Consider the following 72,089-nt stretch of genomic DNA (forward strand, 5'->3'; position numbering starts at 1 on the left):
CTCCCTTAATCGGGAAATTGAGGCTTCATGTTCAAAGCTATGTGGACAAAGAGGACTTCTTTATCTCTCCTCTCAAGCATGAGGATGTAATCCTAGGGGCACCATGGTTTGACCACCTGGCTGCTAAGGAAATGGGTAACACTATCCCCATTGTACATACACCAACTTTCAACAAGTCAATAAAGAGCTCTATTTCCGTGTACATGATTTTTGTTAAAGATTCTCAAAATGAACCTAATGCTTTAGCAAAAGAAAATAAAAGCAACCAAAAGGAATTAGAGTTATCCAATTTTCTCAAGGGGTTTCAAGATGTTTTTATTGACGACATCCCTTGTGAGCTACCTCCTAAACGAGGTAATGATGACCATGCAATTGAACTTCTTCCAAGAAGTTCACCGCCTAACAAACCTCCTTATAGAGTTTCTCAAGCTCAACAAGAGGAGATTATGCGGCAAGTGCATGAGTTAGTTGAGAAGGGCATGGTTAGGCCTAGCTCATCTCCATTTTGCTCAACTGTGCTATTAGTGCAAAAGAAAGACGGCACATATCGTATGTGTGTCGACTATAGAGCACTAAATAGGATCACTATCAAGAATAGGTTTCCCATTCCACGGGTAGAAGACCTATTTGATAAGCTACAAGGATTGACCTACTTCAGTAGGATTGACCTAAAAGGTGGCTATCATCAAATAAGGATAGTTGATCAAGACATTGTAAAGACCGCATTTCGCACCACATTTGGTCTTTACGAATACATTGTCATGCCTTTTGGCTTGACCAATGCACCAGCCACATTCAACCGCTTGATGGAGAAGCTATTCAGGCCTCATCGAACCTTCACTGGAGTGTTCTTTGATGATATTATCATCTACTCTAATTCATTAGAAGAACACAAGCAACACCTCCACGTAATATTTCAAGTTTTGAGAGAGAATAAACTTTATGTTAATCGAAAGAAAAGTGAATTTTTCTTGCAAGAGATTCAGTATTTAGGTCACATTATCTCTCAAGATGGTATCCAAATGGATCCATCAAAGTTAGAGGCAATAAAAGGATGGCCTAAACCAAGGAATCTTCATGAACTAAGAAGCTTTATAGGTATGTGTGCATACTATAGATGCTTCATAGAAAAGTTCTCACAAATTGCGGGACCATTACATGACCTAACAAAGAAAAGCGTTAGGTATACATGGTCTGCTAAGGAGAACAATGCTTTCGAAAAGCTTAAAGAAAAGCTTATCTCTCAACCTGTGCTTACACTACCGGATCTCTCAAAACCATTTGAGGTCCAATGTGATGCTTGTGGTGATTGCCTTGGAGCTGTTTTGCTCCAAGAAGGGCACGCCATAGGCTATGAGAGTCGAAGGCTTGACCCTGTTGAGCAAGCTCTAGGCATATATGAAAAGGAACTCCTTGCAGTTCTACATGCCTTAGATTCATGGAAGCACTATTTATTGGGGACTCCTTTCATTCTGCGAATAGATCACCAAAGTCTTAAGTACTTCATGACGCAGACCAAGCTCTCCGACAAACAAATGAGGTGGGCAAATTTCCTTTCGCAATTTCATTTTCATATTGCTCACATTGCTGGCAAGCATAATCAAGTAGCTAATGCACTCTCAAGACGACCGAGAGTGAATGCGGTTTCCATAGCAACACACAATGATCTATCTTCAATGATAGATGAGTATGCTATTGATCCCGATTTTAGAGATGTGATTTCAGCCCTTGCATTAGGGAAGAAAGAAGAACCATTTACTTTACAAGATGGTTATCTTCTCTATGGCAATAGACTATGTGTTACTAACTCACTACGTGAGAAAGTAATGTATGAATCTCATGCTCCACCTTATGCGGGGCATAGAGGGATTCATTCTACCTTAAGGGGAATTGAAACATATTTCTATTGGCCTACCATGAAAGTGAACATACAAGAGTATGTTTCTAAATGTGTGGTATGCCAAAAGACAAAATTTGATAGAGGGAAGCAACTTGGATTGCTTCAACCTTTGCCAATCCCTAATTCACCATGGGAGAGCATATCCATGGATTTTATCTTTGGATTGCCTAAGTCTATCCATGGAAATACGGGAATATGGACGATAGTAGACAGGTTCAGTAAACAAGCTCATTTTATACCTGTCAAAAAGACTATCAAAGCCCATCAAATGGCAACCCTCTTCATTTCACAAATTTTCAAGTACCATGGCTTTCCAATGTCCATAATGTCGGATAGAGATCCTAGAATGACCAGTAATTTCTGGAAGGGTCTCTTTGAGAATTTAGGGACAAGGCTAAACTTCTCTTCAGCCTATCATCCACAAATGGATGGCCAAAGTGAAGTAGCTAACCTAACCATTCTCGATCTACTAAAAGCCTATGTAACGGAAGTAGATCAAAGATCCCAATGGGAGAAGTACTTACCCTTAATGGAGTATGCTTACAATAACACTGTACATACTTCCACGGGAAAATCACCTTTCGAGGTAATTGAGGGGAGATCAAAAAGTACCTTGCTACTTAAGGTACATGGGAAGATCTTCGCTACAGATGAGTATAGCTGAGACCTACAAGAATCTTTTCAAAAGATTAAGGATGCTATCTCTATCTCACAGCAAAGGCAAAAGGCTGCTGCTGACAAGCACAGAAGAGCCCAAGCCTTTAAAGAAAATGATTGGGGCTTATTAAAGTTTCCCAAGGCTCGATTAAGGCACACGACGGGCAAGAATCCTACGGGCCACCAAAAGTACTATGCTAAGCTAGCAAAAAGGTACTATGGTCCCTTCCAGATTCTTAGGCCAATCAATGAGATGGCCTATCAACTCAAGTTTCCCAATCATTGGCTCATACACAATGCTTTCCATGTGAGCCTATTAAAGCCTTACAAAGGAGAGCCACCTCAAGAACCAACTATTGAAGACCCACCGGAGATCGAAGACCAAGAGGAGGTGCTACAGCCCGAGTCCATTCTCCGACATGAAGACAAGCTATTAAGTGGCGGTAAGACTATCCGACGATATCTTATTAAGTTTAAGAATTATCCTTTTGAAGATGCTAGATGGATGCAAGGCATACAATTAAAGGATAACCTAAACCTTGTCAATGCTTACAATGCTTCCCAAGAGTAAGCAAATGTACAAAATGTTAAAAATGAACAAAGTTTTTTTTCTTATAAGACTCTCTCTTTTTCTTTATTGTGCACAAAAATGAAATAGTATGCATGCTTAGATCAAGTTTGCGGAGACGACGTCTCCCAAACACCAAGTAGAGCTTGTCACTCTACTATGGAAGATTGATAGGACCAATGTGCAGACATGCTTGCGGCAGCCTCAGGCTCTCAAGCACCAAATGGACTAGTCATCCATTGTGGAATGATGTCGTAGGGTAACATAGGGATCCTCTACCCGCTAAGAAAAGGACTCATGAATATGCTTTATCTTCTCTACACCATAGTCGAGGACGACTATGATTTCAAGAGAGAGGTAATGTCATAATAATCAATATCTAATTCTCCTAAATGATTTTCTCATGTTAAGTTGATCATTTAATATGGGGAAGTGCCAGGGGAGAAAAAGCTAGAATATTGGTTAAGCTAGCAGACCAGCCACAGTAGGGATCCAAAGGAGGGCAAATAAGGATCCAAATGGGAGGCCATCTGCAAAAGAGCCATGTGCAACAATGGGCTAAAAAGACCCTAAGGTTCAGCCCATTAAGACTTCCAAAATGCTAAATCCAAAATTCAAAGGTTGTGTCCAAAGGTCAACCTTAAGGGAATTGGATGCTTTGTGTGTGTCCCAAAAGTCTTTACACATCCCTACATAGGAGGGGGCGAGCCTAGCTTGTAGGGGATGAGAGAGAAAGCCACACACATACACACACACACACACACACACACACACACACAAGCTCCCTTTACACAAAGGGAATGACGGACACATGTCAGCTCCCTAGCCCAGATGCCCACAAGGTGTACCCAATTCCTATCGGATGGCCTTGGAGGTGGACCAATGAGAATTAGGCTAGAGTAAATCTAGTTTAATTAATTTAAAGACACTTAATAAAAGAACCAATGAGAATTAAGTCCTCTAGAAGACTATTGGACAGTCTCCCAAGGGATCCAATGAGCATTCAGGAGCCCAATGGCTTGTCTGATTCCTAATGGCCAGGGGGCAAAGGGGTCCAATGAGAGTTAGTTGAATTATTAAATTACCTAAAGCTCTCACAAAAGGGGAAAGGGGGACACATGTCAGAAGGCTATCACATATGCTGCTTAATAGTCATTGGCTAGCCCTGGGGAGGTCCAATGAGGAGATAGCAAGAGCAAATAGCAAGAGGGCTCGCCCAAGAGAGAGAGGGGGCTGATTTTTGCAAGGCATTATCACACACACACTCACACAATCTCATGTGTGAAGAAAGAGAAGACTATCTCTTTCCAAGCTTTAATGGAGAGCTCATCACCTACTCCAAGCTTGTGAGATAGAAGCCTACATCGACACACTCTTGGCATGTGGATGCAAATCCAACCAAGAGCCAAGCTTCAATGCATGCTCATCTCCTCTACCAAGCTAATTACTAAGCTAAGCTATGCTAATATGAGTGATTACGTGAGGAGATATACATCTTTCTCGTAAGATACTCCTTCTTCCTTTCAATCTACTCTCATACCCTGCTAGCTCTCACCATCTTCGAAGGTGTGTGAGGTCTTGGGTCTGAGACCGGGGATAATTGATGTTGTGTTTGCTAAGTGTTTTTCTTAGTGCATGAAGCTTTCATATTCATTGCACTAGCTAGTCTTGAAGGAACACAAAGAATTGTATTGTACAATGTCTCTCTTGATGGGAGAAACCATAATACAAAGCCTTTTGGAGGGGGGACCGGCTCCATGCAAATCTGGTCCTCAACTGTTGTCAATAGCTTAATTTCTCTCTCTTATGAAAGTATTGTTCATGCTATCTAACTAGGTGTTATGATTTTTGTTGCTCTCTCTCCACCCAAGCACTCTTGTAATTCTCATTAGGAATCTATTCTAATGAAATGCCCACTATGTTCATGCTAATTTCCGCTACACACAATTTTTTAGGCCATTAAATGTTACATACATCATGTACATCTGCATGAGTAATAGGCTGATCTATAACATTTTCAAAAACCCCCATAAGTTGTACATTTGCCTCATTGGAATTTACATTCGAACTTCCACCACTGAAAAGAGGCAACAAAGTGTCATAAATGTTATGTGAGCTTACATTACTGTCTCTAGTACATGACAACAAGGGCTGAACAGAATCTTCCACAAACACAATATCTCATAAAACCAAAATACGCTTTGTTTATGGATGATACAACCTGTAACCTTTGCCTTTAGCACTATAACCAACAAAAAATACATTTGAGAGCCTTATCATCTAATTTTGTGCGTCGTGTTTGTGCCACCAAAGCATATGCAAAACAACCAAAAACATGCATGTGCTCAATAGAAGGCTTTCTATCATGACATGCTTCATATGGAGTAATAGACTGCAAAGCTTTTGTAGGACACCTATTTAGTACATAAGTGCCACACATGATGGCCTCAAGACAAAACGAATGCGGCAAAGCTTGACTTTTGACCATACATCGTGCCATTTCCATAAGTGACCTGTTTTTCCTCTTAGCAACACCATTTTGCTAAGGAATAAAAGGAAATGTACATTGGTGTTTAATCCCACGACTAGCCAAAAATGCATTAAATTCATGAGATGTATACTCCATGAAGGAGTACGAGCGGAAGTGCGACGCGAGAGAGAGTGCGAGAAGAAGAGCACGACGATATGGTGAACTCGCTCCACTGTAATGTGTAGAGCATAGTGAGTTCTTATTAGGTTTTTACAAAAGAATATGTGTACATACCTGGCGGCCCACCCACTTACCTGGGCGACCACATTGGGCTTTATACCCCAACAACCTCCCACTTAAAGTCCAATGTGGTACTTTAAGTGTGAGTGAAGCTATTATACAAGCTAATATACAAGAGATGTAGAGAAGTGATATACTACCCTTCACCTAACTGCTTGCGAAAATGCGCAAAGCTCTCTAAGGGAAGTCCTTTTGTAAGTAGATCAGCAGGATTTTCTGTGGTGTGAACTTTGACAAGCTGAAGTTGCTTATCCTCAAGCATTTCCCTGATGAAATGATACTTCACATCCACATGCTTTGTCTTTGAGTGATAAACTGGATTGCGAGCCAATTGTATAGCACTTTGACTATCACAATGTAACACAGGCATCTCTTCTTTGATTCCCAAATCTGTTACTAGTCGATTAAGCGAAATTGATTCTTTGCATGCCTCTGATGCTACAACATATTCAGCCTCTGTAGTAGACTGAGTAACACAATCTTGTAATCTAGAACGCCATGATACTGCTCCACCAGCCAATGTAAAGACATACCCTAACATAGACCTTCGGTTGTCTAAGTCACCTGCATAATTTGAGTATGTCAAACCCTTTACACTTAGCTCCTGACTCCCATAGCATATACGCATACTCTTTGTAGCTTTCAGGTATCTCAATATTCCTTTCACTGCCTCCCATGTGTTTCTTGCTTGGGTTTGACATGTATCAACTTACTACTCCCACTGCAAATGCAATGTCTGGGCGAGTAGCAATCATTGCATACATCAAACTACCCACTGCAGACGCATATGGAATCTTATCCATTTCAGCCTGTTCTTCCTCAGACACAGGACAATCTTGTTTGCTAAGTTTCACATATGGTGGCAATGGAACACTCAATGCCTTTCCCTTCTCCATATTGAAACGTTGCAAAACCTTGTCAATATACTCTGTTTGAGATAACCAAATCAACTTCTGTGATATGTCTCTCTCAATGCGCATACCAAGTATATGACTTGCCTCACCCATGTCTTTCATGTCAAACGATTTTGCCATCTTTGACTTCAAAGCTGAAATTTCTTCCAAGTGCTTGCCAGCAATCAACATGTCATCCACATACAAAATAAGGATCAGCCAACTGCCATCCTTAGCCTTCTTTGTATATAGACAGTGATCAAACTCACTACGTTTGTATCCTTGAGAAAGCATAAACTTGTGGAACTTATGGTACCATGCCCTCGGTGATTGTTTTAAGCCATAAAGACTCTTTAACAACTGGCATACCAAATCTTCCTTGCCTTTCTCAACAAACCCTTCTGGCTGCTGCATGTAAATTTCCACATCTAAATCACCATGCAAGAACGCTGTCTTGACATCCATTTGGTGCAACACCAAATCTAATATGGCAACCAATGCAAGAAAGCATCTCAATGTAGTCATCTTGACCACCGGAGAGAAGACTTCATCAAAGTCAATGCCTTGTTCTTGCTTAAAGCCCTTGGCAACAAGCCTTGCTTTGTACTTTGGTTGACTATCATTAGTGGTGATCTTATACCTGTAAACCCATTTACAAGGTAGAGCCTTTTTGCCCTGTGGTAATTTAACTAGCTTCCATGTCTGGTTTTTATGCAGAGTTGTCATCTCTAACTGCATGGCCAATTGCCAATTCTCGGAGTCCTTCATTTGCACTGCTTCCTTGTAACATGAAGGCTCATTGCAATCAGTCAACAAGACATAGTTCATAGATGGAACAAACCTATCAAGAGGTCGCGTGATACGTCCAGATCTACGCACAATAGGTGGCTCAGGCTCAGCCACAACCTGTGGTTCCACTCTATCCTGTCCTTGCTCCTCTTGAGCCCTGACATTTTGTCTTGCACGTGAAGGTCCATCTTCTTGGAAGACAAATCTTCTAATCTCCTCAACCCTCTCTGGTTTAGAATGATATTTGGCTTCATTAAAGTGAACATCATTGCTGCGGATAACCTTTCTGGATTCGGGATCCCAAAGTCTGTACCCCATCTCACCAGAATTACCATAGCCTAGAAAGATGCACTTTCTACTCTTTGGCTCAAGTTTGTTCCTAAATTCATTTGGAACATGAGTATATGCCTCACAGCCAAAGACTCTTAGATGCTTGTATGAGGGCATTTTGCCTGACCATACCATCTCTGGCACTGAATCCTTCTGCAAAACCTTGCTAGGAGATCTATTTATAAGATGAACAGCTGTTGATACAGCTTCAGCCCAAAACCCATTTGGCAGTTGTGCATTAGACAACATACTTCTGACCTTCTCTTGTATGGTCCTATTCATCCTCTCAGCAACACCATTTTGAGGAGGATTGTAAGGAGCAGTAAGTTCACGTTTTATACCTTTTGACTCACAAAAGTCCTGAAAGGCCTTTGAAACATACTCCCCACCATTGTCAGTGCGTAAGCATTTAAGCTTCTTGCCACTTTGATTCTCCACAAGTGTCACAAACGTTTTGAAAACACTAAATGCTTCATCCTTGTGCTTGAGAAAGTAAACCCATACTTTCCTCGAGTAATCATCTATAAATGTCATAGAGTAAGAAGCTCCCCCTAGAGATAGGTTAGGCATAGGTCCACACAAATCACTATGAACAAGTGCCAACTATGTATCTCTTCTACTGCTTCTATGCTTATGTGGCTGCTGTGTTTGCTTACCATACAGACAATGTTCACAGAATTCAAAATAATTAAATGACAAGCCAGGCAAATAACCAGAACGAGACAAGATTTCCATTCCCTTCTTGGACATATGTCCTAACCGGCTATGCCACAAAGAAACGTTCGGCTGCTCGGTTACATTGATTACATTTTTAGAGACATTTGATACATAAATCGTGTAAAGTCCTCCAAACTTTACTCCATGTGCTACTGTCATGGAACCCTTGGATATCTTCCACATGTTCTGTCCAAAAGTGGTGACGTAGCCAGCATCATCAAGTAAACCTGTGCTGATCAAGCTCTTTGTAATTGCGGGAACATGTCTCACATTTTTCAGCGTGAAAGAAGAGCCATTCTGAAACTTCAATTGAACATCTCCAACACCTAAGATCTCACATGTTTGCCCATTGCCTAGCCGAACATGATCTTTAGTGGTCACATAAGAGGTAAACCACTCCTTGTTTGGAGACACATGAAGTGATGCCCCTGAGTCTATAATCTAGTCACTCGGTGCATTTCCATCAGATGCTGTAAGAAGAGCTGAGTCCATTGTATTTTTCAAGAAGTAGATATCTCCTGACACTAGACTGTCATCCTCTACAACAGTGTTTGTCACATTTATTTCTTGAATCTTCACTGAGGACTTGTTCTTCTCACCATGGTCTTCTGCTTTTTCTTTGCCTTTTTCTGCTTTCCATTCTCTGCACTCTCTTTTCATGTGACCCTTCTTGCCACAATGGTAGCATTCTATGTCACTCTTGCCTTTAGCACTGCGGGACTTGCTACGAGATTGATCCCTCTTTCCACCTTTGTACTTTTCTTTGGTCCTTCCCCTGACAACTAAGGTTGTTCCTTTGCCTTTGTCCATTGTCTTTATGTTGGTTTCTTCAGTAAGCAGACTGCCTTCTACACTGCTATGGTCAAACCATCTGGAGGTGCAGAATTACTCAAAGCTGTGCGAAAAGTGTCCCAACTTTCCGGCAATGTGATCAACAGGAACATAGCTCTAACAGGTTCATCAAACTTGACACCTTGAGCTGACAACTGACTGTAGATGGTGTTGAATTCATTCAGATGATTGGACATAGGGGTCCCTTCTTTCATCTTCAAGTCAACAAGCTTCTTAAGCTAGTATACCTGTGAAGCTGCACTCTGCTTCTCATAAAGATCACTCAGCTTTGTCCATGCTTGATAAGCCGACATCTCATCTGCTACATTGAAGTAAACGCTTTCTACCAAAGTCAGCATAATGGTAGAATGTGCCAATTCATCCATTTCGCTCCATTCATCTTCGTCCATATCTTCTGGTTTTATCCCCTTGAGCTTTATTGGTTTTATCTGCTTCTTTTGTACCAACACATGCCAAATCTGCTTCTTCCACAATGGGAAATTGGTTCCATCCAGCTTCTTGATATTGTAAAGAGCAGTGTCCTGTGATCCAGCCATAGCTACACTTCACAGTAGTTTACTTTCCTAGGAAAAATTCGGCAGAGTTTCCCCTGTAAACTAACCTCTGAACCAATATCAACCTGTCAAATGAACCAAGAAAGCTTCAGATTCTGCAAAAATTTCGACAGAGTCTCTTTTGTAAAATGGCTCTGGTGTACTCAAAAAACAGCTCAAAAAACCACTGTCTCTCTAACACTGTAAGCTGTGGGTAAACTTGTCCTGCACCTGTACTGTCTCTCATTGTCCTGTCACTGTCCTGTAAGCATAGACTGCGACAATGCCTCAACGGCAGTAAAGCAAAGATGCAATCCCAACTGTCTAACTCACAGTCAATACATCCTAGCTGCCTATCTAAGGGTGCTCGAGGGATCGCTCCAAGACCTGTATCACCGAAAGGATCTCAACATTCGAGAATCCTCCAGCTCAATAAAACCTCACTCGACCCTCAACAAAGGCTGCAATAAATCTGGCAGTACATAGACTTCCCACAAAGTCATACATCCACAAATTTCCCACTGTATGTTGTAATCGTTGCGGCGGTTGTTTGCTGCGTGACTCACAGCTAGCAAACCCTCAACAAACATACATCATCTCTGACAATACATCCCATGTGGAAGTACCTGCAATGTCCGGATGAAATCTGGAATATCAAGCAGCAAACACAAGCTACCTAATGAACTGGTGGATGTCGCCTATAGTCTGTGTGTAGGTGCGCCCGTGTCGTATGTGACACGCCTCCAAGAACTGTAAGCCGTCCTTCATTGTGTAGATAGCCACAAATCAGCACTCTAGAAGTGTAGATATCCTCAGCACTTGCAGTCGTAGGCCGAAACCCCAAATTTGCAGAGTCGGATCTGCACCCGCCAAGACCACGCAGTCAAAAATGCCTGCGCAAATCTTTGTCGAAGCCGAACGGTGGCCGAGATGACCTTTGAATAAAATTCTGAGAACACCGAGCCCTTCGGGCTCACCCACAGGAATTGGGGCCGTGTCTTCGCCTGTCGAATCTCACTCCAATCTAAGCAGGTGACTTTGGCTACCTGCAAAATGCTGCCCCGAGCCTCGATCTGAGCTCTGATACCAGTTGAAGGAGTACGAGCGGAAGTGCGACGCGAGAGAGAGTGCGAGAAGAAGAGCACGACGATATGGTGAACTCGCTCCACTATAATGTGTAGAGCATAGTGAGTTCTTATTAGGTTTTTACAAAAGAATATGTGTACATACCTGGCGGCCCGCCCACTTACCTGGGCGACCACATTGGGCTTTATACCCCAACACTCCCCCCTTGATCGGAATGAAGGGTGCCCATAGTACATTTTGAGACATTTTTCAGCCAGAAATTGTTTGAAGCACATAAAAACTTCGGACTTCTCTTTAAGCGGATACACCCATGCATGCCTAGAGTAATCATCAATGAAAGTCATGAAGTAAAGGTAATTGCCCAAGGACGGAGTTTGTATGGGCCCACAAACATCACTATGCACAAGCTACAACCTGCATATGGCCCTTACTTAACCATCCTTTGGAAACTTTGAACGCTGCATCTTACCCAAAATACATCCTTCACAAACATGTTTAACAAGTGCTTCAAGAGGTGGCAAAGAAGCAACCATATCAAATTTTTACAAACGTAGCAAACTGGCAAAATTCAGATGACTAAAACGTGCATGCCAAAATTTTGCATCTGAAATAGCCTTTGAATCCACAACTGCATTTGCAAAATTCTACCCACACTTGTCATACAAAGTGAGCTTATACAGCCCACGGCATAAAATTCTAGATGCAATAATTTCATCACCGAAATTGAGATCGTGTACAACACATCTATCATCCACAAATTTCACAACAAGACCAAGTCTAGCAAAGTGCAGATACAGACAAAAGATTCTTCTTGATCCTAGGTACATAAAGTGCATTAACAAGTGTGAAAGAACTTCCATTTGTAGTAGTAAGCACAATCTTTCCAACTCCTTCAACCGAATAAGAGGCATTATTGGCACAAATAAGTTAAAATCCCATGAGGGACAGACTCAAGAGAGGTGAACAAATCACGATGAGAGGTAATGTGCTTTGTAGCACCACTGTCAAAATACCACACATGTGAATCTACAGCAATCAAAATGCATGCATCATGGACAACAAGATTATAGGTACACTCTGCACTAAAATCCCATTATGTATCAACATCAGCATCACAGTCTCCTTTTACAGAAGACTCAACAATAGCTGCATTTGTAGTGAACTAGCATTTGCAGTGGAACCGCCCTCTTTCTTCTTTGCCTCTTTGGCCTTCAACTTAGGACACTGCTTGATCAAGGGATCATTAGCTTTACAATAATGTTAACACATCTTTTTTTTGTCCTTATCACCAAAATTTCCAGACAAATTGTTGCCAGCAGAAGCATTAGGAACATGTGATTTTCCACTCGAGGAAGAACGATGAGAAGTGGATGCATTATTGTTACCACTTTTTCTTTGAGCAGCGATAAAAACCTATTCAATTGCACACTATCTTGTCCTGTTTTTTTGTGGAAAGTGGCTCTTGTAATAGCAATGTGCATAGTGCATCAAACTTGAAAACTTCAGGATTTCCTTGGGCCATAAGTCTCCAAGTACTAGCAAAAGGCTGGTAAGAATCTAGTAAGGCATCAAGAACAGTCTGCACAAGGGAACTGTTTGAAATGACTTCACCTGCGGAAATAAGTTGCTCATTGATATCCTTGACACCAGCAAGGAAAGTGTCCATATCATCTTTCTCATGCATAATCTTCGACTCCATCTCTTTACGCAACAAAGCAATTTTAGCCTCATTGCGACTTGCATAAAGACCAGCCAAAATATCACAAGCCTATTTTGCAGATTTTGTTGAACGGATGTGAGGAACAATGGTGCGCTTCACAGACAATGCAATCAATGCATGAGCCTGTGCATCCTTTACATCCCAACGAGATTGTTTTGCGGTAGGCAAAAACAACTCTAATAGCAGCAATCCTTGCAGCAAGACCTGCCACATCCTCAGAACCAGGACGTACATCAATGCCCTGCATAATATTCTAGATGCCCTTTGACACAAGAACATGTTGCATCATGTAAGCCCACATAGGGTAATTGTCCCCATCCAATCTGTCCTCATCAGCAGCAAACATCTTTAACACAACTGTGTTGTTGTCATTCATGGTAAATGTTGCACTTGATGTGAAAATTGCTCGAAAAGAGGGGAAACAAAGCAAGAACAACACGTGTTATATAACAAAAACCGTAGAAGACTATAAGCGACCTGTTATGCAAAAAATGGCACTGACAAAAAAAATGCACAAAATGACAAAATAGCTTGTGCAGTACTATCTGTAATGGAAACGGAGACCGAAATGAGCCCGAAATAGAAATCTGGACAGACTAAGCTTCCAAGCTTTCCTAAAATTTTTGTCGACTTGCGAACACTCACCAAGCTCACAAAAATCAGAGAAAGTGAGCAGGCATATGCTGGAGCAGCTGGTGACTAAGCTTGGCAGGACACAACCTGCTCTAATACCAATTGTTGGAATTAGGGTTGCAAGAAAATACACACAACTTGGAGAAGATGAATGAAGCTCAAGGCACACAATAGAGAGAGTTTTACTTAGTGTGCAATGGAAAGATAGGCAGCCCTAGAATGATGGGTGTATATACAATGCACGGGGGGAAAAACCTCCTAAAGAGGGAAAAAATGACCCGGCGGTCCTAAGTCTGTTCACACACATCACTACCACATGTACATGGTAACACAGTGAAAGTAGCATAGGAGCCAAGATCCTATTGATCAAAGTGAAACTAGATCCAAAAAACTCCAAGATATTTACAGACTTTAGTGGAGCCAGTTATTGCAAGCTAAAGGATGAAGTGCAAATAGAAGTTCAAAAAATAGATCCAATAGTTTATCTAGGCAAATGCACAAGCTAGCAAACCATACAGATGGTGCATGCAATCAGGATCATTCTACATGGATTACAATGGTTAAATTTATAGTTGAGAGCCAGAATTCAAAGATCCAACCATCAACCAATAGAAGCCAATTTAATTAAAGAACCACGTCAAAGGCAATATAAAGGTCAAGATGGAGCAGTCTTCAGCTTGATGCTCAGTGTTCGGAAGGAAGATGCTGACAACATAGCCAGCACAAAAGCTGAAACTTCTCAATAAGAGCTTGAAATGGAAAAACCAATCAAGATACTGCTAGTCGTGGTGTATTTCTCATATTGTGGAAGAAAATTTGGACATTTTTGTAAAGATTGTCCAAGAAATCCAGCCAACAGGGACACGGTAATTGCAAAGCAAAGCATCGAGCAAGCTAAAAATGTGAACCCTGATGTAAATGCATCTAAGCTGTCAATTTTGATACAATCAAACAGTCCATCATTACCATTAGAAGCACGAGTAAAAGCATTGCAAGTTCAAAATCAACATAAAGATGCACAAGCACTAGAAAAACTTAAAAGTGATCCTTTGAACAATAAATTTTTGTGTGAATTTGGTCAAAGTGCGTAGTTATCATCGAAGGTCAAAAAGAGTGTTGGGTTTGCAAGTGATTCTAGATCCAGTGCCACAAGTGTGCAATCATTCACAAGCCCAAAGAACACATCAAAGAGAATCATGTTAGAATTATACGGCAACCATAATTCATATGCACACTTTGTAGACTGAGAAGGAAAATTGTACAAAAAGGATCGACGAGTGTTTGAAAGGCCAACATACCAGCTCATAGAATTATTCCCACTGTGATAGATCAAGAATGGTTCATTTCAGAGGAAAGAACTTATTATAGCCCATCCTCTCTAGAGTTAAATGATATTACTTGAGTGAACCCAAAAATCTGTTCAGAGGCAAACTCTCCCCCCATCGAAGATCAAGCTTTGACGTTGTGACCAAACGAGCATATACTTTGACCAAAACAGTCATAGATATAGATGAGAGTATAAAATCTATGATGCTTTGGGTCCTAAAACCACAGAATAGCATATCATAAGAGACCCATGGGATAGACAATATCAAGCCAAAGATGATGCTACCTATAGCTTGACTTGGGGAATTACTTGTCATGTCTCATGGAGGGACATAGGAAACTATGTAGAAGGTTTGAAGATGAAAAACACCATTATTGCTACACACATGCCCTTACAGTCCCAAAAGGTGAGATCAAACAATAGTCAAACAGTCTTGAGCTCTCATCATAGAGAAAGTTTTAATGATCACCCTCACAAGGGGGGAGCTGCAAATCCTATAAACTCAACTCTTGTATTGGGAAATGCTACACCAATTAGGAGCCCTAGAGCCTTTAGCCAATAGACCCCTTCAAACAAGAATCCATTAAAAGACCATATGGTTGTTGGAAGTTCCCACTTGACCCATACTCCCTTGAGATTTAATGACAAGTTCTAGTATGAAGATCGCCAAGAATATAAGTTTTAGTTGACTTTCACAAGTCAAAGTCAAAAGCCAATGAATCCCAAGTGTTCAAGAAATTTCATGGGACCGTCTGTGCAAATCTCCCGCCTGCAAAGGCCTAGGAACACTAATTAAAAATTAGTGAAATGCAAGTAGTATTGCAGATGGAACCTTGGGTGTTGCCTTTGCAATCTAGACCCCTTAGTTAAAGCAACATTGTCAAACCCCTTGGTCAAACGTAGCACGAAAACTGCTCAACGAGCAGCCGGCCCTTGGCCTTTGTCCGTGAACCCCCTTGGGTTTGCCCGTGGCATGTCCTTACTTTTGCAGCTGAAAGATTTCCACTACCCCTTGGCAGTTTGTGGACTTCTTTCCTTGAAAATGCAAGCATTAAGGTTCCAAGAATGGACCATGGCAAGACCCTTGCTTGTCCATTATAACTAATAGGTACTCAACTGGATAGAAGTGTTCGATCTTGAAATCAATCACTGATGGACTACAAACAGATGGCTCGTAGTCATGCCAAAATAGGTGGTAAGTGATGGCTCTTAGCCCTTCCTGTTGGCTCGTAGCCCTTCCTGTTACCGGATTATCATATAATTATTTTAATAAAATCGTGTCTAGTTTCACCTTTCTCGCATAGAAGTTGGAGAGAGAGAGAGAGAGAGAGAGAGAGAGAATGTTGGGCTCAGGAAATCCCCTTATTCTTATGTGTTGTATTCCATGTTCAAATGCTTGAGTGCAAACCGTGCCTGTGTCATAGATTATCCTATAAGCGTACATCAGTGTAATTGTACCATGCCCTCGTAGAGAGAGGTTCCAAAAGCCACATCTTGATCCACTTACCTTGTAGGTGAGCGTGAGTGTAAGAGGGTGCGATGTATGGCACGTTGCCTGTGAATAAACATACAAATAAAATGTCTAAAAACAACAACAATTGAGCTCGTCTTGGACAAAGTGGCTAGTGCTATAGCGGAAGCGTATGCAATGATGGGTGTTGTAGGTCCATCATACTAGTAGGCCATGTAGACATAGCAAAAAATAGAATGATAAGCCCTTGGCTTCAGTTACAGACTCAACCTTGTGAGCTGTTGGTATACGTGCCGTGCGCCATTACACTAGCATGGATGCATCACATTGCACCGTTGCGTAAACTATGAGCTAATATCCACATAGTGCCAAAGATGTGTGCCATTAGCATTCATCTGAAGTCAATCGATAATACTATTGCACATAAGAGAAGCCGAGCTTCACATGAAGGCAGGCAAAGCACTTTTCTTTGTACAATTGCTTTGTATGGAGTCTGCCCAAGCACTTTGCTTTGCACAGCAGAGAGATCTTTTCCAAAATGAAAAGTAAAATATTGACAAAAACAAATATAACTTGAAATTGACTAACCTTGTCGCCCACCTGTGGGCAGGTTTTGGGTAGTGCGATCGAATCCGGCTCATAGTCATATATGCAAATAACTTGAGAGCTATTGGATGTCCTGCATATGCCTTCTTCGCTTGGTTTAATATGATGTCTATTGAGAGAACATGCAAAGACTCCCAAGTGTATATGCTGATACCATATTCCAAACGTCGAAATCTGCTATGTCGTAGGTCTTAAAGGGAAGCCTTGCTCCCGAGAAGTCTATTAATAAGATGAGACAAAACTAATACTAAATGCTCATCGCAAACAAGTACGCTTTGTGACACATGTGTCCAAGTAGAGAAGATCGACCGTGTCAAAAGTTCATAGAGAATCGGCCTTGCCGAATCGTGCACTGTATTGAGAAACGTGAGATTGCCCAGTATTGATAGAGATAGAAACTACAAGTTAGCTATCCAGTGTCACCTATTGCCAAACTCTGCTTGATTAAAGCAACATAGTTGGCATTCCAGAAAGTCTTGTGCTGCCCAATATTACTAGCAGATACCATATAGCTGGAATGTACCATATTAACCAGTTTTGGCGGTCGGCTTCTTAGAATGAAACCAATGATCGCCCTTGCCGCTTACCTCTGTCGTATCTCTATTTGAGCCTTTGTTGCTCCCTCGGTCAAAGTACGATAATGCCCAACTGAAGTGAACGTAATGCATTGACCATGGTCATAGTTGAGTTGTAGATAAGCTCTCTGGGTACCATGACAATGAGCACCCTAATTATATGAGCTTGCAGGACAAGCTGATACGTAAAGCTATGAAAACCACAAGAACAGGAAAACTCAAACCTTATTGGTCCTGGTCGTTGCTATAGTTATAAGGGGTCGCAAAAGCATCTTTCATGCATGGGCATGATGTTGGATGATCATCATGCAATGCGTAGTGTTAACATGTGTTTGATACTCAATTGCTTATCTTACCATTGTCGAGATGTTCCTTTTGCACCACGAGTGCATGCGGGCTTAAAGGCCGTCACAATCTGTGTTTGATTTCGTGCATGAGTTGAGACATAACTTAAAAATGTATACACACCCTGTGTAAGTACTGCATGCAAAAGGTAATGATGGTCTGCAGAGTATGAAGATGAAGTCTCAAGATGGATCGGGGGCAATAGTGATGCTTCAAACGCTCACAAATGGATTTTTGCCCGGCACTCCGCATGGAGTGTGCCTCTTAGCAGGGGAGGGTGCCCAAAATTGGATGCCCTAATAAAAAAATAATTTAAAAAAATATGGCAACTTACTATGAGCGATGGTGGCCAACTGCACAGGAGTCACGAAGGAAGTCTTGCCCATTGCGGTGCTCGCCCCAGCTGCGGCCCTGTGTCGGGAGTTGGTGATCTCCGCCTTGCGCTCCCATTGAGTCCGCCTGCGCGAGCGGTTTGGTGGAGGTTGAGCTTTGCTTCCTCCCCGCCACAAGCGGCCTTACCCACGAGACTTCCTCGGCCAGTAGTCTTTTCCCGCCTGTCAAGCGGTCCCTCTCACACAAGTACCCTTCCTTGATACAAGGGGCCATGCTCGCCCTGCATCATGGAGAAGAAGGTCTCCTCAAGGAGCTTTCCCACGGTTCTCCAAAGAGAGAGAGAGAGAGAGAGAGAGAGAGATCAAGACCATGCATGCCTCATGCAACTGATCTCCTTCCCCTCTCCTCCATGGCTCCTCCTCTCTGAGCTCTGATACCAATGTAAAGCCCTAGGATCGCCTGCCTTGATCCTCCGCCCAACCTCCCTTTATAGGCCTTTCCCCTAGGATCCCGTGTCCATTAGCAGCCGGTCCTTGACCTCCAGGGTGGCCCTTGGCCTGACAGACGAAGTGTGGCCAGCAGAAGCATTGGGAATAGAAGTTTTGCCACTCAAAGCAGAACCATAAGAAGTGGCTGCATTGTTGTTACCACCCTTTCTTTGAGAATCAATAAAAGCCTGCTCAACTGCACGTTGTCTAGTGCTGTTTTTTCTTGAAAGTGACTCTTGCAACAGCAATGTGCATAATGCATCAAACTTGGCAACTTTAGGATCTCCTTATGTCATAAGTCTCCAAGTACTAGCAAAAGTCTGGTAGGAATCTAGTAAGGCCTCAAGAACAGTCTGCACAAGGGAACTGTTTGAAATGACTTCACCTGCAGAAATAAGTTGCTCATTGATATCCTTGACACCAGCAAGGAAAGTTTCCATATCATCTTCCTCATGCATAATCTTTGACTCCAGCTCTTTACGCAGCAAAGCAATTTTAGCCTCATTGCGACTTGCATAAAGACCAGCCAAAATATCCCAAGCCTGTTTTGCTGATTTTGCTGAACGAATGTGAGGAACAATGGTGCGCTTTACAGACAATGCAATCAATGCATGAGCCTGCGCATCCTTTACATCCCAACAAGATTTTTTTGTCGTAGGCAAAACAACTCTAATAGCAGCCATCCTTGCAGCAAGACCTGCCACATCCTCAACATCGCCTGCATCCTCAGAACCAGGACGTACATCAATGCCCTGCACAATATTCTATACGTCCTTTGACACAAGAACACGGTGCATCATGTAAGCCCACATAGGGTAATTGTCCCCATCCAATCTGTCCTCAACAGCAAACATCTTGAACACATCTATGTTGTTGTCAGCCATGGTAAATGTTGCACCTGATGTGAAAACTGCCCAAAAAGAGGACAAACAAAGTGGGAACAAGACGTGTTATATAGCACAAACTGTAGAAGACTGTAAGGCACCTGTTATGCAGAAAACGACACTGATAAAAATTCTACACAAAATGACGAAATAGCCTGTGCAATACTACTTGTAGTGGAAACGGAGGCCGAATAGAGCCCAAAGCAAAAATCTGAGCTGCAAATCAAAAATCTGAGTTGCAAAAATCTCTCCAAAATTTTTGCCGACCTGCGAACGCTCGCCAAAGCTCACTGAAATCGAAGAAAATGAGCAGGCGTGTGCTGGAGCTACTGGCAACTAAGCCCGAGAGTACGCAACTTGCTCTGATACCAATTGTTGGAATTAGGGTTGCAGGAAAACACACACAGCTTGAGAAAACGAAGGAAGGTCAAGGCACACAATAGAGAGTGTATTACTTAGTGTGCAATGGAAAGATAGATAGCCCTAGAGTGATGAGCGTATAAGCAATGCTCGGGGGGGAAAAAACCTCCTAAAGAGGGAAAAAATGCCCCTACAGTCCTAGTGTGTTCACACACATCACTACCACATGTATATGGTAACATTCTTCTTCTTCTTCTTCTCTCTTCCTCTCTCTCTCTCTCTCTCTCTCTCTCTCTCTCTCTCTCTCTCTCTCTCTCTCTCTCTCTCTCTCTCTCTCTAAGCAAGTGCCTACTAGTCATGTGCATTCCAGGGGGGTCTCTCTCTCTTGGTGTCTCGCAAAACACTCAACTTGGCTCTCTCTTTTCCTCTCTCTAGCTCTCCCTTGAAGCAGCCCAAGTGGCTCTCTCTCTGCAGTTCACGAACAACTTTCTCCCTTTCTAGCTCGATGATGGAGGCAGTGGGCGGAGGAGGCACAAAGGAGAGAGCGAACTAGGGGCAGCCTTTGCATAAAGAGAGCAGACATCGATCTTAATATCAAAACAAACATATCTAAATGAAGCCTCATAAACTAAAGGCTCTAGGAGTAACATGAATCTATTATAAGAATGTATTTCGCCAAAAATCACTTTGAAACTTGTCTTCAAAAATAAGACCTGCTAGCATCGTTTCTGCCAATGCAATTATTGAGACACACCCAACCACTTTGAGAATTTCTCAAATTGTGTATATGTAATTATTGTTTGCAATCATTGTCTTGTCCCACACATCTTGATTCTCAAGATTTTTGAATCGCCTCCTTGTCACCACCCTCCACTTGAGCAGCAGTAGATTTTCTCTTTACAGCCAACATCTCTTGCCGTTGTTGTTTGCATCTGAGAAAGCAATTGCATTCTATGGATAGTCTTAGCATATGGATTCATCTTCACAAGTGATCCTAGGTTCTTCAGTGGATTCTTCTTTAGCACCTATCTCTTCACTTCCTTCTTTGTGGGGCAAACAACACTCGAAATCTCACCCAAGTTGACGAACATGGACAAATTTGAGTTTTCCATCAAAGATCAAGGTAATGCATAATTCTTCTTGACCTTGGACTTCTCATCAGTAAAACCAAACACCTGATCAAGCTTCTCAAATGCACACTTTGTCCAAATAGTGAATTCACCAAGGTGACCTCCAGGAGAAAGCTGCAACAGACTGATTTGATCCACATAAGCAACTTCAACACCAAGGTCATTCCTAAAACCCTTAACGATCTTGGCGCTCTCAGTGCCATAGACGATAAGAAAATCATGGCAAGAAACATATCTATAGTTCCTTAGTTTACCCTTATCAACATGGATGTTGTGACTGGTGATGGCCTTATCCACATCCTCATAAGCCCTAGTCACATTTATAGTGGAAGAAATTTTTCCAGTCTTTCAACACGATCGTCAAGAACAAGGGGAACTTCAAGGACTTGCTCAATTCGGTGACCATGTGCAAAAGCGAGGGAAGGTATGGCAAATGCAGCCAAGGTTGATCATACAACTCATGCATACCTCTTCTAACTGATGTTGATCTTACGATGCCACTTTCGCCACATCTTGGTAGGTGCAAACATACTCCCACCTCAACACATGTTTTTGAACGCTCCTTGCCCCAACTCTGTGTGTTCCACCACCAAGAACACGTGGAATATGGAAGACAGTTCGCCTAATACCCCACAACTCTGTGGAGGTATGATGATTGGCCTTCTTGCTCACAGCATAGGGATGGCGCTTGTTTTACAACATGTTAGCATGCATGAAGTTGACAATGTCAAGGTGGATGGGATCTTTGAGCACATCATAAAGAGTGGTGCTTTGAGTCATGGCATGATCTCCGTCTACATATTGGACTGTGACGAGAGACTGGGCCACAATTGTTGCTACACAAAACCTGCAAGAGGAATACAAGAAGCTAAAACCCTATATGAGCTCTATAGCCTCTCTCTCTCTCTCTCTCTCTCTCTCTCTCTCTCTCTCTCTCTCTCTCTCTCAACCCAGGGTTGTTCCGTCTTCTTCTATTTATGTTGCTTTAACTTGTGCTTAGTCTTCTTGCTCTCAAGACAAGTACTCGTAGACCCCATGTGCCATTGCTTATCGAGTGCAAGCAAAGATTTTTTTTTTAAAAGAGAGTACAAGAACTTTGAAACACACGCACACACCCTATGTACAACGGCCTCACAGGTAGGGAGAGAGGCATCCCATCACACGCACACACCCAAATGTGGGAACAGTCCCTAAGGACTTGGAACATGTCTTCAGGTCGCCAAGGGGGGATTGAACCCATGTCACGGGAACGGAATAATAGAGATAGACAACAAAACAGAGGAAGAAATCTTTGTATTGATAGTGTTTGATACAACAGAGGAGCAAAATATATGGGCGCACTCCGTTGTACGGAGCTCGAACCTCCCGACCACCCCCGAGCTTCAGTTCGCTTGCATGCAGCGTCTCACTCGCACTCGCACTTGCACTCGCACTCTCACTCTCACTCTCACTTGCACTCGCACTCGCACTCGCAGAAGAAGAGATCGATGAATGATCCCCAAACGCACCACCCGTCGTGCTTTTATCCTTCTTTTCCTCGAAAAGTTTGCACGATTTTCGTACCAAGTATACCTGCGAGAATAATATAAGAACGTGATCGCTAAGCGATCCGTAAATGTTAGATTTCTATCATGACACTTTGCACAGATCCTGTTTCACACATTGATTTCTGCATCGCCTACAAAATAGCCAAAAGAACATACTCGTGCAACCAATTCAACATGATAATCAAAGTAAAAAAACATAATTATATACCTTCATAATCTCAATTGCCATACTCTACCATGAAGAAACAATCCACTTCTTGGTTGATAGCAGGGAGAACTGTATGATGTTGTATGTCTGTCTGTCCCTGTGTACACTACACTGCTGCTGTCTTTTGTTTGTTTTCATCATAACTTTTACAAACGAACTCAGAATAGAGCAATCCAGGTACTCAAAACGACGGGAATAAGTCTGGTCTACAAGGCAGCGCGGACAGAATTGCAAAAAAGTCTCTGTTTGGCTAAAAACGCAACTTTTAGGTCGCGACTCATAAAACCTCTATTTTTGGGTCTCCACTACTTTTACAACTTATTTTAAGCCTACCCATGCATTTTAAGCTAAAACACATAAATATAAAACATTGATATTAATAAAAATCTCAATTTTACTGTTCATAGACAGACTATCTGTTATTCATTAATCTTTATCAAATCCGTCTTTAGTGTATTATTTAAAAAAAATAATATATGTTCTCTCTTAATATCTCAACTCATTCGTATAAGCTCTATTTAATAGACTAATCAACAATCTTTCAAATCGTGCTAACGAAAGATATGCCCTGCTACATTCTTTTCGACTTTAAGAACTTCAAAGACTAGTCCTATTACAACCCAATACCTTACGCATAGAGGCTATGAATCTACCAACTGAGCTAGCACCCTTTGACGTGCAAGCAAAGATTGCTCATTTACAAGCTATTGGAGAACCGTGTCATGCTTGGTCATGTTTGTCAATATTATGCATGCCATATTTTTTTTATAAAAAAAATTGGGTGGGGGGTTGATGTCTCTTGATTTAGGTCTACAAGTTGCACGTGTAGCTCCAACGCAAGCTGTCACAAGTAGCCCTGAGCTCCAAAGGGCACCAGGGTTGTGAGGGCCCCACACTCTGTCTCTCATTTATCTTTGTGTGTCGTGACTTTTGTGCCTGTGTAGAGCATCTCTCTCTCTCTCTCTCTCTCTCTCTCTCTCTCTCTCTCTCTCTCTCTCTCTCTCTCTCTCTCTAGCCCAGACAGGTGCAGGCGTGCAAAAGAGCAGAGGTGGGACAATATCTTTACAAATTATGTGTAAACAATCAAATAATAATGATGTATATTTCAATATCTTTTTTTTTTTTGCAAAACCCACAATATGTGGGTGAGAAAGATAATATAACCCAAAAAAGCTACCAAGCAGAGGCAACGATACTGTTAGTAAGAACGTACTTAATGAATCCTTTCTTTTTTGTTCCGGTATTCATGACAGTTCTTCTTTTGTGGCTATTGCTTCATCTTATTGAGTTATCAGCAAGATTAGATTCAATAAGACAGGTATAGTCGTTATGATGGAATAAGATAGGAATTGGAATCTTTTTTTCCTTATTTTTGCTTTATTTTAGCATATTAATAGAGAAAGTAAGTTCGGTTTCAAATGGGCGAATTTCTGGTGGCGGTAGGTTAATGGGGGGAGCCTCGTTGGTTGGGCCAGGGGTTGGAACCTGTGGGGAGTTTGTTGGGGGATTTTTAAAATTAAAACAACAACCTAAATTCATGTTACTTTAAAACAAAGTTTTACGGTTATTAATACTAATATTACATGATAAATCGTGCTCACAATGAGCCACGGTTGCCCACCAACCATGTACATCAAACTAAAACACGACAACAAAGCACAAGACCACTGAGCAAATCCACCAGGCTGCCACCGACCTTGCATGGACTATCACCCCAACCAAAAATCACTCTCAAGATAGAGCTACTCACAAAACATTAAGCCACCATCCATAAGATAAGAATCACGGTAAAGGAGACCATACCAAATACATGTCGAGCGGGGCCCAATGTCCCCATCACCAAGGAGCACAGAAGACACATACCATAAAGGAGACCATACCAAATACATGTCGAGCGAGTGGGGCCCAACATCCCCATCACCAAAGAAGCCTCCCAAGGAGCCACCATGACGGCACCACTACCTCGGGGGAGAGATGGTCCAAAATTCGAGGATAAGGCACATTAGATGATGGTAAAGTTACCCAATTGATCACCCCAAAGTCAACCGCCCCTACTAGCACAACTTGCTCGTACATCGCACCTTGTCGCAACATCACCCTAGGTCTTCTACTATGGAGCCTCGCAGGCAACATGGTGCTCCATGAACCCTAGAGTTTTCTCGTATATATCAATATCTTATTTATGATCAAATTTCATCATTGTCTTTGCAAGTTAAGTTTCTCTCTCTCATGAGTGATTCAATTTTGTCTTTGTAATGATAATGTTTTGTCTTCTTTGACCAATAAAAGAAAGTTTTTTTTATATAAATAATTTCCCCTTTTTCGTAAGGAAATAGAGGAAACATTACTAAAGCCTCACCCCTTGGGGCATACCAAAAAAGATATGTTTCAACGCTTTGGAATCTCAGCGGAGGTGATTGGCTATCATATGTGCTTCAAATAGTTCTCATTTGTCACCTTGGGTGGGCGGTTTCTACATACCTTACCGATTTTTTTTCGATGCCTTTGAAGCTTATGGAATTTTTCTTTGTTTTGGACCTCATACACCCGAGAAGCCAAACTCATTTCCCCCCCCCCCCCCCCCCCCCCCCCCCCCCCCCCCCCCCCCCCCAACACACACACACACACACTCTCACTCACTCACTCAACACTTTCCCAAAAACCCCAAAACAAAACAAAAAAACATGTTACATAACCCAAGGGGGTTGCTAAGATCATCCTCGATTATTGATTCTATGGAAGCAATAATCCAGATATCGCTTAATGAACACCGTTTTGTTTTGAGAATTTAACACACCTACGGGAGTGAACCTAGAAGGACTCGCTAGTTCTTTTAAAAGTAAAAAACCATGCTCATTATTCGGTAAATTGAATTATTTATCCTTGGCTTACATCCGCCACAAGCAATAAATGATACATCTCTCTCTCTCTCTCTCTCTCTCTCTCTCTCTCTCTCTCTCTCTCTCTCTCTCTCTCTCTCTCTCTCTCTCTCTCTCTCTCTCTCGGCGGCCTCTCTCTCTTTCTCTCTCTCTCTTTATCCCGTGAAGAGGTGGCCAGAATGGGCTCATCCAACCAATTTCTACATGCCTCACTCCTAATAGGTGAGCCTCATGTCATGGCCTGATGGCCTCATCAACTCGGCAAAAGCTCCCATCAACCATGATCTCTGCGTTCGCACAACATGGGCAAGGAAACGACTCCGTTCACCTCTTCAATCAAATGCAGAAAGAGGGAATTGTCATTGAACATTCAACGGTTTGGGATGGTTCTGGATGCCATGATTAGAAGTGCACTTATCAAGATGTATAGCAAGTGTGGCAGCTTGTATCACCTGTCAAACGATGTGATTTTACGGAACACCACAATAGTAAGAGAGCGCGCTTGGGTGGGCACATTAGAGGCACCACAGTAGTAAGAGAGCGCTCTTGGGTGCTGCGAAGCTTGCTCATCTAATTGTCAAGTATCTGCTCTAACGAAGTCACTGATCTCCCTTTGTGGGATGTCTCTCATTGTTCAAGAGACTCTCCCTTGTGTCTGCACAGCTCTAGCCAAAACACCCCGAGGCATCTCTGATCCTCATCTCTCATGACTCTAGCGAATGGTCTAAAGCCGTCTATGAATCGATAGGGAAAGCAGCCTCGTATCTCAAAACTAAAGAGAGAGAGAGAGAGAGAGAGAGAGAGAGAGAGAGAGAGAGAGAGAGAGAGAGAGAGAAAATTTTAAACGTTATTGAGAAAAATCAAAGGGACCTATGTGCCTTTGTGTGTGTGTGTGTGTGGAGAGAGAGAGAGAGAGAGAGAGAGAGAGAGAGAGAGAGAGAGAGAGAGAGAGAGAGAGAATAAGAAATGAAATGAAATGTTATATTAAAAGTCTTCAAAAGGTCAAAATGACCTTAAGAGAAAACTAATACAATCTATTTATACAATGTTTGGGTACACAATAAAAATGCAGTAAAATAAAAGACGGAATGTCCAGCGTCCGGCGCTGTCAGAGAGAATCTCAGCTCGTCTTTACCACAGCTCGACCTTCGTCTTCTCCTTCTTCCTCTCCGGCTCAGACCCATTGCAGATCAAGTTAGCTGGTCGTATCCTCTGTGATCTCGATCAGTGCACGTACTCTCAGTGTCCTGCTCCAGCCTGCCTTAATGCTCATCCCTATAGCACTATCTCCGGAGCTCCAACATGCAGCAAGGCCGCAGATGCCAGCTTGCTCATTTTGTCTAGCTCTGCACCTTGGCCGCTTCTCTTCCGTAAAAGGGCCTTGTAGTGTCAAGTATCTTCTCTGCCACAATAGGGCCAAGGCTCGAAGGTGGACGATATTGGCACTGCTGGCGAGCTTTGTGTGTGTGTGTGTGTGTGTGTGTGTGTGTGTGTGTGTGTGTGTGTGTGTGTGTGTGTGTGTGTGTGTGTGTGTGTGTGTGTGTGTGTGTGTGTGTGAGAGAGAGAGAGAGAGAGAGAGAGACCGAGTAGCTGATTTGGTCGGTATACCTACCTTCTGCAGTGCTATCTTCTTCAACTCATGAGCCACCAACTTTCCCATTCATCTTGTCCTCCATCTGCTTTGCATTCTTCAAACTTGTCGATGTTGCTGTTCTGGAGGCAGTTGATAGCATCCTCCAAAGCTGCCACAATGCCCTGTGCAAGTGCTTCCACGCAAAATGTAGGTTGACCACATTAGTCGAAGGAGAGAAGGCAGACGTAATCCCCATCAGCTGCATCAGAAGGAGAGAAGGCAGACACAATCCCCATCAGCATTAGAAGGGCTCAGCTTCATGAATCTCGCCATTTCGACCAGTGGCACGGTACTAAAGGATGGGTTACATCCGAGCTGGAGAGCGTGGGCAACTGCTGGACGGAGCGAAAAAAGCAAGAGTCAATTCCTTGAACTATGCAGTTCTGATCTACTCTCGGCTTTAGTGCAGCTTGCCCTCGAGTTGCGGGCAACTCTCTCTCTCTCTCTCTCTCTCTCTCTCTCTCTCTCTCTCTCTCTCTCTCTCTCTCTCTCTCTCTTTTGTGTGCTATGGGGAAAGAAAACTCCACCTGCTCTTGGTTCGTGGCTCCATCGTGCATGGAGACGAAGGCCTCTTGCGTGGCAAGGAGAAGGGGAAGCCGAGAAACCAAGCTGGAGCCCAGCACTGCTAGCTCTGCGCACGCCTGGAACTTTCTCTCTCTCTCTCTCTCTCTCTCTCTCTCTCTCTCTCTACGTGGCATAGAGCGAAAGCAAAAGCAACATCCTTAGCTCTTGTGGTTGCATGCATTTGCAGCCACGTGGAGCATAGGGTTGTCTTTTTAATATAGATATAAGATATATATATATATATATATATATATATATAGAGAGAGAGAGAGAGAGAGAGAGAGAGAGAGAGAGATGGTGGTAAACTGTAATGAGAGAGGCGGTAGCTTTGCATGGAGATATATAGGGGGGGGGGCTATATATATATATACCTCCATGCAAAGCTATCGCCTCTCTCATTACAGTTTACCACCATATCGAGAGAGAGAGAGAGAGAGAGAGAGAGAGAGAGAGAGAGAGAGAGAGAGAGAGAGATGGTGGTAAACTATAATGAGAGAGGTGGTAGCTTTGCATGGAGGTTTTCACCTTGTAGAGGGGGACACATAGCACTCAATAGAAGTAGGTTGTGGGCCTTAGGACTAAGTGGCACGGGCATGGGAGGGTGGCATCTACGGCGAGGGCATTGTGGGAGCTCCATGCGTGAGGTCCCGAGTTCAAACCCGACGCCCCAAAATGGGGGTACCATAGATTACTTCCGAAATGCGGGTACTCACGCATGAGAGACGCCTACCCTAACCACTATGCCATGCGTGCGTTGTGAAACGTGTGAGCCCTAATTTACATGTGGGGCGAGCGTCAAAAGTAAATTAGGGTATCCTATATTACTTTTTATAATAAAAAGTAATCTAGGGTACCCTTATTTACTTTCGACGTTACCATTGAGATCTACGGCCCACAATGCCCCTGTCATAGATCCCACCCTCCCATGCCCGTGCCACATAATCCTGAGGGGTTGTGGGGGAAGGCTAAGCCCACGCAAGGGGTGACAAGCAACAAGGTAAGGAAGCAGGTGCAAGCATATCCGGCAAAGAGAGCTCATTCGGAGTCATACAAGCCAACAAGTTGACAAGAGGAGCAAGTACAAACTAGCATAGGATCCACCCTAGAATTCAATTGCACCAAAGGTTTAGTTTGTAAATGGATAAATCCATTTAAGGGCCTCATGCTTTACCTGCCAACTTTTTTCCAGCATGACCGTTGAATGCCTTATTTTATTAAGCATTATGATATGATTTACTATTGCGCTGTTGTGCAAGGCACTTTGGAATATATGCACGTTTTGTATGTCTTGTTATTGTTTGTCAAGGGCCTTTGTAAAAGTGATAAGCCTAAAACCACACCAAAAAAATACTTTCCGTCTTTGGAAATAGTTAGACGTCTTTTTTTGCACTACTCAGCTCATTGTGCCTCTTCACGTCATGGATATGTTCTGTTCTTGTTCTGTGAACAAGCGTTCAAATCGTTAAAAAATTTAAGATGACCTGCTCAAAACTAAAAATGATACTCTTAATGGTTTTTTTTTTATTAAAAAAATATAATCTTAATTCAAAGATTCCTCTCAACAACAAGAAAAATGATGCATTAGTTTTTAGCACATAACAACATGTAATGACAAAGCACATAGATTTGCAACAATATTAGCTCGAAAGGACGGATACAACATTGAGAGAGAGAGAGAGAGAGAGAGAGAGAGAGTGTATAGAAAACGTTAAAGAGAAGAGAAGAAAACGCTAAAGAAAGAATGAAAGAGGAGAAAAACGTCTATTTATATGAGCACAAAAGGTTTTTTGACTTTTCACCTTCATTTGTCTTTTCATTTTCTAAACTCACCCTTCACTTATGCACTTAATATGTTTTGAAAGAATTTTTATTTTTTTGAGATTGGAGAGATCTAATGATAGCATTGTTAAAGATGTGATCGCACATGTGTGTGTGTGTGTGTGTGAGTGTGTGTGTGTGTGTGTGTGAGAGAGAGAGAGAGAGAGAGAGAGAGAATGTGAGAAATGAGTGCAAAAGTAGAAAGAATGGTTTTGGTTTTGTGATAAATAAACAAACAATGATTTGAAGCTATCCACTTACAACCATCATTTTATAAAATTATTTTTTTGAGAAGAGTAGAAATGTATTAAAATAAAACCAGAGAAGGGTACAAAGGTCCCACAGGGAGGGGGTGCGACAGTCCCAAGTCTAGATGAGACATTACAACAACAAAAGTAAACCATATATGGCTTTTAAAGCATGATTTAAAGCACTTAGCCTTGAATCTGTGTACAAAAGCTCAAGAAGCTCTCCCTCAAGATCCTCCAGTTTCCTCCATTCTAAAGGGAGAGAGATGGCAAAAATGGAAATCCATTGCCTCTATGTTCTATCATCCTGTTAGATTCCCAATGCTACAACCATCATTTTTAATCTCTAAAGCTTAAAAAACAAGCCAAACACTAAAAGCTTTGGGTGGCAGACAAATGAAAGACCACACTCGATAAGAGCATTCAACCAATAGAAACCTATAGAAGAAATTCAAATTCACTAATGGATATATTTTTTCATGAATCATCGTGATTGCTCGCTCTCTCTCTCTCTCTCTCTCTCTCTCTCTCTCTCTCTCGTCCCCCAACTTCCACACAGATAAGAAATGATTAATATTCTCTATTAGCCATAAGAGTAGTGCTCACTTTCATTGAAAATCACATAGTTGTGAGATGCTTGAGGATTTCCATAGTAGTTTTGATAGTCCTCAACTAGATTTCGCTCTTAAGACCTTGACCTCATCCCTAGGTATAGTGATAGAATCACTACAAATGTCTTCCACACAAAGATGTGGAGGACAAGAACTAAAAGCCATTCCACAACTATTCTTCACAAATTGCAAATAGAGTATTTTTGGAAACCATATCAATGGGCAATCGTTGCCCCATCATGTGCATGTAAACGTGCTCTGCAAGCTCCATCATCTATGGAACACTAAATTGGGAGAGCCTAATATCATTATTCGAAATGTCGAGCCATATGCTCTTCGCCATCTCTCTCTCTCTCTCTCTCTCTCTCGTCTGTCTTGGCCACATCTTCATCCTACAACTCATGTATAGGGCCATATCAAGATGTGCAGCCAGCGGTTCATGCAATGTCATTAATTATGCTTACTTGAGCCATTTGTTTCACACGCTTGAACACCTTCTTTGCTTCCTCATTTTCATTGCCACCTAAAAGACACGATAGAAATCAAAACTGGTGACGGCGTCACATCCATTACACCAATTGAAAAAGAAACAAACGAAAAAAACACTTTGGATCCATGGTCACATGCTAAACAACATTATATTACATAGCATGGAAGTAATAAGATTTGAGCCACCATTTGAGGTGCGCTAAAGACTCATACAAATACACCATAACATTTGAGCCATGCTTAACTACTTAGAAATAGGCACTCAATTGCACCATCGAAGACCTAAATATCGTCTCCATAACATCTGACCTACGTTCAAGGTCGAGCCACACTCAACTAATAATAAATACCCATCTGAATTGTTGCTCCAAGGATAAGATGGTTGCATGTCTAGGAGCTTGGGTGCACTCCAGGGCCGACAATTGTGCCCTCCCTTGTTGGTGATGTTTGGGGCCTTTTCTCGATGCCATCTCTCATAGCAAGGCCCCAATCAATGATACCCACCCATGGTACCCCTTCGTTGGTTAAAAAAAGCATTCTATTCCATGGGTGTAAGACATTGCAGGTGATGCCCTCTTTGTGAGAAAATTCCATTGCGCATACCAAGGCATGGATAATGGAGGGAGATGAAGGAAGTATGCCTTTGATGTGCTCAATCTCTTGCTTTGACAACATTCTTGTACTTTTTGGAGTCTCCTACCATCATGGAGTTTAAGCTACCTTTTGAGGGTGGCACCACCCCCTCTATCATGTTTCCAAGAAACGGTCACCAATTGAAGTAAGGGAAGAGTAACACCCATGTCTCCTTCTTTGTGTGGCCGATGGCACGTACAATCCCTCTGTGGGTCAAGATTTAAGTTGTGATCACCCAGTATCTAGGAACTACTATACACAATAGGTCACATTCTTGGGGAATGAAGAAATGCCCACTATATTGCATTGATGTGTATAATGCCATGCAAGCCTTCTTTGAGCTTCTTACCCATGATGATTGCACTCCTATATGTTAAACTACACAAATAGTTGTGCCTAGTACGATGGTGCTTGAGGAGCTCACGCTTGTCAAAGCTTATGAAGTGATATCTCACATCAATATGCTTTGAGTTCCTTGCTAGTATTTGACATAGCAACATACTCCACTTGTATGGTATATTGAATTGTACAACCTTGTAAACAAGATCACCAAGAAATTGCATCACTAGTGAATGCAAAGACTGGCCTAATGTGGACCTTATATTCCATGTATCATTACATAATTCCGATCTGCGTAGCCAACTATACATGTGTTTATGTCTCCAAAACAAATATCCAACTCTTTTGTATCTTCAAAGTATCTTATCACACATTTTACTCCCTCCATATGCATGTTTGAGCTTGCATCTCTAGTTGCCTCAAGCATCTATCAAAGAAGTTTGCTCTCTGCTCTAGTTGTCCTTAACAAGCTTGGGTGGCTTGTTGCTGGTCAGTTTTTGTTTGCAATTCATCCACCTTTTGATGGACTTAAATAGTAGATCAAACCATTACAAGCATGAGCTCATGCCTGGGTATAGTGATAGACTCACTATGATTGTTGTCCATGCAAAGATGCGGAGGGCTAGAACTAAAATCCACTTAGATCTAATCTCCGCAAAAGTACAAAACATAGCATTTTTGCCAACCACATTAGGCAATCACCATGATGCATGGCTTGGTCCCTCACATTCACACAAACACATTCCACATGCTCGATCATCTGTAGAACACTAAATTGAGAAAGATTTAGGTGACCCTTCTTGATAGCATCATTTGAGACAATGAGCCATATGCTCTTCACCGTCTCTTTTCAACTACCTTGGCCACATCTTCACACTACACCCCATGTGTAGGGACCCATCAAGAGGTGCATGTAGTGATTGTATCTGCTTGGGCCATTTGCGTTAGACCCTACACCTTCTTTGCTTAGTCCTTTTTCATTGCCATCAAAAAGAGACAATAGAAATCTGACCTAGCAAAACCTCACATCCACCAATGCACAAATTGAAAAAGAACCAAATGAAAAAAAACTTTGGATCATGGCCACATGTAAAAGAACATTGTATTTCACAATTATATTGCATGGAAGTAATAACTGTTGAGCCACCATTTGAGCCGCGCCTTCAAGTCTCATACATATACACCATAACAATTGAGCTATGCTCAATTACTCATAAATAGACATTGATTTGCCCCAATCAAAGACCAAAACATCAACTCCAATGACATTTGAGCCACTCTCAATAATTATAATAATACACCATAACATTTGAGCCATGCTCAAATACTCATAAATAGACATTGAATTGCAACATCAAAATAATAGTAGAGGGACAAAACTACCTTAATATTAAGAGAAATCCATTGCAATCTACAACATAAGAGAAGACACACTATGGAATAAAACATTGAACGGGCCATCTCTATGAAGGACCAAAGGCATCACTCAGGTGACAATACAAACTGGGTGGGATGCTCATCCAAGTCAACCATTGTGCTTTTTTCCTCCTTTGCATCAACTTTGTAAGTTGTTATGCATTCTTTGATTAACCATGTTTTGATTGAAACCTTGTCGTCCCATGAAACTTTGTGGGATTTGGCAAACTTGGTGCATAATATAACAAACATCTTTATTATTCATGCAAGGGAATACATAAGTGAATCGTTGCTCCAAGGACAAGATGATTGCATGTCTATGAGCTCAGATGCTCTCCATGGTCAACAATTGTGCTTTGCTTTGTTGTCAATGTTTGTGGGCCTTTGCTTGATGCCATCTTTCATGGAAAGGCCCCAATCAATGATGAGTCAATAATACCCGCCCATGACCTCCCTTCTGTGGTGAAAAAAGAATTGTGTTCCATGGGTGAAAATCATTGTGGGTGCTTCCCTCTTTGTTAAAAAAGGCCATTGTGCTCACCAAGGCATGGATAATGAAGGGATCTAAAGGAACTATGCCCATAATGCACGATCTTGTGCTTTGGCAACATATTATTCTTGTACTTTTTGGAGCCTCCTACCATCATGGAGCTCAAGGTGCCTTTTTGAGGGTAGTATTGCCTCCTTGATTATATTTCAGAGACTCCCCCCATTGAAGTAAGGAAAGAGCAACACCCATAGCTCCTTCTTTGTGTGGTCGCATATGTACAAATAAGCGTTAAGGCCAATTTCAACAATTCACGTCAAGTTTGATTCACTAAAATTAGGTTTGTAGAGGTAAGAGAATTTTGCTAAACAAATTTGCAAGTTTCAAATTGTAGGACATTTAACACTTCCATAAAAGGGTTGTTATCCAAAAGTATTACGTGAACATGTATATTTGCATAAACAAAGAACTAAAGGAAACCTTCGTTTAGCTATGCTTTGAATTTGATTATGAAAAGTTACAGGGAGTGTTGCCCTTGGTGCATGCACAACAAACTCTAAATTTTTTGAAAACATAAGGATTGGAGTGATGATTGTGCAAGTGATTAGAATTTAAACTAGCATCATAGATTAAAACAATGATAAGTGACATAGCTAATATGTTGAGGCCTGTTAAGAATAACCATTAATTATCTAAGGCTTGTGTGGACCAGCACAACATAGTAAAATATACAAAATTCTCCTGTAATTCCTAATTGTGTCAGATTTGGTATATATGAATACACCCACAATATCCAACCTGGAGTGCAAAGGTCCACTTTATACATCGATCCATGAAAATAAGAGAATTAGGTTGCTTCCACACAAAAGAGGTTCCCACTTTGCCTGCATGATTGGGGTTTAATAAAGACATCATAAAGACACAATCACAAAAAGATAGAGAGTGACACCATACCACTCCCCCCACATGGGTCCCCCATGTGTGTGTGTGTGTGTGTGTGTGTGTGTGTGTGTGTGTGTGAGAGAGAGAGAGAGAGAGAGATATTGATTATAAGTAGAGATAATAGCAGAGCCTTATCCGTGAGCATTTGACATCCATTGCTAGATTTTGAGATGATCCAACAATTCTAAATTGCTTTCCACATATCAACCATATATACCATAAAATATTTGTTAATGTATTATATGTCATAAAATCTAATATCTAACTAACCCAAATGATTTTCTCATATTAAGTTGATCACTTAATGTGGGAGAATAAACGGGAACAAGTGTTAAGATATAGGTATGTGCTTATAGATCTATCTCAACACGGGGCCAATGGTAAAGGGGCCCAAAAGGGAGATGGTCTATCAAAGAGCAAGGCTAACCAATGGAGCATAAGACCTTAGGGTTAGCTTCATTGAAGACCTCCAATAAATGTATGTAAAAAGTCCTTTGACCTTAAGTAAGCTAGGGCTGAGCTTGAGGTGGGAACCCGGCCCAAGCTCGAGGTGCTTGTCCTGCTTGAGGTGCTTTTCATGCTTGAGGTGTTTGTCATGCTTGAGGTTCTTGATTAAGATGCTTGAGGTGCTTGACTGGCTCCATGCTTGAGGTGCTTGACTTGCTGCATGATTAAGGTACTTGAGGTGCCTTGAGAAGCTTGCCTGAGATGCTTGTGGGAACACCCCCTAGTTCAAGTGCTTTGTCATGCTTGATGAGTAAGGTGCTTGATCACCTAAAGTCAAAATCATTCCTACAAGAGGGGGGGCGAGCCCTTTTCCTAGGAGCTAGAGAGAGAACACCCACTCACACACACAAGGGAAGCCCCAACTTGAAGAGGCAGCAAGGACACATGTCAGGCCCCTACCCATATTACCTTCATGTGTTGCTTGAAGCCTATTGGCTAAGCTTCAAAGGGGTCCAATGATAAATTACTTGAATTATCTAATTGATTTTTCATTTATCAAGTCCTCTCTCTCAAAGGGGAAAGGGGGACACTTGTCCCAAGGCTACCCATGTTGCTTGTAATGGCTCCTGCTTGTGATTGGCTAGGCCTGGAGGGGTCCAATGAGCTTCAAGCATGAGCTACAAGGGGGGGTCGACCCAAGCTAGCTAGGGCCTTGCTTGAGGGGTATACTCACCCACACACACTCACAATCAATCTCATTGTGTGCTATGCAAAGTGCAAGAGCTCCCTCTCCAAGCAAGTAGAGGTTGAGAGCCTACACCAACACTCTTGGCTATGGAGTGCAAATCCAACCAAGAGCCATGCTTCAATGCTTAAGCTTGCCATCTCCTTCTTCTTCATTACTATGCTATTATGTATGCTAGCAACAAGAGTATGATAAGTGAGGAACTAATTCTTTCTCCTACGAAATGTTTCTTCTTCCTCTTCCCTACCCTCATTCCCTGCTAGCTCTCTCCACCTTCGAAGGTGTTTGAGGTCTTGGGACTGAGGCTTGGGATAGTTAAAGCTTTCTTCAAGTTTATGTTATGTTTGTGGTGCATGAAGCCTTCCATCTTCATGGCATCACCTAGGTCACAAGGAACACAAAGACTGTATTGTAACAAGTCTCTCTTTATGGGAGAAATCATAATACAAATGCCTATTGGAGGGGGGACCGGCTCCACATAAATCCGGTCCTCAATTGTTGTCATGTTCTCTAAACTCTCTCTCTTGCAAAAGTATTGTCTATGCCAAGTTAACTAATTGCTATGATTATGTTGCTATCTTCAATTATGTCTACCCGCTATGCTCACAAAATCATTTCTTGAAAGTACTCTCATTAAATTCCGCTATTCTCAAATTGAATAGGCAAATTCCATTACATTGGTATCAGAGCATTTGGTTTCTCTTTTCTTGCTTAAGAAGAGAGGTCCTTAAGTAGCCTATAAATGGTTGATGTTGTTAATTATAATAGAGTAAGTGGAACTGGGATCTAATACCGGTTTTGTTAAGCCCACTATGTGGGGGATGGTGCACACCTCGGGAGCTTTGGACTTAATAATGGAGTCTTTTTAGACTTGCCTACGGCTTTACCATTATTGAGCCATAAGAAGTCCGAAAGGAGCTAACCCTTGGCAACTCTGCTATGTTAGACCTACTCCTCTACTCTCTATAATTAACCACTTTGAGCCGTGGGTGTAGATACTTAAGAGCCGATTTTCAAAGGCTAAGAGGAGTGGCAACTAAGGTTTTGAATTGCCAAAGCATACACTAAGTACATACATAAAATTTTGTTAACATGGCTGACAATAATCAAGAGAGTAGAATGAACATTGATAGCTTTGACTTTGCACATGAAGGTGCTAATGATGATGCTCCCATGTTTGTGAATTATCTTGTGACTAGGTTGCAACAAGCTATGGGCAACCCTACCTTGCAAGCCGAAGTTACTCAACAACTTCGTGCCTATGGAATTTCCCTTCCTCTCCAAGAGGAGAGAGAGCTTAGGAGGCCTCTTGAAGAGACCCCCAAAAGAAGACTCTCTCCCATTCGAGAGGAGGAATCCAAAGAGAAAGAAAGCAATGAAAGTCTAAGTTCTTCTGAAGATGTGGCTCCACGAAGAAGGCGGTCTACACGATTGCCTACTCCTCCCAAGAGGAAAAGAGCAACCCATAGTCCTTCTCCTCATCACTCTCAAAGGCAAGAGAGGAAACAAAGGAAGAAAAGGGCTAGGAAGAGGTCACCCTCTTCTCCTTCTTCTTCACCTTCCTTCTCTTCCGATGAAAGTTATGGCTATTCTCCTAGAGAATACAAGAGGGGAGGACATCGCAAATCATTTCCTGCATGGCGAAGGTCACAAAAGCTAAAGAAGTTCAAGGAGGGAGGAAAGAGTATCTCTTTTCTCACCTACGATGGCACCTTTGGTGCTACCGACAAAGTGTTGGCCTTCATCCAGCAATTTGATGCGGCCTTTGGGGACGAGGGCTTCACAGAGTCCTCCAAGCTACGCCATGTAGCTATGCACTTCCAAAAATCAGCTCGTCAATGGTGGGCTAGCCTTCGTGGCAATGGAGAAGCCCCAAAGACATGGAAAACTCTACGAGTTTCCATCATGAAGCAATTTCTTCCAAGCGATACTAAAGATAAAGTTCTTACCGAATGGCGCGGCTTGAAGCTCCTCTCTCATGAGTCTATCAACAAGTATGTAGATAAGTTTTGGGATTTACATCTCAAAGCTACTGTCTTTCAAAAGATAGACTTTGCCGAGCAAAGACAACAATTCTGTGCGGGATTACCTGAAGAGATGGCCGAATATATCAACTCTCAACGGCCCGGTACTATTACCGAAGTAATCCACCACACCATGGTTGCTTCACGCATCAATTTCCATCAAGGGGCTAGACGTAATGTCAAGCCCATGGAAAACAAAGATAAAAATGATGCAAAGGGGAAATCCAATGCTCAAAATAATTCCCAAGGCACTTCCAACAACAACAACAACAACAACAATCGGTCCAAGGAGAAGGGAGTTTACAAAGGTAAAAACAAACTCTCTCCTGAAGAGCTTGAAGCTTTTCGCAAGGACCATAAGTGTTTCAAGTGTGGGGAGCAAGGACATGGCTATCGTTCTTGCCCCAAGAAGAATACTCGCAATGAGACTCCTAGGGCTTCCACCATCGAAGCTCCAAAAGAGGATGCTCATTGCAAAGGATCATCACTCTCCTATGCTTGGGGAAAGGTAAGAGAGCATGATGCCTTCATCTTGTTTGACCCTGGCTCTACTCTCAACTTCATATCAATAGAGTTGGCCACCAAGTTGGGCATTCAAGCTTTTGAGATGGGAGATATAGTAACAGCTGATGCAGCTTTCAAGGGACAACAATCCTCCACTCCCTTGATTGGGAAGTTGAGGCTTCATGTCCAAAGCTATGTCGACAAAGAAGACTTCTTCATCTCTCCCCTCCAACATCAGGATGTTATCCTAGGGGCACCATGGTTTGATCGCATGGCTGCCAACATGAAGTTCCCTGAAAGGAGAATTTACTTCACCTACAGGGGAAAGAACATGTATATAGATGCTAGTGAGCGTGGTCACACTATTCCACTTGTAAATCCTCTTTCTTTTGATAAATCAATGAAGAGCTCAGTTTTTGCGTACATGATTTATGTCAAAGAGTCTCTAAAAGCTAATAATGTTTCATCAAATGAAAATGATAGGAATCAAGAAGAGTTAGACTTGTCTACTTTTCTAAAAGGATTCCAAGATGTGTTCATCGATAATATCCCTATGGACCTACCTCCAAAACGAGGGGATGATGACCATCGTATTGAGCTCCTTCCAGGAAGCTCACCGCCTAACAAACCTCCTTATCGAGTCTCACAAGCTCAACAAGAGGAGATCATGAGGCAAGTACAAGAGCTGGTAGACAAAGGGATGGTGAGGCCTAGTTCCTCTCCCTTTTGTTCTCCAGTCCTTCTAGTGCAAAAGAAAGATGGTACATACCGTATGTGTGTGGACTATCGAGCACTAAACCATATCACTATCAAAAACAGATTTCCCGTACCTCGGGTAGAAGATCTGTTTGATAAGCTACAAGGCTCTACCTACTTCAGTAGGATTGACCTTAAGAGTGGCTATCATCAAATAAGGATAGTGGATGAGGATATCTTAAAGACCGCGTTTCGCACAACATTTAGTCTTTATGAATATCTAGTCATGCCTTTTGGCTTGACTAATGCACCAGCTACGTTCAATCGTTTGATGGAGAAAATTTTTAGACCATATCGAAAATTCACTGGAGTGTTCTTCGATGATATCATCATCTACTCCAAGTCTTTGGAGGAACATAAGCAACATCTCCAAGTGATTTTTCAAGCCTTGAGGGAGAACAAACTTTCTCTCAACCAAAAGAAAAGTGAATTCTTCCTTCAAGAGATTCAATATCTAGGCCATATTATCTCTCACGATGGTATTCGTATGGATCCATCAAAGTTAGAGGTAATAAAATCATGGCCTAACCCAAGGAATCTACATGAGCTAAGAAGCTTTATTGGTATGTGTGCATACTATAGACGCTTCATAGCAAAATTCTCTGAAATAGCAGGACCACTACACGACTTAACCAAAAAGAACGTTAAGTTTGTATGGACTGCTAAGGAGCAAAATGCTTTTGAAAAACTCAAAGAGAAGCTTACTTCCCAACCAGTCCTCGTGCTTCCGGATCTCTCAAAGCCATTTGAGGTCCAATGTGATGCTTGTGGTGATTGCCTTGGAGCGGTTTTGCTTCAAGAAGGGCATGCCATAGCATATGAGAGCCGAAGGCTCAATGGTGATGAACGAGTCTTGGGCATTTATGAGAAAGAGCTTTTAGCTGTTCTACATGCCCTAGACACATGGAAGCACTACCTATTGGGAACTCCATTTATTCTACGAACCGACCACCAAAGTCTCAAGTATTTCATGACGCAAACCAAGCTTTCCGACAAACAAATGAGGTGGGCAAATTTTCTTTCGCAATTTAATTTCCATATTGCTCACATAGCTGGTAAGCACAATCAAGTTGCCGATGCACTTTCACGACGACCAAAAGTTAATGCGGTGTCCATAGCTACTCACAATGATCTATCCTCTATGATAGATGAGTATGCTACTGACCCTGACTTTAGAGACATAATGTCAGCCCTTGCTTTGGGGAAGAAAGAGGAACCATTCACCTTGCAGGATGGTTATCTTCTCCACGGAAATAGGCTATGTGTTACCCATTCCCTTCGTGAAAAGGTTATGTATGAATCCCATGCTCCCCCATATGCAGGGCATAGAGGTATTCAACCTACTCTCCGAGGAGTAGAGACGTATTTCTATTGGCCTACCATGAAAGTGGACATACAAGAGTATGTTTCAAAATGTGTAGTATGCCAAAAGACCAAGTATGATAGAGGGAAGCAACCTGGATTACTCCAGCCATTGCCTATTCCAAATTCACCATGGGAGAGTATATCCATGGATTTCATCTTTGGATTACCCAAGTCTATCCATGGGAATACAGGAATATGGACAATAGTCGACAGGTTTAGCAAGCAAGCACATTTTATTCCTGTCAAAAAGACTATTAAGGCACATCAAATGGCAACTCTCTTCATATCTCAGATTTTCAAACACCATGGATTACCCACATCCATCGTGTCAGATAGAGATCCTAGAATGACCAGTAATTTCTGGAAAGGTCTCTTTGAAAATCTAGGAACAAGATTGAATTTCTCTTCGGCCTATCACCCACAAACGGATGGCCAAAGTGAGATAGCCAATCTTACGATACTCGATCTACTCAAGACTTATGTTACCGAAGTAGATCAACGCTCACAATGGGAAAAGTATTTACCGCTAGTAGAGTATGCCTACAATAATACTGTACATACTTCTACGGGCAAAGCACCTTTCGAGATCATAGAAGGAAGACCTAAAAGTCCCTTGCTACTGAAAGTACATGGGAAGATCTTCCCCGCCGCTGAGTATAGCCGTGACCTACAAGAATCTTTTCAAAAGATTAGGGAGGCTATAGCCATCTCTCAACAAAGGCAAAAAGCTGCTGCTGATAAGCACAGAAGAGCCTTAATGTTCAAAGAAAATGATTGGGTCTTACTCAAGTTTCCTAAGGCTCGATTAAGGCAAACGACGGGCAAAAATCCTACGGGCCATCAAAAGTATTATGCTAAACTAGGAAAAAGATACTATGGTCCTTTCCAAATCTTGAAGCCTATCAATGAGACGGCTTATCAACTCAAGTTGCCCAACCATTGGCTTATACACAATGCCTTTGATGTAAGCTTACTTAAGCCCTACAAAGGAGAGCCACCAATCGAAGTTGAAGACCAAGAAGAGGTGCTACAACCCGAAGCTATCCTTCGGCATGAAGACAAGGTACTACGACATGGTAAGATTATCCAACGGTATCTTATTAAGTTCAAAAATTATCCTTTTGAAGATGCTAAATGGATGCAAGGAGTACAACTTAGGGATAGTATGAACCTTGTCAATGCTTACAATGCTACATTAGAGTAAGCAAATGTACAAATTTCTTTTAAATAACTCATGTTTTTGTCTTATATGACTAGTCCTCTTTTTAATTGTGCACAAATTTAACTAGTATGCATGCTTAGAATCATGTTTGTGATGACGACGTCTCTCAAACACCAAGTAGAATTTGTCACTCTACTTTGGGAGAATGAAATGGACTAAAGAGCAGACATGCTTGCGGCAGCTATGTCTCCCAAGCACCAAATGGATTAGTCATCCATCTTGGAAAGATGTCGTAGGGTAAAAAGGGATCCTTTACCCGCTAAGTACGATGGACTAATGACTAAGACTTTATCTCTTCTACCTCATAGTCGAGGACGACTATGATTTCAAGAGAGAGGTAATGTCATAAAATCTAATATCTAACTAACCCAAATGATTTTCTCATATTAAATTGATCACTTAATGTGGGAGAATAAACGGGAACAAGTGTTAAGATATAGGTATGTGCTTATAGATCTATCTCAACACGGGGCCAATGGTAAAGGGGCCCAAAAGGGAGATGGTCTATCAAAGAGCAAGGCTAACCAATGGAGCATAAGACCTTAGGGTTAGCTTCATTGAAGACCTCCAATAAATGTATGTAAAAAGTCCTTTGACCTTAAGTAAGCTAGGGCTGAGCTTGAGGTGGGAACCCGGCCCAAGCTCGAGGTGCTTGTCCTGCTTGAGGTGCTTTTCATGCTTGAGGTGTTTGTCATGCTTGAGGTTCTTGATTAAGATGCTTGAGGTGCTTGACTGGCTCCATGCTTGAGGTGCTTGACTTGCTGCATGATTAAGGTACTTGAGGTGCCTTGAGAAGCTTGCCTGAGATGCTTGTGGGAACACCCCCTAGTTCAAGTGCTTTGTCATGCTTGATGAGTAAGGTGCTTGATCACCTAAAGTCAAAATCATTCCTACAAGAGGGGGGGCGAGCCCTTTTCCTAGGAGCTAGAGAGAGAACACCCACTCACACACACAAGGGAAGCCCCAACTTGAAGAGGCAGCAAGGACACATGTCAGGCCCCTACCCATATTACCTTCATGTGTTGCTTGAAGCCTATTGGCTAAGCTTCAAAGGGGTCCAATGATAAATTACTTGAATTATCTAATTGATTTTTCATTTATCAAGTCCTCTCTCTCAAAGGGGAAAGGGGGACACTTGTCCCAAGGCTACCCATGTTGCTTGTAATGGCTCCTGCTTGTGATTGGCTAGGCCTGGAGGGGTCCAATGAGCTTCAAGCATGAGCTACAAGGGGGGGTCGACCCAAGCTAGCTAGGGCCTTGCTTGAGGGGTATACTCACCCACACACACTCACAATCAATCTCATTGTGTGCTATGCAAAGTGCAAGAGCTCCCTCTCCAAGCAAGTAGAGGTTGAGAGCCTACACCAACACTCTTGGCTATGGAGTGCAAATCCAACCAAGAGCCATGCTTCAATGCTTAAGCTTGCCATCTCATTCTTCTTCATTACTATGCTATTATGTATGCTAGCAACAAGAGTATGATAAGTGAGGAACTAATTCTTTCTCCTACGAAATGTTTCTTCTTCCTCTTCCCTACCCTCATTCCCTGCTAGCTCTCTCCACCTTCGAGGTGTTTGAGGTCTTGGGACTGAGGCTTGGGATAGTTAAAGCTTTCTTCAAGTTTATGTTATGTTTGTGGTGCATGAAGCCTTCCATCTTCATGGCATCACCTAGGTCACAAGGAACACAAAGACTGTATTGTAACAAGTCTCTCTTTATGGGAGAAATCATAATACAAATGCCTATTGGAGGGGGGACCGGCTCCACATAAATCCGGTCCTCAATTGTTGTCATGTTCTCTAAACTCTCTCTCTTGCAAAAGTATTGTCTATGCCAAGTTAACTAATTGCTATGATTATGTTGCTATCTTCAATTATGTCTACCCGCTATGCTCACAAAATCATTTCTTGAAAGTACTCTCATTAAATTCCGCTATTCTCAAATTGAATAGGCAAATTCCATTACATTATAAGTAAATACCATTACACTAAGTATAGTAGAGAATAGATGATGTGTATTTGAAGCCTATTCTATCTCCCATACTTCTAGGGTTGACCTCATATTCTAGGGGCTAATTTTAGGGGATTTTGGACTTGTATGGACTTACATTACACATTCCAACTAGCTTCTCTACCCCTATTTAAAGGTATTTCATTTAGTTCAATAATCAAATATTGATTTGTGCCTTTTACTCTTTCTCTTGGTGCATGTTTTGATTAAGCATGCGATTGGTCTATAATCTCTATTATGCACAAGTTATGAATGCCACTTTGCTATATCCACTATAACCTTCCGGTGATATCACAACTTGAAGAGAATTATTCTTCTTGGTAGATTTTCTAATCCTTGATCTCATTGTTACTATTAAGTACTTCATTAATCACTATGCAATGTGCTAAGTGATAATAAATTCATGGAAGCTCATTGAGCCACTACTTTCCTTGGTTGCCATTGATTGTAGAATGATTTGTGCAGGTTTTGTGCACTTGCATTTAAGTCTTTTTTTCTCCTCTCAATAAAATCTAGCAGTAATTTCACTTTATTTAATAATTGTACAAAAGAATACTACAGTGGTTGACAATGTGATTTTGTTAACTAGGGTTTATTATGGAAATGAGTTGGATTAGATTGAGATGGTTTGGGATTTGGTTTACACTATTGATGTACTTTTTATGATGACATTAGAATAATATTGATGGATCTTGGTTATTGGCTCGAAATTGTGACCAATGATATCCTGAAGTATCACGATTGACATATACAACTTACCAATCAGGGACGGTAAAATACACAATATATGGATGATTCATGACATAATCAAATGTAAGATTTTGTTTTTAAGTATTATATTCATGATATGTAATTTTACTCATGTTTTTGCCAAAGTTAAGAACTACACGGTGATCTCTTCCTCTCTCTCACTCTCTCACTCTCATTGCCCATGTGGTCATCATATATATGCAAGGTATAATTGGATCTTGTTTCTCTTCGTACATGGTATTTTTCAAGTGCTTGCAAGGTCACTACACTCTCCGCTTGTAGCATATCATTTCAACAACAATGGCATAGAAATGGATACTTCCAAAGTAGATGCTATTCTTTAATGGTCTCGTCCAACTAATTTGGACGAGCTCCAAATGTTTCTTAGACTAGCAAGTTTTTACCATAATTTTGTTAAGGATTACACAAAAGTTTTTGTCCCTATGATAGACCAAATGGAAGGCAAAGGTAAGACATTGTTTTGGGGAGAAGTTTATCAACATATTTTTGACAAGCTCAGGTGAGTTTTAGCATCATCACCTATACCAGCTATAGTTGAACAACATGTACCATTTGTTCTAGAAATGGATGCTAGTTTTGGCTATTGGTGCAATTTTACTCCAATGGGTCGACTAGTGTCTTTCAAGAGTAAGAAACTTGATGACAAGATACAACATAATTACTCTGCCTACAAAAGAGAACTCTTTGATATATTTACTCACTAAAAAAGTGGAGACGTTTTGTGTGGAGCTCAATTTATTGACAATGAAAGAATAAGATGGTTCACAGACCAAACGGATTTGAGGGTAATCTAAAGTTAAGTTTCTTCAAGAGTATGCTACAACTACCATAACGCAAAGGTCGATAAACAAAGTGAGATTTTTGCCTCATTCAAGGGAAGATGTGAGCATACCGAGGCATACTTCGAGGACCATAAGCCATGTTAAAACGAGGGATCCTTGTCACTCCAATGTTGGTAGTGCTTCGAGTACCTCCACACACAACTCTCCTCTATCAATATTGAATTCAGTCGATGAACCATCAAAGATGGGTATGTACTCCACAAGGGGAGAGCATGCGTACCAATGGACGGAGATATTTGGTGCAAAACTTTTCATGAATGCTATGAAAGTCCAAGTGTAGGGCATCCATGCACTTGTAGTAAGAAGATAGTTTTATTGGCCAGGTCTACATCAACATGTTCAAGACTATGGCTTACATTGCCACAAATGTCAAGTTAATAGGCAGAGTGCCTTAAAATAGGTGGAATCTTTCATCCCCTTAAGATTCTTAATGGTAAATGGGAAAATATTTATATGGACTTTATAGTAGGCCTTTGTGCTACAATCTGAGGACATGCCTTAGTATGGGTTATAGTCAACAAGTTGACCAAAATGTGAAAAGTCTACTATTGAGACACCTAAATTAGCATGGCTATTTGTGAACATATTATAGGTTTGCTAGTTTTCTTAGTAAGATAAAAATGATTGCCGTCCAAAGTTTAACAACCACTTTTGAAGGGTTGTTTTCAAGAGTTTGGGCACACAACTCAACTGAGACACCTATATTAGCATGGCTATTTGTGAACATATTACATGCTTTTTGGTTTGCTTAGTAACATAGAAAATGACCAATGTTGAAATTTTAACAGTCACTTTTGAAGGGTTATTTTCAAGAGACTGGGCACATGACTCAATCCGTGTATCTCTAATTATCCAGAGATGGATGGTCAATTAGAACGCGCCAACCAAGTGCTGGAGGATATGCTACAAGCGTATGCCTGCAAGAAGCAAACATATTGGGAAGATTATTTTCATATCCTTCATTTTTCTTACAATAGTACAAAACATGTGACTACCAAGTTTAGTCCATTCATGCTTATGTACGACTTTCAACCTGAATCACCAATTTCAGTGGGGTTAGCCATAGAGAAACTTTAACATGTCAATGACTTCCTCCATGAACATATGGCTATGCTACCTACATTTCGCTCAGCTCACGACCATTTTATCAAGTAGGTGGCCAAAACAACTTTTTCTGGGTTGTATTAAGCGGAATCACTGCAGATGCTTCCATGCCTTTGAAGCTAAAAAGACGAGAGGGGGCATGTGGAGGAGAGAGGAGAGGAGAGAGCAAGAAGATTTTTCGGGTGTGTTGGTGTGTCTAGCTGATGTGCAGATCGGGCTCTCTCTCTCTCTCTCTCTCTCTCTCTCTCTCTCTCTCTATTCTTCTTCTTCTTCTTCTCTTATTCGGATCGCCGTGCCCAAGCTGCAGCGCAACAGAGAATGGCTTTGACGAGGCAACACCTAGGGAAGGCAGGGGTAACAAGGAGGAGGACGAGGACGAGAATCCAAGGGGGAGCACGATTGTTTTGTTTCTCTCTTTCTCTGCTGCAGATCGCGGGGTAGGGTGGGAAGGGGAGACAGGCGGATGGAACAAAGCATGTGCATGGCCTCCAATTGAGCACCTGTTTTTAAAGGTTAACGGCTTCAAGGAATCTTTGTAGCTAATTAATTAATGAAGAGTGAAATATGCAAATGAAAGGAGGCATCATGTTACTTTCAAGCAAGGTGATGAGGTCTTCTTAAACGTTTCCAAGCACACATAATGTCTGAAAACTAAACCCACACCTAAGTTATCTCCAAGATATTATATAACATTAAAAAGAATCAAGCAAGTAGGACAAGTGGCCCGCAAAATTAGCTCTTCCACGACACTCTCATGTCCATCCGATATTTCATGTAAGTTGTTTATGATACCAGTTACACCATGACGACAATGTTGTTAATCAAGGTGTATTGGCTAGTCACATTGAACCTCCAATTTTATTGCATGAACCTAAAAACGAATCATAGATGCTCATGAGTTGCAGACACAACATCATGTCCATTGTTAGATACTAGTCAATAGGAAAGGCAAACTTGAAGAAGGTGGCACCTGGGAAAACATTATTGCTCCTCCACACTCTCGCATCCATATGGTATTTCATGTAAGTTGTTTACGACACCAGTTACACCATGACGGCAATGTTGTTAATCAAGTTGTATTGGCTAGTATCATTGAATCTCCAATTTTACGGCATGAACCTAAAATGAATCATAGATTCTCATGAGTTGCAGACACAACATAATGTCCATTTCAAATACTAGTCAATAAGAAAGGCAGACTTGAGGAAGGTGGCACTTGGGAAAACATTGGTGCTCCTAAGAAGACATTTCCCACCTTTGTTTCGAGGACAAAAACTTTTCTCCAAGGGGGGTTAATGTCAGGACATGGGACTTAGAGACCTCACACAGGTAGGGAGCACAACTCTAGGATGACATGCATGAGGACCCTATAGCTATATATAGGGGTTTGGATGGTAGGAGTGCACAGAGGTCATCACCCTTGATTCATTCAATGGTAATGCTTTTGATACAGAATGTGTACATGATACTCAAGCCACTTTGCTGATAGGGAATGTAAAGGAAGAAGATCAAAGAACATGCGGGAGCTAAATGGTGGATTTCAAGCTCATTGCTCCTCCAAAGCAAACGATGTGATTGCGCAAAGCGATGATGAAGAAGATGTCCAAGGCCTCACAACTATTTTGGAAGATTACAATGCAAAGAATATGGCGGGAAAAAGTTAAAGCAAGTCTTTGGTGAAAATACTTCGAATGTGTCATCATCATAAATTTATACTTGTATTTAAAGTATGTAAGGTTAGATAGCTCATTCAATACGAGTTCTAGTTCCTTTTTTGTGAGCATTGACCAAGTCTAATATCTTCTGCTTCCATCGTGTGAACATGCTGCCTTTGCTATGAGAACATAAGGGTGATAAAAGGTACCTTTGATAGACACTTCCCCGTAGAAACTCTCTTTCGAACTTGATTTGAGCACTTTTACACACAGAACATGGCATCATTTTTGTGTGTTGGCAAGTTTTGACTGCTCCTTTTGAACCTTGATTTGAGCGCTTTTGCACGACATCATTTTTGTGATGTTGGTGCGCTTGCAAGCTAACTTCGCCTTCGCTAATTGAAACACCACAAAAAAATATAGGGCTCATCACTTTTTCCAAAGCTCCAAGCAAATAGCTTGGAGCACTTTCGCATGTAAGCTGAGGTAGCGTTTTGTTGACCTTGTTACATTTAGTTCCTATTTGAAAATGCCACCCCCAAGACCTAACTCGGTCTCACACAACCCACTTTCCCTCTCTCCATAGCGACTCACTATCACAGACACTCTCGTATTGTGCGCACATGAGGCATTTAGAGAGGCATCCGTTTACCTTGTGAACATCCTTTACTCGCCGCCTCCTTTGGCGCACATGCAAGAAATTCACTCAGAACCGTTCTTGCGTTGACTCACTGTTGACGGCCTTGCTGCAGAGAGGAAAGCATTGCAACGACCTCCACATAAGCCTATGTCAGCTTTTGCAGGCCACCTCTCACTTTAGCAATAAATCAACACTCTTCCCGCCTCGTGAATGGGCTCATGTTGAAGCAAGTTCGTATGTAGGAAAGGGGTGGTGTCTGTCACAATACGATCGTTCACTCCAACCGTTGAGGTGTGGCAAGGCCTCTGTGCACTTTTTTGCCGGAGGCCCCCACATCTCACCTTAGCCCAGCAAAGACCCTGGAGTATTTCCGCTGTGGTTTTCAAGTGTGTTCGATTTGGTGTCATTGAAACGCGATAATCCAAGACTGGGTCAAACCTTGGTCGGCCCGGGGTTCTCTGTGGATCGTTTCCCTGCTCTTGCCGGGGAAGGCTCCAAGCTCAGGCTCCGCCTCTCCCCTTTCAACAGCCAAAACTATCTGGAGTTTGAAGTACGCTTATGCTCGATTCCTCCTGCCTGCCTTCAAACGACTTTCCTCATTTCGAAAAGCAAAGGACTCGTTGAAAGTTGGAGTGCTGACCGGAGCTACCTTCACTAGTAGCCGACCCGCTAAGCCCTTCAACTTCTTCGCCATGAGAAGTCGTTCTCCTTCGCTGCCGTCGGAGCGCCCCGAAGCTCCCATCTCCTCCGCCTCCCCTTCCCCAGGTACGTCATTCTTTTTCTCCTCTTAGACCCACTGGGTACGTATACTTTCCCCTCCTTTCACAAACCAATTTCTTGGTTGTTTTGGTGCTGATTTTCTCGCAATTCGGGTTTGCTTTCCTTTATATCTCTGTGGTTCTTTGCTTCTTGGGCTTTCTTTGCCTCCTGTCTCTTTTTCTCTCTCGCCATTTTCTATGTCTCTAAGGATTCTTTTAAGTTGCGTTTACTGAGAATATCCATTGGCATCCTTACGTTACTGTGGGTAGTGAATGTAATGTTGGCTGTAGCGGTGCATTGCAATCGCAGAGGATTTACGTGTACCTTACTATGCAAGAAGGCCATTGGAATGTAGATTCTTAGGGCGTTGTTGCAGTGTACAGAGCTTGAGGGAAGTAAAGGTCCTACTCAAGATGATTTCCCATAAGATGACGGTCCTTGTTGCCACAGTGTGTTTGTGATGCTCTCTTGATATGTTAGTTACTTGTGCATGCTGCAATTTGGAGGGAAGACCAGAAAGGCCTGTGTGTGGTAGAGATGAGCCTCGAGAGGAATTTAGCTTCTTTCTTCTCCCTTGACAAAACAAAGCTCAATAACTATCTACCTTGATCTTTTGTACCTCTTGATTTCCTAGATCTAAAGCAATGGATTTCCAAGCAAGTGTCTGGGTGTACTTTTCTGGCATTGCATTAGACTCGAGTCATTTGGCTTCTTTTTCTTTCATAGTACATGAAAGATTTACTCTATGCGTCTCTTCTACAATGGGTCTTTCCTTCTGTAGGCTTTCGAAGCATCTCTTTGGGAGACCTGCGAAGGGGTTACTTAGACATTGTAGTGGAAGGTTCCTCAGCAGTGGAGCCTTTCTTGCGCTCTCCTACTGCAGGTACTTTAATTCAAGTAGGAATCGCTTTTCAACCCTTTGCGGCTGCTCTTCCAACCTCTCCACATCTGACCAGTTTCTCATTGGATATAAGCACATCTGATAAACTCGCTCTCTTACTCCCATTTTCTCGTCTTTTTGCACGAGTTTCTATGCAAATTGCAGGTGCTAGTCTTTCGTCTTCAAAGGATCATTTTAAGATAGAAATTCTGCCCTTTTATTTTTTAGCAAAGTGTTCCAGAGTAAGTATTTTCTTGGCGTGTGCAAGAAGGAAATACTTTTATGATTGCACATACCTTATCTTCGAAAGATCTTGAAGGAGCAAACTTCTATGATAACTTTGATGTTGAGGAGGGTTGTTAGATAACTGCGAGATAACAAAGGTTAGGTGGGGTGATGGAGCAAGCTTTCAAATTGGTTGCTTGTAGACTACAAGCAGAGGATGTTTATGCCTCTGTATGCTTTTCCTCCCTCTAGTTTTGAAAGGTAAATGCCTTCATCAATAGTGAGGGGTTAGAATGGCTAGTTACTAGGTCATTATGTGGGGTGGATGTTTTGATTCGTGAAGAGCTGTAACATGCCAGTGTTTTGTCAAAATGCCGTTGCCAAGGTTAGGACATGGCTTGAGATGTTCTCATCTATGGAGGTTCTGTCTCTAAGTTTCTTCCCAAGAGTTTGGACACTATGTGAGATGTTCTCATTTGTGGAGGTTCTGTCTCAAAGTTTCTCTACCTTTTTGACCAATGGACACGTTATCTACACCTTATAGCGTACCCTTGACTGCCTTCAGTTGTATGGCTTTCATGAGCTTTTAGAAACATACATTTTCTGTATGTGTGGCCAATGGAACGCCTACTTATGGGGGTTTGTCATTTAGTGCATGGAGGTGCGTAATTCACAAGCTTTGGCGTGCATTTGGATGAGCTGACTTTGGAAGATGTGGCATTCAAGAACCACTGCTATGTGACATAAATTTTTTGTCCATTGAAAACATTCTATGACACATAGTACATGTAAAAAGCTGAACAAGTGGCATTCAAGATCCATGATTTCATTGCTAGGTGGTGCGAATTCTGGGTTGTAAATGGAAGACATACAAGGAACTGGAGAAGGTGTTTTTTCAAGGATCTTGCGATTGTTAGTATGAAGTATGTTTGATCACCCCGAGCCAAGTTGGAAAATGGCCTGTTGCCCCTAGAATTCTGTTCAAACATGAGATCCTTAGCTCCTTGGAGTCTGGACACTCACAGGCTACATTGTCCAAAGAATGTTTAATGGTTCTTGGTCGTGCGTTAGCAGGAGGTAGGCACTTTATCATTAGCAAAATCTATCACAACACGTGAAATGCTGTGCAAGTTGTTTGTCAAGGATGTGGCCATTGCCAGGATGAAGTTTGTTTTATCACCCTGAGAAAAGTTGGAATATGGCTTGTTGCCAGTAGGAAACACCAAAGTGTCTTCACAAACACCTTAGGTCCTTGAACCTTTGCAGGATACTTTCTTCAAAATTGTTTCGTTTTGTATTAGCAAGAGGCAGGCAATATGTCATTACCAAATATATGACATGTGAGCTGAACAAGGTGTTGGAAAGAATGTGGCTGCCAGTATGAAGAAAAGTTGTAAGATGGCCTGATGCCAGTACATGTAAGTGTCATCACAAACATGAGTTTTTTAGCGTGTTGAACCCTCACAGTTTACATTCTTCAACAAATTTGGAATGGTTCTTGGTTGTGTGTTAGCATGAGGCAGACACTTTGTCAGTACCAAATTTTAAGTTCCAATTCTTTTCTGGGGAATTTATAGGATTGCTTGATTGGTGTATTTTTTGTTACCATGTTTTCTTTTTCTAAGCTATTTGCTTATGGCATGCTATGTTTGGAATGCAGGTCATCATACACACATGTCCTTAGGAACTTTTCTTGATAGTAAGTATTTTTGAGACGGGCAAAATGTTAGTTGCTAATAGCTTACAACGGTGAAAAAATCCGTATTGTGATTTTGTAATTCTTCCTGAGCCTAAATTTTCAAGCAATGTTTTTTTCTTGATACCATATGATGTGCTTGTGCAGGTAAACCTGAGTCAGATAACACTACTTCCATCATGGAGGACAGAGGAATTTTGCAGGATATCGGTGAGGAGGTGATCTGCACTTTAAGGGCAGCCAGCTACAAGCTTTTCAGATTTCATCTCCATGATTGGCTGGCTTTAGTTGCCCTTGCTGTTATTGATGGGATACTAAACATAATCAATCCTTTTTATCGATATGTTGGAAAACCATTTATACAAGACTACATGTATCCGTTGAAGCCCAACACTATACCATTGCAAGTAGTCCCGGTATGATTTAAGCTCTTCTATTACGATATATAGTTTTTTTCGAATTATATGTGAGGCTTCCATGAAGAAAGTAACAGCTTTTTGTTGATGTGTTGTTATGTACCCTTGGCTGATCGAAAGGAGTGTGTTCAGTTTTTATTTGATTGGTCTAGTTTTATTAAAGACAGCGCATATATTTACTTGTCATGGGTTCGGAATTGGTTGCGTGTTTGCTATTGTCCTCTCTTGTGAAGAGGCGTGGTTGAGGGGTTTCTCTGAAGTCCAATGACACCCTCTTAAGTTTTCTGAAATACTGGAAAGGATCAGCAGTTTTCAGAGAGAGCACTTATTTGTCCTATGATTAATTGCCCTTTCTCTTGCAATTTTTCAAGATTGGGCTGACTGTCAAAGACAAGTTGTATTGACAGGCTTTGATATTCTGGTTTTTGAGGTCAGATGGGAGGTTAAAGTGAAATAGCTTTTCAAGGGCTACTGCCAGAGTTTAGGGTGCCTTGAGTGCTTGAGCAGTTTGCATCTATTTCTGCCACCCTTCTTTTGGTTTTATTTCAGCTTCAATCATCTGTCCTTCCGTCAAGGTGGCAAGTGCTCCTTCCATGGAATTTCTGAATAGTAGGTCCCCATCTTTTAAGGTGAAAATAGCTTTTCAAGGGCTACTGCCAGAGTTTGAGGTGCCTTGAGTGCTTGAGCAGTTTGCATCTATTTCTGGTACCCTTATTTTTTTATATTTCAGCTTCAATCATCTGTCCTACCATCAAGGTGGCAATTGCTCCTTCCATGGAATTTCTGAATAGTTTTTTTTTTTTTTTTTTTGTTGAGCAGGAGGGTGAAATGGGCCACTGAGACCATTGAAGGGTAGAATGGAACCAAGGAATGTTGTGTAGATGTGCTGTAGCTTATTGACACAAAGCTCTTAGGACTCGTGACGTTTGAAGAGTCTACCAGCAATTGACATTTAGAGTGGAAGGAGGGGGAGAGAAATCGACACGAGATTGTTGCCTATTACAAGATTGATGCTTTTCACAAGATGGTGATGTGGCATTAGAACAGAGCTGACCCCGACCGGTGTTGATGACCCAAGGCCGATGCCCAGCAGACTGGCCGTGTTTTGTGGTGCGATTTTGCAGCATGGATCGCAGGATTTGGATATGGCTGATGTGGCATGTACCGGTGTGCTGATGTGACATAATCTTAGGTTAGGCTGCTTTTTGGGGCCACTTATTGATAGCAAATGATTTTAGTGCTTTTCAACACTCTTGTAAAAATAACTTTTTCAGTAAGTTATTTTTGGGGCCACGTGCCTATAAATTTGAGGCTAGCCACACAAATTATGTACAGTGGGCTCACATTGGCAATTGCAACCGACAATTTTGAGCAATAAACAAAGGAGTACTGCACGGGGCGCGGCGCGCCCGTTCTAGGGGCCGAAACCTTTGAGGGGGAAACTCCTCCCCACTGTGTCTTGTCTCCAATGTTCTCTTTAAATTAAAGTTTACTGATCTCAGTCAGCTTTTTGGCTGTATGGCACAAGTGCTTTTGACACTTTTGGAACAGGGGTGCGTTGACCTATGGGAGGGATGTAGGACGCTATACTTGGTATGTAGGTATACCCTTACGGATTTCACCAGGTTGGGATCATTGGCATGTGCGTAGGAGGGATGCTTTCTACTTTGGTGCTACTTTTGATAGAGAGGTCAATACTTTTTTAAGGCCAATTGTGTACGATCGGCTAACACCAAGGACGCAAAGACTTTTTCAGGGTCTTTGGATGAGAAGAAAGCATTGGCCTTCATCAACAGATTGACAAAGCTTTCTTAGGAGGCAACTTTATGGAGACAAAAAAAAACCACGGAGAAGGAGGTGACAGTGTGAGGCTTGTTACTTTTTCAGGCCTCCGGATGAGAAGAGAGCATTGGCTTTCATTAACAATTTGACACAGCTTTCTCAAGAGGCAACTTCACTTGAGCCTCTAATATCAAAAAAGCCACCCCTTCCAAAGGGGAATTCACAATAGTGGTCTTCGACCTTATTGCTTCATGCACTCACTAGATTCAGACTGCTCATTCAACATGCACTTAAGGAATAGATAGTGCCAAAAATCCAAAAGCCTCAAGGTACATCTCAAAATTGAAGAGAATTTGCGAAGTTCTCCTCCTCCATTCACTTTGTATCGAGAGCTAGAGAATCGTACCCTCAAACCAAATTATCGGTGGACATAGCTTACCTTTCCTGTTCTGTTTCTTGTGCTCTGGGACGTGCTAGTTGCTATCCTAGCCTCCTTTGTTCGCTAGCACATCAATCTGAATCTTTGGAATTCTCTGAGGAACTATCAATTGATTCCCCTAGTTCTTTGGAACTCTCTGATGAACTATCAGGTGGTTCCCTTTGTTCTTTCTTAGAACATTTCCAGAAGACATGTCCTTGTTTTCGTCAGCCAAGACACTTGCCCTCTTTGAAGTACTCTGTGTCACGAGACGGGCACCACGTGCCAACGAAAAAGAACAGACTGAACAACTTTAAGCACTTCAAATAACAATTAAACTGTAAGTAATAGGCGACACGAGACGGGGAATGGCGGAATTCGACCCCAAGCGAACATTGGTCCCAAACCTTGGGGCCCCTTCCGGTATTTCTTTATATTACTTGAACTCAGTACAATGCTAGTAATCACGCTCTGCATCTTCACCCGGAAGCATGCCAGAGAATGAGCCCTTTGCACATATTTAAAGGCACTTGGCCTTGAAAAGCAGTTACATGAAAAGCATCAAACTCAAAATCATCTGCCCCAAAAGCACTAGTGCACAAAAAGCTGCCAACGCGTTTTTTGCAAAATCCGGGACTATTCGAACAGTCTACGACGTCATCATGTCAACACGAAATCCGGAAATCCGTATTGCTGGCACATCATCACATCCAGTGTGAATTTCGGGAATCCGCATAGCTGCCATGTCATCAGTTCTCCGCGCGTGTGTGTGTGTTGGCCCTGCTATAATTTTAATGCCTTTAGGTCTCCTGGGCCCCATAAGTTGGTAGGACTTCTTCTTCTTCTTCTGTTGCTTCTTCTTAGGGTTTAGGCCCCTCGGCCGGGATCTGTAGGTTGGCTCCGTTCTTCAGTGGCTTGACATGTCAGCAATTTGTGACACTTAGCACGTTGCTCTTATGTCAAATTGGGCACTGTGGATTTCTTTTTCTGATTCAGCTTCCCTTGGAAGACTCGGAGCACCGGCCGAGGGGTCTAAACCATATTGGAATGGCCATTTTTAGGTCTCCGTTACCCGTTTGCATTCCAACTTCCCGTTCTACATCCACGTTCCTTGTTTCAGACGTGAGTATATGTAACCAAGAATGGCATTTCATACCCGTTGCCGTTCCTCGTTTCCTGTTCCAATTTCCCGTTCTACATAACTATAGCCTAAAGCCAAAAAACTCGTAAGTGTTAAGACTATAGAAATTTTTGCAAATTGCGTTGGTTGATTGCCACGTGGCAAGCTGTATGGATTTGTGCGATTTGTGCTGCTTTTTCGGCATATTTTGGGTGCATGCTTTTGGGGAGCAAAGACTTTTGGATCATGAGCTTTTAGAGCAAGTGCTTCCCTTGTACTGTTTATAAGTGCCCTAGGGCTAGTCTTTTGAGAGCATGTGGGCGCAGAGTCTCAGAGAGAACTGGACAGTCGGGGAGTTGTACCTTTACGAAGCAATAGAAAAGAAATACTGGAAGGGGTGCCAGTCTTTGGGGCCAGTGCATTTGGGGACGGAACTCCATCGTGTTGTGTGGACTCTTTTTCTATCTCTCTATTCAATTTCAGTTATTTGCAGATTTTGTTCGTGTGTTGCTATTGATCTTTCGCTTGGAGTGTCCAAGCCTGTAATAGTGGTATTAGAGCTTAGAACGAATTTTCTTCTACAGAGGATTCAATCCTTTTTGCAACACATGGGTCCTTGCGGAGATTTCGACAGACACGACACCCCTCTGACGGTTAGTGTGTGGAGAGATGAAGAAAAGCTGAGTCCCAACGTTGGAATAGAAATTAGAAGAAATTAATAGAGATTTTGGAAAATTTTCATTGGGAATCTCGACAAAGCAGAGTACAAATGTCAAGTGCAGGTTGACAGTGTATGAAAAGATTGATTAAGTACTCAAAGGACCCAAAATATGTGAATCAGGTGAAGACTTACCCGCTTGATGAGATTCACTCTAGTTGGGGAGAGGCCGTCAATTTTCCTCTCAAGTCTGTAATGAAGCAGAAAGAAAAGCCACATGCAGAAAAGTAGAAGTTGTAGTTGCAGAAAGTGTTTGACAAAGCTCTTGAAAAGAAGACAAACTAGTCAATGAAAAGCTTAAAGCACTCTTGGAAGAAGCGGAAATCATCAGATTTTCTGGATTATTTGCACGGGAAATCACCTTTCAAGGCGGTGAGCAGATCCAAGAAGTGTGTTCGTTTCGAGGATGATCCTTTGTCTTAGGAGAGTTCTGACAGTTCCTTTCCTCTAGTGAGGATAAGAAAATTCGGGAGAAGCGAAAAAAAAAACGTAAAAGAAAGAAAAGCAGATTCTTGAAAAAGTCTTAGAAGGCACAGGAAGCCATCTAGGAGTTGTGAAGCGGAGAGAGAGTTCTGACAGTTCCTTTCCTCTAGTGAGGATAAGAAAATGCGGAAGAAGTGAAAAAAAAGACAAAAAGAAAGAAAAGCATATTCTTGAAAAAGTCTAGAAGGCACAGGAAGCCCTCTAGGAGTTGTGAAGAGGAGACCTCGTCCTTTTCTGATAGTTCAAACAGGGAGAAAAAGAACAAGAAGACCAGGGAGTTCAATGATGGGGGTCAAGCAGTCAAGTTTGACACGTTTTCATGCTACCAAGTGTAACGGGAGGGCACCACTTGCCAATGGAAAAGAACAAACGGAACAGACTTTAGACACTTCAAAACAACTGAACTGAAAGAGGTACACGGCACACAATACACCGAGTGGCGGAGTTTCACCCCAAGAGAGCACCGCCCCAAACGACCCTTTCGGTATTTCTTTATATTGCTTCAACAGAGTACAACACTTGTGGCTCTTCTCTGCATCTGCACGCGTTAGAATGCCAGAGAGAGCCCACAACTCATATTTAAAGGCCTTAGGCCATCTAAAAGCAGTTTACATGAAAAACATCAAGCCCAAAAGCATCTTGTCCAAAAGCTGGCACCCAAAAGCTGCTAGCACAATTCGTGAAAGTCCTTACAGCCTGCCATGTCATCAGCCAGCGCCAAACGTGGGCGTCCGTACATGTGCCACATCATCAGCTTTCTACCCAAGTTCATTTTGTGTGTGTGTGTGTGGCTACTTTATTTTTTGTCCCCATTAGCTAGGGGTTAGGATTAATACCCAACTTGTTATTTGGGCCACTCGGTGGGGATCTGTAAGCTGGTAAAGACTTCCTCCTTTGCTTATGCTAGGATTTAGGCCCCTCGGTCGGGATTTGCAGGTTGGCTAGGGTTCTCAGTGGCTTGACATGCCAGCAGTTTGTGACATCCTCCCCTCTTGAAAGAACCTCCCCTCTTGAAAGAAGAATAATCGTCTGTGATTACATCTGCAAAACAACTCAAGAGGGTCATTCATTTTTATCATTCCATATCAGAGCTATTGATATATTGGCGTAGCAAAATTAGCCATCACACGCAGATCGCGCTAATCTGTAATGTATGTCTTGTTGCACTAAAATTACATACCGAGACAATCTCACCCAATTAGAAATATTCATTGGTTGGCACATCACAATGCAATACAAATGCTTACATATGCATTTTCCAAGACACAACAAACAACACTGCTGAGCACTTCTCCCAGATAGACGGTCTTATACTCAATGACTACCTCCTCACTCCCCCTGCAAATAACTGAAAAAGGTCTCGACTATGACCTTAAAGGAGTGATACAACCAAACGCTCCCCAGATAGCCTGCGTTGCTTGAGGTTCCCAACATACAAGTAAATGCTCCCCAGACACCTGATTTGCGTCGTTCATTTGCGTCGTTCAGAGGTTCCCAACATATAACTAATTGCTCCATAGACACACGATTTGCATCGTTCAGAGGTTTCAAGCATACAACTAAACGCTCCCCACACACCCAGTCTGCGTCGTTCAGAGGCTCACAACAAACATGAACACTCCTCCCAAGAAAGCTCGAGACAAGATATTCAAACATTATCAAGCACCAATCTCTCTTCAGTACTCCTCCCGGGAGTAAATCACAAATCATTGAAACTAGTATCAAAACTAGAGTCAAACAATTTCTAATCGACACCAAGACAGGTTTAAAACATATAGAATCCATTTCAAACAAATTCCAAACAGTTCTTTCTTAAACAAAGTTCTAAAAGCATCTAAATACAAAGCAATTAGAAAATTCATTTGGGGTTTTGTTCGGACAATTGAACTTTAAGGATGACTGGCTTGTCCTAGATTAAAGTGATCGTACGATTTCGAGTCTGGAGTGTCACGGCATTCTTGTCGTGCCGAGGCATGCCCAAGAGAGCATCGCAATTGCCCAGTTTCATGATGTGAAGATCTGCCTTTCCATGGTATTCTTGGATGGTTACTGGAAGAGCGCCAATGAGGGGTACCATCTTCCATGTTTGCCCGGTGGCTAGCTCGGCTTCAAGTTCTCCACCTTGTGAGTCGTAGTCAAAATCCATTTGCTTGAGGAAGTCGAGATGGATGAAATTCTCGGTAGCTCCCGGGTCAAGGAAGATGAGGGCTTTTAAGCAGTTGATTTTTCCATAAGGTTTGCACAATTCATTAGAACTTTCGAGATTAATGCCATAAATATTAGGTATAAGTCCAATTGCATGTTTAGCTCTCTTAGAGAGGTGGTCCCACAGTTTTATTTGCTCTCGGAGCAGGAGGTTTCTCTGAAGATGTATCTGCTCTTTGAAATGTAATTATGCCCTGTTTGAAAACTTTCAAAGCACCGACGTTCTTGTAATAGGGTCTCTCGTTGACGTTGTGTCAAACGATGCCTTTGAGGTTTCTCGAGATTCCCGAGGGTTCGTCCGCTGTGGTGGAGAGTTTTGAGTGTTTGCCGGAGTTTCTTTTGTAATAAACTCTAGCTTCCTTTCATCAGCTTGTAGCCGACTGCAATATGGTGTCGATACTTGTTTGGAAAAACAATACTCTTATAAAAGTGATGGCAGTTTAATTGTGTATTGCTCGCATTGGTCCTCCAAGGGAATCAACTTGAAGAAAGACACCGGAGGTACACGTTGAGAAACCTTTGGTTGTAGTCTTCCATGGTCTGTGCAGCGAGCATTTTCAAGTTTCCACATTTTGACAAAATCTGGGCTTCAAACAGGGAGGTCATGTAACCACGTGCAAAAGTGGTCTTGAAGCGTGCCAAGTCCTTAGAGCATGCAGTTCGGTAGCGATTGAACTCCATCACTATATAGGATTATCATCTCGTAGCTCGAGAAATCTTTTATTTTTTGGTGTAGTTGCCCAAAGCATAAATGTTGTCAAATTATTGAAGGAATTGCAAAGCTTTTCTTCCTATCCTTCACTCTTGAAAAAGTGAATTTTTTTTTGTAGTTCTACCATCCTTGGTTGGTTTGGTTCAAACCTTGGATGTGGATAGTAGGGATATCCATATGGGCTCCAACATTGTACCTAGGTGGCGGTGGCGGTGGTGGTGGCAACGACGGTGGCTGCACTGGATTAATATCAAACGGCTATACCATGTTCTTAAAAACACCCCCAATCAGAACATAAGGTTGGGAGGGTTGTCGGTTAGAGGCTCTTGCACTTTTTGATGCCGGAGGGGGTGGGACCATCTGGGGCATCAGAGGGGGCAACATGTAATTCAGTAACTGTTGGAAACTTTGGAGCATCAGGAGATTTTGTTGAGGATGCCGCAAAGCTCGTTGAGAAAAAACTGCAGGTACTCTAGAATCCAGAAACGCCACGGTGCTCTGTCTGTTCTTGGTAGGACCGGTATACTTTCAGAAAAGCACATGATTGGAGCTCTTATACCACTATCGTCCATACAACTGCCACATCATCACTTGTCTACGCAAGTTAATTCGTGTATGGTGCGTGCGTGCTTTATTTTTAGGCCCCATTGGATGGGTCCCATAAGTTAGCTTGGGGTTAGGATTATTAATTCTAACCCAACTTGTTATTTAGGCCACTCGACGAGGATCTCTAAGTTGGTAAAGACTTCTTCTTCTTTGCTATTGCTAGGGTTTAGACCCCTTGGCCGGGAGCTGTAGGTTGGCTATTGCTAGGCTCGGGGACGTTAGGTCTTCAGTGGCTTGATATGTCAGCATGACACCAGGACACCATCATGTCAAAGGTGCAACAAAAAAGGGTGAATTGGGTGGTGATCTCGTTTGCAACTGTCACAAATTGTTGACGTGTCAAGTCACTGAAGAAGAGAGCCAACCTTCAGATCACGGCCGAGGGGCCTGAACCCAAAGAAGAACAAGCAATAGAAGAAGAAGAAGTCCTACCAACTTATGGGACCCCGTTCGATGGGGCCCAAGTGACATAAAGGCATATAAATAAATCAAGACCCACACACACACAGCCCGGATTTTCCGCTGACAGCTGACGTGGCAGAACTGTACAGATTTCTGCAAAACGCGTTGACAGTGTCGACGTAGCAAATTTCCGCAAAACACGCTGACAGTGCTGACGTGGCAATTGTACGGATTTTCGCAAAATGCGTCGGCAGATTTTGGGCATTGCTTTTGGACGAGATGCTTTTGAGTTTGAAGGCTTTTCATGTAAATTGCTTTTGGGGCCTAGTGCCTTTAAATATGAGGCCATGGGCTCATTCTCTGGCATGCTTCCTGGAGAAGGTGCAGAGTTTGGAGTACTGGCTTGTACTGTATTGATGCAATATAAAGAAATACCGAAAGGGGCGCCAAGGTTTGAGGCCAATACTCTCTGGGGTGGAATTCCGCCACTCCGTGTCGCGTGTCATCTCTCTCTCTCTCTCTCTCTCTCTCTCTCTCTCTCTCTCTCTCAATTTAGTTCAATTGTTATTGCAGTGCTAAAAGTCTGTTCAGTCTCTTCTTTTCTATTGGCTCGTGGTGCTCGTCTTGTGACAGCAACCGCGAGCAATGTTCAAACCATAGTTACCCGAAACGCGAAACGGAAATGACGACGGGGCCTCCCTGCAGAACGGGGGAATGAGAACGGCACGGAACGGGAGGCTTAAAAAACACCCAAATAATGCTATTCTTAGCGTTATGTGTTTGAATACAAGTAGTACTGGAGTCCTTTGACTCCACTACCCACAAAAAACACGATTTGAAGACCATTCAACCTTATTATGAGTTGATTGGGATGCGCGGCGCGCCATAGATTATCCGAGAAAGAGAGAGAGCTTGATACTTGAGGGTTTGAGAGAGAGCTTGAGAGAGGGCTTGAGAGAGAGGCTTCACCTCTTGAAAGTTGAGACCGAGGGAGAGAGAGCTTGAGGGCAAGTCCCGAGGGAGAGAGGTTGAGAGCTTGAGGCCGAAGCGGCGAAGGGTAGAGCTTGAGAGCAAGGGAGAGAGAGAGAGAGCCTTGAGGCTCGTTGCATTTGTGAAGGAATGGGGGGAAGAGGAAGCAATTGATAAGGCTGCCCATGCCCGTTTATGACCGTTGGGCCCTGTCTAGTCCGTTTTTTTCTAGCCGTTGCTACCGTCCCGGCTTTGTCCGGTCTGTCAGAAGGAACGTCTGGTCCAGGACGTTCCCCGCATTTCCAACCGGTCGAAACGCCGTTCCGACGTTCCAGGCCCTGTCTGGTCCGTTCCTTGGTAACTATGGTTCAACCTCCAACCAATGAATCTCGAATGTATTGTGACAGATCTCCTTGGAATCAACTTCCTATCGTGTACCGTCCATTGAACGATCATAGGTGCGCGCACCGCTATCAATAATAATCAAACCATGTCGTGTAGATAGATAGATAGATAGATATATATATATATATATATATATATATATATATATATATATATATATATATATATAGAGAGAGAGAGAGAGAGAGAGAGAGAGAGAGAGAGAGAGAGAGAGAGAGAGAGAGAGAGAGAGAGAGAGAGAGAGAGAGAGAGAGAGAGAGAGAGAGAAATGAAATGTTATATTAACATCTTCAAAAGGCCAAAGTGACCTATGAGACCAGAAAGTTACAATGTGGTGGATTTGATACAAAGTCAGAGTAACAAAATAACAACATACCAAAACAAAACAAAGATATATACTATGGGATCCTAGACTGGTCGATGTGAACTAAGCAAAAATGGGCGGCTTGCTGGGATAGCTGAATCACAGGAGATCTAGCATCGGTCGTTTGCGGATCTCATCAATCTCCTCCATGGTTAGTAGTCTGACCGGGCGTCGTGCATGCTTGGCCAGAGTGCTCCGAATCTTTTGACGTAGCCTCTGTTGATGCTGTGTAGTCCTCCGCAGTCGTGGGCGCCGGGACTTCCCCAGCTCAATCGCTCGGTTGATCAATGTGCCTTTGGTGTGAGATGAGAGGGAGCTCTGCTTTGGGAGTGGCTCCTGCGGCTGTCCCGTGTCTGCTCTGAAGAAGTCTGTGATCCGTCTTTGAGATTGGCTAGCCTCGCCACTCATCAGGCTATCTGTGTGTCTGCGCAGCTCGAGCAAGAACAAACCCAGGCATCTCTGATCCTCATATCCCATGACTCTTGAGAGTGGTCCAAAACCCTCTATGAACCATAGTAACAGGGAATGGCCATTTTCGGGTCCCCGTTCCCCGTTCCCATCCTAATTTCCCGTTCTGAATCCCCGTTCCGTGTTTCAAACGTGAGTATCCAAAACAGGGAATGGCATTTCATGCATGTTGCCGTTCCCCGTTCCCCGTTCCGATTTCCCGTTCCTGGTAACTATGCTCTGAACAAGCAATGGAAGTGGCCTCGTATCTCGTAGTAGATGGGGCAGCAGCATGTGTAGTGCAACTCTGTCTTAGGCTCCATGTCACGCAAGGGCCAAGTCCTGGCCTCAGCTGGTACTCCGCTGTATCTCCCAGTCTCAATCTGCAGCTGGTGAGAAGATGTGCGTAACTGGCCAATAGCACATCGTATCCCATGAGACAAGTGGGTGTCCATGTATCTGGGTCTCGTCACAAAACCATCCTCCATAAGTTGGAGAAGATGGTCTCTGTAGAAACCCATCTTCGTGCCCAATTCTTGTGCTAGCTGTATCCATGTCCTCCTGGTGTCTAGCTGGGTTAGGTCTTGGCGGATGAGCGTGGTGATCTCGGACTGTGTAAGAGTGAGAGATGGTGCATCCAGTGAGTACTGGAATGGTGGCAGCTTGTCTATGCTGAACCCATGCGCCTGAAACCATGATGCCATCTCCCCATACCAACATGTTGTATCTCCTTGCATGGCTAACTGTCGAGAGGACTCAAGTGCAATGCGAGCATATCTGTCTCTAGGAAGTTCCCATGTGCGGTGTATGAAGGAGACTGATATGGTGAGCGCCTCAACCACTAGGGGGGGCGCTAGCTCTGCTCGGATAATGGCCTGTGGTACTGATGCCTTGGCTCTAATGAGCCGCGAGATCATAGAGACGAGAGGTTTCTCCATGTTCCCCCATCCATCAGTGCGACCCTGCCTCCCGTGGTGATCCAATGAGGGTCCCCTTATTTCAGCTCCATAGAACAATGCAGAAGCCACCAAAGTGTCAAAGAGCCAGAGCTTCGTCCGGGGCTCCTGAAACTGAACCTGCGAACACATCCTCTCCAATCTACCCAATGCTGCGTGGGCTCTAGTCAGTCTGGTCTCTGCTGCTCTTCTGAGTGAGAATGCAGGTCTGCTAAAAACCACTCCAAGGTAAGTGTAAGCTTATGTGTACTCCACAATCTCCTGGCCGTATGTGAATGTAGGTGCTGACCTCCTGATCCACTGTGGGGTGGTATTAAACACCATAACCTTGGTTTTACCAAGGTTGACAGACAAACCACTTTTGTGGGCAAACCTATGCAAAGCATCCAATTGACGTTGCATTCCCTCCGGAGATTTGGAGATCAACACAATATCATCAACATATAACAAAAGTGGAATCCATGTCCCTGCCAACTGTGCACCTCTTATCATCATCGCTCTCAATGTAGTCAGAGACCTCATCCACATACATACCGAATAGAGTAGGAGAGAGCGGGCAGCCCTGCTTCACCCAATAGTGGAGTGAACCGGTGTAGATGCGTACATGCCCTACTACTGATCTGTACAATGACATGATTCCCCAAATGAGCTCTGTGGGTACTCCCATCTCTTGTAATCTGCGCATCAATCTAGCTCTGGGTACTGTGTCAAAGGCTTTGCGGAAGTCCACAAAGCTACAATAGATCCGTCTCCCATGAGATCTGCCCTCCTCGATGATGGCCCTGAGTATCAAGATATGGTCAAGAGTAGAGAAGCCTCTCATGAACCCTGCCTGCCTAGCTGCACGCATTCCTTCCCTCTTTGCCCATCTACTCAACTGTTGCTCAAGAATGGATGCATACAACCGTGCCAGTGTGTGTCCAATCATGATAGTGCGATAATTCCCAGGCTCCATGGGGTCTCCTGACTTGAAGATAGGTACAATCGTAGATAGGCTCCAAGTGTCCGGTAGGCCCTCACACATGGCACGGTTAAACATAACTGCTAGAAGCTCTGCTAGTAGGTCTTTGGCATGCATGAAATGCTCAGCGACTAAGCCATCATGATCATATGCTCTCCCAGTCCTCATCCTGTCAATGGCTTTCTTCACCATCTCAGCGGTGAAAAAAGCACGTGTGTGTGGGCATGGATCGGGGGGGTTGGGAAGGGGCGGCTGTCCAGGTACTGTGTACAAAGATGATGCGTACTGACCCCATGTCTCTGTGGAGGTAACAACAGGGGGAGGGGATTGCTCATGAAAGAGCCGCCACGCCTCATGAGAGAGAGAGAGAGAGAGAGAGAGAGAGAGAGAGAGAGAGAGGAGAAGAGAATTTTAACGTCGTAGGAAACCATCCCAAGAGACCTTAAAGATCTATCCGACGAGGACTCGAGTTGAACTCAAGACCTGTTATGAGAGAGAGAGAGAGAGAGAGAGAGAGAGAGAGAGAGAGAGAGAGAGAGAGAGAGAGAGAGAGAGAGAGAGAGAGAGATGGCAAACACTACAAGAGAAAATGTTGGTGGCTGCAAATGCAAGAGGAGAGAAAATTCGAGATGCATACCTAGAGAGAGAACGCTAGAGAGAGAAAGAGGCCCAAAATGCTCATTGCTCTACAGTGAACATATGGTAAAAAATATAGAGGGGGGGTTGGGGGGGGGGGGGGGGGGGGGGGGGGGGGGGGGGGGCATATATAGGCAAATACCAAATTGGCCCTACCTATTGCAAAACCCCACATTTGGTAAATTTAACCTAAAATGCTTATAAATGTGAAAAACTCACTGAAGATGACCTGATGCACACATTTAGTAGCACATCCGCAAAGCACTAGAGACTCTTAAGCCCGGGAAAACCTAGGAACGGGGGTCTCGCCTCATGCCAGTCTACGAGGTGGGCAACACCGTGGAGTGCGCAGTCGAGAAAGGTACGTCTACCTCATATACGACCGGGCAAAGCCATAAAACAGCCCACTCCCTAATTTGCTCCTAGGAGATATTGGAGCCACCACCAGAAGGAATCTAAACTCTTAACGCCCCCTCTCAGCACTTGGACAAGAAACAAGTCCAATGGAGGTGGCATGAGAGGATAATGTCACGTGTGCAAGAGGTTTGGTGAAGATATCAACAGGGTTTTGTGACATTGGAATATACTCTTGTTGAATAGAGCCATCCTTGGTTTTCTCACGAACAAAATGGTACTGTATCTCTATATGCTTGGTCTAGGCATGAAAGTTCGGTTGCTTTCAATGGCTATACAACTCTGGTTGTAAGAGTACATCGTGGTTGTTTGTTGGGGAAATCCAATCTGTGAAAGTAGCCTCCGTAACCGCACTGACTCACATGCAGCAGTGCAATCGACCTTGTATTTTGCCTCTTTGGAAGATAAGGCAATGTCGGCTGTTTCTTACTATAACATGCAAGTGCTCTTTAGCCAAAAAAAAAGGTGTAACCTGAAGCTGACTGTCGTCCATCTGGATCTCCACCCCAATTTGAATCATTCCATCCTCGTAGATTTCTAGCCGCATAGCGAGTGCCTAATGACTTGGTCGCCTTAAGTATTGCAGAGTCCGAAGAGCGTGCTCCATATGTGACTTGGCGGGTCTCTGCATGAAAGAGCTGAGAAGTCCCACCAAGAAGTTGACATCAAATGCCACGTGCACATTGCATTAGAGCGACATGGACAAGCTACTATTACAAGTCAGTATCAGATCAGCCCTAGCATTTTGCAGATCCTCAGCGTCTGTTCACGCTTCGTGTACAAATAGGAAAGGAATCTGAGTTGAGAGCTAGTCTCTCGGATTTCTCTAGCGGGAAGGAAACGACCATCGAGTCTAAGATCTAGAATGGAGGGGTTTCTCCGGTTCTTGTGCTTGTAAAAAGATTCTCCCTGAATAAAGATTCTCTTGGGGGGGGGGGACCAGCCCATCTTCTAGTCCTCAATACTGTGTTGATCGTCTCCCTTGTCTCTTTTGATCAATATTGTATTTACTTTCAGTCTATTGATTATTCATGTGCGTTAATGCTTGAATCTTGATGGCATGTAGACAATAGCATTACGCAAGAAGTTGACATGGATAAACAATTTCTTGATGAGAGTGTTAGTTAGGGATAACATTTAAAGATAGGCTGAGTAGCCTCTTGATGGATCTCTAGATGAGAGTATGCTTACGCAGGAATCTCCGGGTCTCCCTCAAATAGCCTTCAAAGCAGTTTGCGGCGCTGAAATGTTCCTTCTGCAATAGAAATGACATCTGTTGCCACATCAGATGGTGGATTGGTGGGTGTAGAGGTTTCATGGTAGGGGGAGTGCCTCTCTTACCACCCTATTTCCCCCCTCCATCAATTATCAACTGGTTCATTTGGTTGGCGAATCACATCTTTTTAGTAGACTTGTGGAGACATTCTGATGAGAGGATGAGGGAAGAAGAGAACTCTTAACATCATAGGAGCAAAGAAACCTCTGTAGTTATGTGTAGATCTTCAGCAGCCTCTGAGGGATGGGCCCTTGCATGATGATGTAGTATTCGGTGAGACGGGGTCCTATCTTCCTTGGTTTGGAGGGATCATCAATGGTGTGCTACAGATTTCAGAATTTACACGTCACACTTGAGTGAGATTTTGACCACTTCTACTTCAAATAATTGCTGCGATGCCATTCTTTGACGACTTCTGAAGTCAGGCTTGGCTGTGTTTGACACGATTGACGGTTGTGCACTTACAGGGAAACCAGCAACCATTGGACGTGCAGTTTTAAGTCAGCTCAAATTTTTACAATAGCCGCAGTATCCTTCTTGCTACTTACTGGATTAAGCAGTTGATTAAGAAATTTGTTGGATGAAGATGTTCATGGAACCTACGCAGACAAATCTCATATCTGTATAAGGATTAGAAACTGACAAAACACTTAGTCAAGCATGTTTTTCATGCATGAGGAATTATGGCATTGCTTTTGAAACTTGACACTGCAAGGTACTTTTGAATACTTTTATGTCAGCGGAAGATGCTTCTAAATTCCTTTCCGAATTGTAATTATTTAAATCCGTCAACTTTCTAGTTTTACTGGCGAGATTTTTACGAAAGAAGAAATTGTGTTCTGTTGAAATTTCCCTATTGTAAGTTGTTCTTTCTTTTGTTGGGTTTAGCTGTTGTGTCGTGAGTGCTCATCTCGCTCTAATTTTTGTCCTTATTTATCGGTAAGATTAATTTAAGGGAAAGTCAGTACTACAGTAAGATGAAATTTGTTCAGTATTGGGGCGAGTCAGCCTCTTTATTAACAGCAAGATGTAGCAGGGTAAGATCATTCTGAACAAACTCTCCAATGGCATCATTCTGAACAAATTCTTGAATGGCCTTTTGCAGGTGATTGCGGTAGGAATTCCTCTAGTTATTTTTATTATTTATTTTCTTTACACGAAGGATATCACAGACCTACACCATGCCATTCTTGGTAAGGTGCAAATTGGTGATATAGTTTCAAGCCTTTTTCACTCTGAACCGGAGGGCGTCATGGAAAAATAATCAGCTCTTTTTAAAAAGAAAAGTTAATCTTTGTGTGGACAGGCCTACTATTCGCGGTTCTAATTTCAGCAGTAATCACCGATTCGATAAAAAATGCTGTAGGTCGGCCTCGGCCAGATTTTTTCTGGAGGTGTTTCCCTGATGGAATTGAGGTAAATCTCCTATAATTTATTTTTTCTTTGATAGGTGGGATGCATGAAGTTTCAAGTGACAGTTTTCTTAAAGAGCTTTCTGTTGAGATCTTAGAGGTACAACAACGTTACTTTTGAGGTCCAATGTACTGGTGAGCAGTCAGTTATAAAGGAGGGGCACAAGAGTTTTCCAAGTGGGCATACATCATGTATGCCTCTTTACCTCTCCTCTTGATCTTGATTCCATATTGGTCAATGTTCAGCTCTTAAGGAATCAGGCTGAATAATGGTTGGTTAACATCTAGATTTTTTGTCAAGACAGGGTCATTTGCTGGCTTGGGGTTTTTATCCTTATATTTGGCAGGAAAGCTTCAGATGTTTAATCGCCGGGGCCATGTTGGAAAACTTATTATTGTTGTTCTTCCACTGATAGGCGCCTTATTAGTAGGTCTGTCACGAGTTGATGACTATTGGCATCATTGGAATGATGTTTTCGGGGGAGCTATCATAGGTAAGATTTCCCTTTTCATTCAAAGCGGTCAGCAATAGTCAATTAAAGTCATCGTTGCCTGCATTAATGTGCTGTGTAAGTGAATGTATTATCAGATATTTGCATGCACATGCGAGAAGTAAATGGGTTTGAAGTTTGTGTGGAAACAACCTATAGATGTGTACGTAATAGTACATCAACTCTGTATCACTTAGCTTATTGCTGATGGACAAGTAGAAAAAGGAATTTGGGCTCAGTAAATAAGGCCACAATTGCAGTGCTAAGGGCAGTCTATTGATGTGGTTGCCTTCCAAAGTTGTCCTGCAAATGTTGATGACACTCTGAAGAAAGTAATCGTTTTGTTGCAAGTGCCTGTCAATTCTGCAGTAGTCTCACGATTTGCGTTGCTCAAAGCAGGCTTGACTATGGCAATAGTGTGCTATCATCATCTTTTTCCATCCGTGTTCAGTGACAAAAGTAAGTTGAACATTGAATCCTCCATATTTTTTCAGGTTGCACAGTAGTTTGCAGTAGTAATAAGACTGCGGTGTCAGTCTCATAAAGTTTTTGTCGTGGTTCTTCTAGGCACGGGGCCTCACAGTTATCTTCAAATAGGAAATAACTTCAAGCTGAGTGTTTTCTCTTGGGTTCCGCGCCGGCGGCAACACTCCGATTGGCCTCCTGCAGGGAATGGAAGGCAAGAGCTTGATATGGAGCTTGGTGCTACCAATAATATTCCTTGAATGATTGTAATGACATTTTTGTAACATAGTGCGATTTTCAAATCCGGTGTATATTATTCTTTGTTTTGGCTCGACAAGGAATTGTTATACAATGAAGGTTTCTTGCATATACATGGACATAATTAATAAGCTCTGAACAAAAGATAGGAAGAATACTGTTGTGCTCCTCTGGTCTTTGTCAAGTTGTGCCGTGTAGAGAGAGGGGTTGACAGGAGCCTGGTGCTCTTCCACACCACAATCCAGAGGATTGTCCATTGTGTCATATCTAAGTCCTTGCAGACAAGTGCACTTACATCTTTTGACGTGCTTCCTAAGAATTGCTTAAAAAGGCTGGTGAAACTTAAGTGTGTGCACCATTCATGCAGGTTATTGGTATTGTTGTGCAAGGAGAGTGTGTGTGTGTGTGTGTGGGTGTTTGCAAAGAGCTTTTCTTGCTGATGTCCATAATAATCGGACTAGTATGCCCTAAAGATACTTTAAAGAAAACTTTGAGAGGTTGAAAAATGATGCGAAGTGGAAGGTTGTTACCATATTTTTCTTCGGAAGGGTGTTCAGGTCTAATAAAAAAAAAACAAAAATGGAATCCTTCCATAAGAAATTTGGAAGTGCCATTGCTGAAACTGTTGTTAACAGAGGATGGTGAAAATTGAAAGGGAAACTTCACTCTAATTGGCCCAGGTAAGATATTTGAATGTTTTTGTGAAAGGAACTCATTGAGGCTAATTTTTCAAAGGAAGGTAGTGGCTAATTTCTCCAAGGAAATTACTGGCCAGCTCACAAAGTTGTTGGCCAATGTTGTATAGAAAGGGTGATTTGCGACACGACCAGTCATTGTAGAGGTGGAAATCTAACTTAAACAAGGGACAAGTGAAGAGATGTTGAAAGGCAGTGCACAAGTGGTTGGGGCGATTGTAGAATTAGATAGGATATTATTAATAACAAATTGCAGGAGGCAATGAATATGAAAGGAAAAATCAAATATAGATTAAGAGCAAAGGTGGTGCTTTAGCTCATAAGCAAGTATTCACTATGGCAAGAAGTATTCAAGTCAATAATCTGTGTTTTGGATTTCTCAGAAGTGCATTTATTGTTTAGAATGATGTTTTGTTGTTGTGAAGAAAGCAAAGCAACATAGGGGCCAGTAGTGGGACAAAGGGGATTTTGCATATCCAGCAAGATTTGAATTTCAAAGATTGCATTCAATTTCTCATGAAAAGGGGAATTAGTTGATACCAAGAATGATGTTTTTGGATTTCATCTCAATGGTCTATTTGGAAAAAATCAAATTTGGAGGCTTTTAAGAGATAGGGACACTCAAGGGCCAATGCTAGTACACTTTTTAGCAAATCACAATAGGATACATAAGCAAGATTCCAAGATGTTGTCCCTCTGTTGGGGATGGGTACATCCACTTTGGGGGCGTACCTTTATTGGCCCCTTTACCCTAGTTTGTAAATCATAGGAGAGAGCAATGTATTGTAAGCCAAATAAAACTTATTGCAGTTAAGAAAGGACACCCAAACCAAGCTAGATTAAAATCCAGATGGGATGGATTGGATTCAATAAAGATGAGAATTCATTTCAGTAAACAATACTAGGACATCTATATTATGCTTGCTCAAGATGTTAAAACAAACCATTGCCTCTTGCTATTGAGTTTGTTAAGCATGAGATATTGCTACCAAGCACAACTTAGAGCAGCTCTATATTATTGATTTATAAGATATTGATGATTTTTTATTCTC

At 42.4% G+C, this 72,089-nt stretch overlaps 1 protein-coding gene and 1 pseudogene across 4 annotated transcripts; one reads left to right on the top strand and one right to left on the bottom strand.

The window, feature by feature from the left end:
* Window positions 1-20,577: 20,577 nt before the first annotated feature.
* Window positions 20,578-27,507, bottom strand: LOC147461147 (large ribosomal subunit protein uL4z pseudogene; annotated as a pseudogene).
* A 21,415-nt stretch (window positions 27,508-48,922) lies between these two features.
* On the top strand, window positions 48,923-70,511 carry LOC147461148 (lipid phosphate phosphatase 2-like). 4 transcript variants are annotated; one of them, XM_086508769.1, is made up of 10 exons: window positions 48,976-49,631; window positions 50,407-50,508; window positions 52,391-52,429; window positions 52,574-52,842; window positions 68,822-68,909; window positions 69,023-69,132; window positions 69,227-69,320; window positions 69,434-69,622; window positions 70,019-70,078; window positions 70,187-70,511. In XM_086508769.1, exons 1-10 carry the CDS (start codon window positions 49,559-49,561, stop codon window positions 70,342-70,344), a joined length of 1,182 nt encoding a protein of 393 aa, XP_086364895.1. In that variant the 5' UTR covers window positions 48,976-49,558; the 3' UTR covers window positions 70,345-70,511. The 4 variants fall into 4 exon arrangements, with proteins under 4 accessions (XP_086364897.1, XP_086364895.1, XP_086364896.1 ...); XM_086508771.1 differs by lacking the exon at window positions 70,019-70,078 and having other exon boundaries at window positions 48,923-49,631; window positions 70,114-70,249; XM_086508770.1 differs by lacking the exon at window positions 50,407-50,508 and having other exon boundaries at window positions 49,010-49,631.
* The last annotated feature ends 1,578 nt before the right edge of the window (window positions 70,512-72,089 follow it).

The sequence above is a fragment of the Adiantum capillus-veneris genome, chromosome 3 (assembly GCF_014529385.1).
Source record: "Adiantum capillus-veneris isolate H3 chromosome 3, ASM1452938v2, whole genome shotgun sequence".
Classification (NCBI taxonomy): domain Eukaryota; kingdom Viridiplantae; phylum Streptophyta; class Polypodiopsida; order Polypodiales; family Pteridaceae; genus Adiantum; species Adiantum capillus-veneris.

What these genes read in the sequence shown, in the direction of transcription:
- LOC147461148 (XM_086508769.1), top strand. Translation starts at nt 49,559, where the DNA reads ATGAGAAGTCGTTCTCCTTCGCTGCCGTCGGAGCGCCCCGAAGCTCCC. An exon ending in CCTACACCATGCCATTCTTG is followed by an intron (nt 68,910 to 69,022) that starts GTAAGGTGCAAA and finishes TTGTGTGGACAG; the next exon opens with GCCTACTATTCGCGGTTCTA. An exon ending in ATCCGTGTTCAGTGACAAAA is followed by an intron (nt 70,079 to 70,186) that starts GTAAGTTGAACA and finishes TGGTTCTTCTAG; the next exon opens with GCACGGGGCCTCACAGTTAT.